Raw genomic sequence first — 72,089 nt, 5'->3', positions numbered from 1 at the left:
CCAATCGGGACCCTATTTCGGCACCCTGTCGGAGGGGGGATCCCTCATCGGTGGCCATCTTCATCATCCCGGCGCTCTCCATGATGAGGAGGGAGTAGTTCACCCTCGGGGCTGAGGGTATGTACCAGTAGCTATGTGTTTGATCTCTCTCTCTCTCGTGTTCTTGAGGTGATACGATCTTGATGTATCGCGAGCTTTGCTATTATAGTTGGATCTTATGATGTTTCTCCCCCTCTACTCTCTTGTAATGGATTGAGTTTTCCCTTTGAAGTTATCTTATCGAATTGAGTCTTTAAGGATTTGAGAACACTTGAATTATGTCTTGCATGTGCTTATCTGTGGTGACAATGGGATATCACGTGATCCACTTGATGTATGTTTTGGTGATCAACTTGCGAGTTCCGTGACCTCGTGAACTTATGCATAGGGGTTGGCACACGTTTTCGTCTTGACTCTCTGGTAGAAACTTTGGGGCACTCTTTGAAGTTCTTTGTGTTGGTTGAATAGATGAATCTGAGATTGTGTGATGCATATCGTATAATCATACCCACGGATACTTGAGGTGACATTGGAGTATCTAGGTGACATTAGGGTTTTGGTTGATTTGTGTCTTAAGGTGTTATTCTAGTACAAACTCTATTATAGATCTAACGGAAAGAATAGCTTCGTGTTATTTTACTACGGACTCTTGAATAGATCGATCAGAAAGGATAACTTTGAGGTGGTTTCGTACCCTACAATAATCTCTTCGTTTGTTCTCCGCTATTAGTGACTTTGGAGTGACTCCTTGTTGCACGTTGAGGGATTGTTATATGATCCAATTATGTTATTATTGTTGAGAGAACTTGCACTAGTGAAAGTATGAACCCTAGGCCTTGTTTCCTAGCATTGCAATACCGTTTACGCTCACTTTTACCACTCGTTACCTTGCTGTTTTTATATTTTCAGATTACAAATACTCATATCTATCATCCATATTGCACTTGTATCACCATCTCTTCGCTGAACTAGTGCACCTATACAATTTACCATTGTATTGGGTGTGTTGGGGACACAAGAGACTCTTTGTTATTAGGTTGCAGGGTTGCTTGAGAGAGACCATCTTCATCCTACACCTCCCACAGATTGACAAACCTTAGGTCATCCACTTGAGGGAAATTTGCTACTGTCCTACAAACCTCTGCACTTGGAGGCCCAACAACGTCTACAAGAAGAAGGTTGTGTAGTAGACATCACTCCACCGTTCCCATGCAGCTGCCAGCCCAGCCAGCTGGGCAAGCGCCTGCGTGGCGACGAGCGGCTTCCAAGACAACTCAGCAAGCACCTGTGTGGTGGCATGCAGATATTCGTGAAGACCCTACCACCGCGCCACCTCAGCTGCCTGCCTGCCTACATGGCGCCGCATGCTTCGCTGGCCCGGGCGCGTGTCGAAGCGAGGCGGGGCGGCGACGGACGGGACGGGCCTCGTTCCCGTCCCCGATAAATCTAAGGGACACCTAAGCGATGCATTAAATACATCTTGTCCTGTAATGCGGGCGATAAGCTCATAGTACTGTAGACCTTTCCACCTCATGTGTGCCACTGTGGCAGCCCCTTTCGACTATAAAAGGAGGCCCGAGGCATACTGGAGGGGGATTTGGCTCTTTGGATCTACGCAGCCACCGTAGCTAGTTCAGGAGCTCAAGAACTCTCTCAAATACACACCAAAGCAGGACTAGGGTTTTACGCATCCTCGCGGCCCAAACCTGGGTAAACGATCCTTGTGCTGGCTCTTAAACCTGCTCTTCTCACAACCCCACGCCCGCCAACCGTAGTAGGGATTCCAGTGATCCCATAGGTGTCATTTCCCCGACAGTCATAGAGCTCCTTCCCTTTGAAATTGTGTACAAACCACACCGAGCTATCAAATCTCATGTGTTGGCCGACTTCCTAGCCGATTGTACGGAAGCTGAGCTCCCCCGGAATATAGTACATATTCACATTAGACAATGTACTTTGATGGCTCCAAAATGTTAGCCGGACTAGGGGCTGGTGTGATCCTTACATCTCCCACGGGCGACAACATTCGGTACATCCTACAGATGATGTACACAAACTCTAATAACGCAGTCGAATACGAGGCCTTGTTGCATGGTCTTTGGATGGCAACGTCAATGGACGTACAGCGGCTCGAGGTGTGGGGAGACTCGAACCTTGCCATCTCCCAAGTCAACGTCGAATTTGACGCTAAAGACCCAAAAAATGGCGGCATATAGAAATGTCGTCCTTAAGATATCAGCCCCATTTGAGGGGTTAGAATTTCACCATGTCTCAAGAGACAGTAACCAAGTCACGGATGCCGAGTTGGTTCGGCAGGACGACCTGGATGCCTTGGAAGGAGAGCGCGACATAGCCCGGGCTCATTCTATATTCTATCAACAGCAAGCCCGGCGCTACCAGAGCAGGGAAGTTCGGGTGAAGGCATACAACATGGGCAAACTAGTCCTCCGCCTCCCTGAGAAACAGAAGCATAAGCTCTCGCCCAAATGGGAGGGTCCTTTCATAATCGATGAAGTACCAGCAGGAGGAGCATATCGTCTTTGCAATCCAGCGGAAAATCGCCTTGAACCAAACCCGTGGAACACAACTCGGCTTCGGCGCTTCTACGGCTAGTCCGGTGTCATCACCTTCACTCTCATTTTCTTTTTTATAGTTTTTTCTTTTTACTTTTTGCAGTTGTCACCTCCCAAACTATGTTCGGATAAACCGAACTACGCTACGCTCTTTAAGTACACATCTTCAAATGTAATACCCAGATTTACATGGGGGCTTCTTTCAAGAAGCCAATTAATATACTCTTCGTGCACGAATTCATCTTTGTCACGGTTGCACCCTTCCCGTACCTTTAAAGCCATCATATGCACCAATTTAACTTAAGTTTTTGCCAAGCTGGGTTGACTGGCTCCTGTGCTTACCCCCTACATTCCCGATTATTCGGCTAGGGGGTAAAAGGAGCACATCTGTGATTGCTACGACCGGGTTGGCCATGTATGTTCCTCAGACGGGTGAAGCCGAAAGCTAGCATTCTTAAGAAAATAATGGGTCGGCCACGGGGGGGAGTGAAAATAATTAGGTGTTCACCACCAAAATACTGGGGCTCGGTTCCCATAATAAAAAATGACCGCATACTATTGATTGCGCAAACTACGTTGGTATTTCCCCGAAGAGGAGAGGATGATGCAGCACAGCAATAGTAAGTATTTCCCTTAGTTATCAAACTCAGCTATTAATCCAGTAGGAGGATCCACCATACTATGTAAGCAGTACCTTCACACAAATAACAAAAACTTGCAACCCAACGTGTAAGAGGGGTTGTCAATCCCTCCTCGGTATTGAGATAGATTAAATTGTATGGGATTGGATAAATAGATCTAAAAACAAAAAATAAGAGAGGTAAAGAAAAAGTGAAGCAAGGTATTTTTGGATTTTTGGATTAATAGATCTGCAAATAATATGATAGGAAATAGACCCGGGGGCCGTAGATTTCACTAGAGGCTTCTCTCAAGAAAATAGCATTCGGTGGGTAAACAAATTACTTTTGGGCAATTGACAGAACAGCAAATAATTATGACGATATCAAAGGCAATGATCATGTATATAGGAATCACGTCCAAGATTAGCAGACCAACTCCTGCCTACATCTACTATTATTACTCCACACATCGACCGCTATCTAGCATGCATATAGTGTATTAAGTTCATGGAGAAACGGAGTAATGCATTAAGAACGATGACATGATGTAGACAAGATCTATTCATGTAGGAATAGACCCCATCTTTTTATCCTTAATGGAAATGATACATGTGTGTCATGTCTCCTTCTATCACTGAGATTGAGCACCGCAAGATCGAACCCATCACAAAGCACCTCTTCGCATGGCAAGAAAAATCAATCTAGTTGGCCAAACCAAACCAAAGTTTCGGAGAAGAAATACGAGGCTATAACAATCATGCATAAGAGAGTTCAACAAAGACTGGCAATTCATCTGATCCCAACAAACACACCGCAAAAAGTCATTACATCAAATAGATCTCCAAGAACATCGAGGAGAACATTGTATTGAAGATCAGAAAGAGAGAAGAAGCCATCTAGCTACTGTCTACGGACCCATAGGTCTGTGGTAAACTACTCACGCATCATCGGAGGGGCAAGGGTGATGATGAAGAACCCCTCCATGATCGTTGACCCCTCCGGCAGAGTACCGGAAAAGGCCTCTAGATTGGATCTCATGGTTCTGGAACTTGCGGGGCTGGAATTGTGTTTTGTCGACTCCCCTAGGGTTTTGGGGATTTTAGAGTATTTATAAAGGTGAAGGTCAGTGGAGAAGCCTCCCGTGGGCCCCACTACCCACCAGCGCGCCTGGGGCCTCTAGCGCGCCCTGGAGCCTAGTGGGCCCCATGGCCTCCTCTGGTGCACTTCCTTGGCTCCCTAGGTGTCTTCTGTCTAGAAAAAATCTCCAAAAAGTTTCGTGGCATTTGGACTTCGTTTGGTATTGATATTCTGCAAAGTAAAAAAATAAGTAGAAAACAACAACTGGCACTGGGCACTATGTCAATAGGTTAGTCCCAAAAAATGATATAAAGTTGCTAGTAAATGAGTATAAAACATCTAAGAATGATACTTTAAAAGCATGGAATAATCAAAAATTAAAGATACATTGGAGACGTATCACTCAATGGTGGGACAGTCACATGCGTACACAACCGGCTGGAACAATCATTACTTGGCCGGAGTTCCAAGCTGCCTTCCGTGCCCGCTTCATTCCTCAGGGAATCATGGACAGGAAGAAGCAAGAGTTCCGCAACCTCACACAGGGCAACAAGACTGTGGATGCTTATCAGCGGGAGTTCCTAGACTTGTCCCACTATGCTGAAGAAGATATTGCTACTGATGCTCGCTGACAGGAGAAGTTCCATGACGGACTTCACCCTGATATCAAGCTCGCGCTCCTGGTTCATGACTTTGTTGACTTCGCCACCTTGTTGAACAAGGCCAATCAGGTTGAGACTGCTCTTCAAGAACACCAGGGATCCCTCAGGTGCAACCGTGATGCCGGTTCATCTTCGGCCCCGTCATCGCGGAAGCGTAGGATATGGATCCCCCACAGCATGTATTGTCCAACTGCTCCTGCACCAAGGTCGTCCTATGCTGCACCTCATCTGCCTCCTCCACCACCGAGGCAACCTCTTCGAACTGCACCACCACGAGCTCCTGCTCCCAATCCCAATGATGGGTTGTGCTTCAAGCGTCGCCGTCTAGGTCACCGTGCCAGGGAATTTTAGCAAAACTAGAACCAGCTTGCTCTTCCTTCAACTGGCCGTGGCAATGGCCGTGGTTACAACCAGGCCCGCAACAACAATGCCAGACCTTATGGTCGTGGTCAGGCTAACCACATTGACCTGAATGAAGCTCAAGACCAGCATGCTACTGTGATGGGTACTCTTCTCGTTAATTCAGTACCAGCATATGTTTTATTCGATTCAGGAGCATCACATTCTTTCATATCAAAAAAATTTGCACACACGCACGACATTAGATGTGAGAACATGAACATTTCACTAGTGGTACACACCCCTGCGGGCCAATGTCGAACCTGCATGATTAGTCACAATGTCCCCGTTGAAATTGAAGGGTTGGAATTCCATGTCTCTCCCATTATTTTGGAGCCTTCCAATATTGACCTCATTCTGGGAATGGATTGGTTGAAACCGCATACTGCTTCTATCGTTTGTGCCACCAAAACCGTCCATCTCCTACATCCATCGAATGAGATAGTAAGCTACCATGCACGTCTTGTTCAGAATGCCGAAGCACGACTTTATTCCTTGAATGCGTTGAACGCATCACCTCTTGAGGGAATTGAAAACATTCCAGTCGTTCACGACTTCCAAGATGTCTTTCCAGAAGAACTCCGAGGGATACCTCCTGTTCGAGCTGTCGAATTCGTCATCGACTTGAAACCAGGCACCACTCCTATTGCCAAATGACCCTACAAGATGCCGCCTCATGAACTCCTTGAGCTTAAGGAGGAAATCGACAATTCACTTTGCCAGGGTTTCATTCGTCCAAGTTCCTCTGCTTGGGGAGCACCTTCCCTCCTTGTCAAGAAGAAGAATGGAACAAATCGTTTGGCCCAAGACTACCAATCTATAAACCAAGCAAGAATTCAGAACAAGTATCCCCTTCCTTGGTCATGTGATCTCCAAGAATGGTATTGCTGTCAACCCCGAACAAGCATCGGCTATATGCCAAGTATTCCAAGTGTGAATTCTGGTTACCCGAAGTAACCTACCTTGGTAATGTGATCTCCAAGGATGGTATTGCTGTCAGCCCCGAACGAGTTCAGGCCATTCTTGACTGGACTGCCCAAAAGAATGTCAAACAAGTCAGAAGCTTTCTCGGACTCGCCAGCTATTGCCGCCATTTTATCGAGAACTTCTCCCAGATCACCAAGCCCCTGACTAGTCTGCTTCACAAGGGCGTTAAGTTTGATTGGACAGAAAAGTGTCAGGAAAGTTTCCAGGCACTCAAGGACAAGCTGACTTATGCCCCAGTTCTTGCTCCTCCAGATTCCCAAAAGGATTTCTTCATTTACTGCGATGCATCCCGTTGATACGTCTCCATCGTATCTATAATTTTTGATTGTTTCATGCCAATATTCTACAACTTTTATATACTTTTGGCAACAATTTATATGATTTATTGGACTAACATATTGATCCAGTGCCAGTTCCTGTTTGTTGCATGTTTTTTGTTTCGCGGAATAACCATACCAAATGAAGTCCAAACGCGATAAAAATTTACAGAGTATTATTTTGGAATATATGTGATTTTTGGGAAGTGGAATCAACGCGAAACGATGCCTAAGGGGCCCACAAGCTCATGGGGCGCGCCCCCCTACCGAGGGCGTGCCTGGCAAGCTTGTGGCCACCATGTAGGTCGGTTGGAGGTGTCCTTCGGCCGCAAGGAAGCTTATATCCAGATAAAAATCGTGTTAAAATTTCAGACCAATCGGAGTTACGGATCTCCAGATATTTAAGAAATGGTGAAAGGCCAGAAAACGGGAACACGGAAACGGAAGGAAACAGAGAGAGAGAGAGAGAGAGAGAGAGAGAGAGAGAGAGAGGGCGAGAGAGAGAGAGAGAGAGAGAGAGAGAGAGAGAGAGAGAGAGAGAGAGATCCAATCTCGGAGGGGCTCCCACCCCTCCGCCGCCATGGAGGCCATGGACCAGAGGGGAAACCCTCCTCCCATCTAGGGAGAAGGCCAAGGAAGAAGAAGAAGGAGGGGGCTCTCTCCCCCTCTCTCCCGGCGGCGCTGGAACGCTGCCGGGGCTATCATCGTGACGGCAATCTACACCAACAACTTCACCACCGTCATCACCAACTCTCTCCCCCTCTATGCAGCAGTGTAACAACTCTTCTCCCCGCTGTAATCCCTACTTAAACATGGTGCTCAACGCTATATATTATTTCCCAATGATGTATGGCTATCCTATGATGTTTGAGTAGATCTGTTTTGTCCTATGGGTTGATTGATGATCGTGATTGGTTTGCTTTGTGTGTTCTATTATTGGTGTTGTCCTATGGTGCCCTCCATGTCGCGCAAGCGTGAGGGATCCCCGCTGTAGGGTGTTGCAATATGTTCATGATTCACTTATGGTGGGTGGCGTGAGTGAGAGAAGCACAAACCCGAGTAAGTGGGTTGTTGCGTATGGGAGTAAAGAGGACTTGATATTTAATGCTATGGTTGGGTTTTACCTTAATGATCTTTAGTAGTTGCGGATGCTTGCTAGAGTTCCAATCATAAGTGCATATGATCCAAGTAGAGAAAGTATGTTAGCTTATGCCTCTCCCTCATATAAAGTTGCAATAATGACTACCGGTCTAGTTATCGATTGCCTAGGGACAAATAACTTTCTTGTGACAAAAAGCTCTCTACTAAAACTAACTTAATTGTTTCTTTATCTAAACAGCCCCTAGCTTTTATTTATGTGTTCTTTATTATCTTGCAAACCTATCCCTTTACACCTACAAACTACTTCTAGTTTCATACTTGTTCTAGGTAAAGCGAATGTTAAGCGTGCGTAGAGTTGTATCGGTGGTCGATAGAACTTGAAGGGGATATAAATTCTACCTTTAGCTCCTCGTTGGGTATGACACTCTTACTTATCGAGAAAGGCTACAATTGATCCCCTATACTTGTGGGTTATCACCCGTCAAGGATTAGGCTGTGTCCGGATGCAAGAGTGCAGGGTGATTGCTTATGCCTCTCGTCAGTTGCGCCCTCACGAAGAGAACTACCCAGTTCATGACCTCGAGCTTCCTGTAGTTATCTATGCACTGAAGTTGTTGCGACATTACCTTCTCGGTAATCATTGCGAGATCTTTACCGATCATCGGAGTCTGAAGTATCTGTTTACTCAGCCAGGTCTGAACCTCCGTCAGCAGCGGTGGATGGAAGTTATTATTGTTGGGGAACGTAGTAATTTCAAAAAAATCCTACGTACACGCAAGATCATGGTGATGCATAGCAACGAGAGGGGAGAGTGTCGTCCACGTACCCTCGTAGACCATAAGCGGAAGCGTTATGACAACGCGGATGATGTAGTCGTACGTCTTCATGATCGACCGATCCTCATTACCGAACGTACGGCACCTCCGTGTTCAGCACACGTTCAGCTCGGTGACGTCCCACGAACTCACGATCCAGTAGAGCTCGAGGGAGAGTTTCGTCAGCACGACGGCGTGATGACGATGTTGATGAAGTTACCGACGCAGGGCTTCGCCTAAGCACCGCTACGATATGACCGAGGTGGATTATGGTGGAGGGGGCACCGCACACGGCTAAGAGATCAATGATCAATTGTTGTGTCTTGGGGTGCCCCCCTGCCCCCGTATATAAAGGATCTAGGGGGAGGTGGCTGGCCAGCAGGAGGGCGCGCCAAGGGGGAGTCCTACTCCCACCGGGAGTAGGACTCCTCCTTTCCTAGTAGGAGTAGGAGAAGGGGGAAGGAGGAGAGAGGGGAAGGAAAGGGGGGCGCCCCCCCCCCCTCCTTGGACTAGAGGGGGAGGGGGCGCGTGGCCTGCCCTGGCCGCGCCTCCTCTTCTCCACTAAGGCCCAATAGGCCCATTACACTCCCCGGGGGGTTCTGATAACCCCCCGGTACTCCGGTAAATGTCCGAAACCTCCCGAAACACTTCCGGTGTCCAAACATAGTCGTCCAATATATCGATCTTTACGTCTCGACCATTTCGAGACTCCTCGTCATGTACGTGATCATATCCGGGACTCCGAACTACCTTCGGTACATCAAAACATATAAACTCATAATACCGATTGTCACAGAACTTTAAGCGTGCGGACCATACGGGTTCGAGAACTATGTAGACATGACCGAGACATATCTCCAGTCAATAACCAATAGCAGAACCTGGATGCTCATATTGGCTCCTACATATTCTACGAATATCTTTATCGGTCAAACCGCATAACAGCATACGTTGTTCCCTTTGTCATCGGTATGTTACTTGCCCGAGATTCGATCGTCGGTATCTCAATACCTAGTTCAATCTCGTTACCGGCAAGTCTCTTTACTCGTTCCGTAATGCATCATCCCGCAACTAACTCATTAGTCACATTGCTTGCAAGGCTTATAGTGATGTGCATTACCTAGAGGGCCCAGAGATACCTCTCCGACAATCGGAGTGACAAATCCTAATCTCGATCTATGCCAACTCAACAAGTACCATCGGAGACACCTGTATAGCACCTTTATGATCACCCAGTTACGTTGTGACGTTTGGTATCACACAAAGTGTTCCTCCGGTATTCGAGAGTTGCATAATCTCATAGTCGTAGGAACATGTATAAGTCATGAAGAAAGCAATCGCAACATACTAAACAATCAAGTGCTAAGCTAACGGAATGGGTCAAGTCAATCACATCATTCTCTAATGATGTGATCCCATTAATCAAATGACAACTCATGTCTATGGCTAGGAAACTTAACCATCTTTGATTCAACGAGCTAGTCAAGTAGAGGCATACTAGTGACACTCTGTTTGTCTATGTATTCACACATGTACTAAGTTTCCGGTTAATACAATTCTAGCATGAATAATAAACATTTATCATGAAATAAGGAAATAAATAATAACTTTATTATTGCCTCTAGGGCATATTTCCTTCAGTCTCCCACTTGCACTAGAGTCAATAATCTAGTTCACATCGCCATGTGATTTAACACCAATAGTTCACATCACCATGTGATTAACACCCATAGTTCACATCGTCATGTGACCAACACCCAAAGGGTTTACTAGAGTCAATAATCTAGTTCACATTGCTATGTGATTAACACCCAAAGAGTACTAAGGTGTGATCATGTTTTTCTTGTGAGAGAAGTTTAGTCAACGGGTCTGACACATTCAGATCCGTATGTATTTTGCAAATTTCTATGTCTACAATGCGCTGCATGGAGCTACTCTAGCTAATTGCTCCCACTTTCAATATGTATCCAGATTGAGACTCAGAGTCATCCGGATCGGTGAAAAAGCTTGCATCGACGTAACTCTTTACGACGATCTCTTTATCACCTCCATAACCGAGAAATATTTCCTTAGTCCTCTATGGATAATTTTGACCAATGTCCAGTGATCTACACCTAGATCACTATTGTACTCCCTTGCCAAACTCAGGGCAGGGTATACAATAGGTCTGGTACACAGCATGGCATACTTTATAGAACCTATGGCTGAGGCATAGGGAATGACTTTCATTCTCTCTATCTTCTGCTGTGGTCCGGCTTTGAGTCTTACTCAACTTCACACCTTGCAACACAGGCAAGAACTCTTTCTTTGACTGTTCAATTTTAACTACTTCAAAAACTTGTTAAGGTATGTACTCATTGAAAAAACTTGTCAAGCGTCTTGATCTATCTCTATAGATCTTGATGCTTAATATGTAAGCAACTTCACCGAGGTCTTTCTTTTGAAAAACTCTTTTCAAATACTCCTTTATGCTTTCCAGAAAATTCTACATTATTTCTGATCAACAATATGTCATTCACATATAGTTATCAGAAAGGTTGTAGTGCTCCCACTCACTCTTTGTAAATACAAGTTTCACCGCAAGTCTGTATAAAACTATATGCTTTGATAAACTCATCAAAGTGTATATTCCAACTCCGAGATGCTTGCGCCAGTCCATAGATGGATCGCTGGAGCTTGCACACTTTGTTAGCACCTTTAGGATTGACAAAAACTTCTTGTTGTATCATATACAACTCTTCTTTAAGAAATCCATTAAGGAATGCAGTTTTGACATCCATTTGCTAGATTTCATCAAATGTGGCAATTGCTAACTTGATTCAGACAGACTTTAAGCATCGATATGACTGAGAAAATCTCATCGTAGTCAACACCTTGAAATTGTCAAAAACCTTTTGCGACAATTCGAGCTTTGTAGATAGTAACACTACTATCAGCGTCCGTCTTCCTCTTGAAGATCCATTTATTTTCTATGGCTTGCCGATCATCGGGCAAGTCAACCAAAGTCCACACTTTGTTCTCATACATGGATCCCATCTCAGATTTCATGGCCTTAAGCCATTTCGCAGAATCTGGGCTCATCATCGCTTCCTCATAGTTTGTAGGCTCGTTATGGTCAAGTAACATGACCTCCAGAACAGGATTACCGTACCACTCTGGTGCGGATCTCACTCTGGTTGAACTACGAGGTTCGGTAGTAACTTGATCTGAAGTTACATGATCATCATCATTAGCTTCCTCACTAATTGGTGTAGGAGTCATAGGAACAGATTTCTGTGATGAACTACTTTCCAATAAGGGAGCAGGTACAGTTACCTCATCAAGTTCTACTTTCCTCCCACTCACTTCTTTCGAGAGAAACTCCTTCTCTAGAAAGGATCCATTCTTAGCAATGAATGTCTTGCCTTCGGATCTATGATAGAAGGTGTACCCAACTGTCTCCTTTGGGTATCCTATGAAGACACAATTCTCCGATTTGGGTTTGAGCTTATCAGGATGAAACTTTTTCACATAAGCATCGCAACCCCAAACTTTAAGAAACGACAACTTTGGTTTCTTGCCAAACCACAGTTCATATGGTGTCATCTCAACGGATTTAGATGGTGCCCTATTTAACGTGAATGCATATGTCTCTAATGCATAACCCCAAAACGATAGTGGTAAATCGGTAAGAGACATCATAGATTGCACCATATCTAATAAAGTACAGTTATGACGTTCGAACACACCATTACACTGTGGTGTTCCAGGTGGCGTGAGTAGTGAAACTATTTCACATTGTTTTAACTGAAGGCCAAACTCGTAACTCAAATATTTTACCTCTGCGATCATATCGTAGAAACTTCTATTTTCTTGTTACGATGATTCTCCACTTCACTCTGAAATTCTTTGAACTTTTTCAAATGTTTCAGACTTATGTTTCATCAAGTAGATATACCCATATCTGCTCAAATCATCTGTTCAGGTCAGAAAATAACGGTACCTGCCGCGAGCCTCAACACTCATCGGACTACATACATGAGTATGTATTATTTCCAATAAGTCAGTTGCTCGCTCCATTGTTCCGGAGAACGGAGTCTTAGTCATCTTGCCTATGAGGCATGGTTCGCAAGCATCAAGTGATTCATAATCACGTGATTCCAAAAGCCCATCAGCATGGCGTTTCTTCATCCGCTTTACACCAATATGATCTAAACAACAGTGCCACAAATAAATTGCACTATCATTATTAACTTTGCATCTTTTGGTTTCTATATTATAAATATGTGTATCACTACGATCGAGATCCAACAGACCATTTTCAATGGGTGTATGACCATAGAAGGTTTTTATTCATGTAAACAGAACAACAATTATTCTCTAATTTAAATGAATGACCGTATTGCAATAAACATGATCAAGTCATATTCATGCTCAACGCAAACACCAAATAACATTTATTTAGGTTCAACACTAATCCTGAAAGTATAGGGAGTGTGCGATGATGATCATATCAATCTTGGAACTACTTCCAACACACATCGTCACTTTACCCTTAACTAGTTTTTGTTCATTCTGCAACTCCCGTTTCCAAATACTACTTTTAGCAACTGAACCAGTATCAAATACCGAGGGGTTGCTATAAACACTAGTAAAGTACACATCAATAACATGTATACCAGATATACCTTTGTTCACTTTGCCATCCTTCTTATCCGCCAGTTACTTGGGGTAGTTCCGCTTCCAGTGACCAGTCCCTTTGCAGTAGAAGCACTTAGTCTCAGGGTTAGGTCCAGACTTGGGCTTCTTCACTTGAGCAGCAACTTGCTTGACGTTCTTCTTGAAGTTACCCTTCTTCCCTTTGCCCCTTTACTTGAAACTAGTGGTCTTGTTAATCATCAACACTGGATGCTCTTTTTTTTATTTCTACCTTCGTCGATTTCCGCATCGCGAAGAGCTCGGGAATTACTTTCGTCATCCCTTGCATATTATAGTTCATCATGAAGTTCTAGTAACTTGGAGATAGTGACTAGAGAACTTTGTCAATTACTATCTTATCTGGAAGATTAACTCCCACTTGATTCAAGCAATTGTAGTACCCAGACAATCTGAGCACATGCTCACTGGTTAAGCTATTCTCCTCCATCTTGTAGGAAAAGTACTGTCAGAGGTCTCATACCTCTCGACAAGGGCATGAGTATGAAATACCAATTTCAACTCTTGGAACATCTTATATGCTCCGTGGTGTTCAAAACATTTTTGAAGTCCCGGTTCTAAGCCGTAAAGAATGGTGCACTAAACTATCAAGTAGTCATCATATCGAGCTTGCCAAACGTTCATAATGTTTGCATCTGCTCCTGCAATTGGTCTATCACCTAGCGGTGCATCAAGGACATAATTCTTATGTGCAGCAATGAGGATAATCCTCAGATCACGGATCCAATCCGCATCATTGCTACTAACATCTTTCAACTTAGTTTTCTCTAGGAACATATCAAAAATAAAACAGGGGAGCTAAACACGAGCTATTGATCTACAACATAGATATGCAAATACTATCAGGACTAAGTTCATGATAAATTAAAGTTCAATTAATCATATTACTTAAGAACTCCCACTTAGATAGACATCCCTCTAACATCTAAGTGATCACGTGATCCAAATCAACTAAACCATGTCCGATCATCATGTGAGATGGAGTAGTTTTCAATGGTGAACATCACTATGTTGACCATATCTACTATATGATTCACGCTCGACCTTTCAGTCTCAGTGTTCCGAGGCCATATCTACATATGCTAGGCTCATCAAGTTTAACCCGAGTATTCTGCGTGTGCAAAACTGTCTTACACCCGTTGTAGATAAACGTTGAGCTTATCACACCCGATCATCACATGGTGTCTCGGCACGACGAACTTTGGCAACGGTGCATACTCGGGGTTTTACCTTGAAATTTAGTGAGAGATCATCTTATAATGCTACCGTCAATCAAAGCAGAATAAGATGCATAAAGGATAAACATCACATGAAATCAATATAAGTGATATGATATGGCCATCATCATCTTGTGCCTTTGATCTCCATCTCCAAAGCACCGTCATGATCACCATCGTCACCGGCGCGACACCTTGATCTCCATCGTAGCATCGTTGTCGTTTCGCCAACTATTGCTTCTACGACTATCGCTACCGCTTAGTGATAAAGTAAAGCAATTACAGGGCGATTGCATTGCATACAATAAAGCGACAACCATATGGCTCCTGCCAGTTGCCGATAACTCTGTTACAAAACATGATCATCTCATATAATAAAATATAGCATCATGCCTTGACCATATCACATCACAACATGCCCTGCAAAAACAAGTTAGACGTCCTCTACTTTGTTGTTGCAAGTTTTATGTGGCTGCTACGGGCTGAGCAAGAACCGTTCTTACCTACGCATCAAAACCACAACGATATTTCGTCAAGTTAGTGTTGTTTTAACCTTCAACAAGAATCGGGCGTAGTCACACTCGGTTCAACTAAAGTTGGAGAAACTAACACCCGCCAACCACTTGTGTGAAAAGCACGTCGGTAGAACCAGTCTCGCATAAGCGTACGTGTAACGTCGGTCCGGGCCGCTTCATCCAACAATACTGCCGAACCAAAGTATGACATGCTGGTAAGCAGTATGACTTGTATCGCTCAGAACTCACTTGTGTTCTACTCGTGCATATAACATCTACGCATATACCTGGCTCGGATGCCACTGTTGGGGAACGTAGTAATTTCAAAAAAAAAACCTACGCACACGCAAGATCATGGTGATGCATAGCAATGAGAGGGGAGAGTGTCGTCCACGTACCCTCATAGACCATAAGCGGAAGCATTATGACAACGCGGATGATGTAGTCGTACGTCTTCACGATCGACCGATCCTCAGTACCGAACGTACGGCACCTCTGTGTTCAGCACACGTTCAGCTCGGTGACGTCCCGCGAACTCACGATCCAGTTGAGCTCGAGGGAGAGTTTCATCAGCACGACGGCGTGATGACGATGTTGATGAAGTTACCGACGCAGGGCTTCGCCTAAGCACCGCTATGATATGACCGAGGTGGATTATGGTGGAGGGGGCACCGCACACGGCTAAGAGATCAATGACCAATTGTTGTGTCTTGGGGTGCCACCTGCCCCCGTATATAAAGGAGCTAGGGGGAGGCGGCCGGCCAGGAGGAGGGCGCGCCAAGGGGGGAGTCCTACTCCCACCGGGAGTAGGACTCCTCCTTTCCTAGTAGGAGTAGGAGAAGGGGGAAGGAGGAGAGAGAGGGGAAGGAAAGGGGGGTGCCGCCCCCCCCCCTCCTTGTTCAATTCGGACTAGAGGGGGAGGGGGCGCGCGGCCTGCCCTGGCCGCCCCTCCTCTTCTCCACTAAGGCCCAATAGGCCCATTACACTCCCCGGGGGGTTTCGGTAACCCCGCGGTACTGCGGTAAATGTCCGAAACCTCCCGAAACACTTCCGGTGTCCAAACATAGTCGTCCAATATATCGATCTTTACGTCTCGACCATTTCTAGACTCCTCGTCATGTCCGTGATCATATCCGGGACTCCGAACTACCTTCAGTACATCAAAACATATAAACTCATAATACCGATCGTCATAGAACTTTAAGCGTGCGGACCCTACGGGTTCGAGAACTATGTAGACATGACCAAGACACGTCTCCGATCAATAACCAATAGCGGAACCTGGATGCTCATATTGGCTCCTACATATTCTACGAAGATTGTTATCGGTCAAACCGCATAACAACATACGTTGTTCCCTTTGTCAATACCTAGTTCAATCACGTTACCGGCAAGGCTCTTTACTCGTTCCGTAATGCATCATCCCGCAACTAACTCATTAGTCACATTGCTTGCAAGGCTTATAGTGATGTGCATTACCGAGAGGGCCCAGAGATACCTCTCCGACAATCGGAGTGACAAATCCTAATCTCGATCTATGCCAACTCAACAAGTACCATCAGAGACACCTGTAGAGCCCCTTTATGATCACCCAGTTACGTTGTGACGTTTGGTAGCACACAAAGTGTTCCTCCGGTATTTGGGAGTTGCATAATCTCATAGTCATAGGAACATGTATAAGTCATGAAGAAAGCAATAGCAACATACTAAACGATCAAGTGCTAAGCTAACGGAATGGGTCAAGTCAATCACATCATTCTCTAATGATGTGATCCTGTTAATCAAATGACAACTCATGTCTATGGCTAGGAAACTTAACCATCTTTGATTCAACGAGCTAGTCAAGTCGAGGCATACTAGTGACACTCTTTTTGTCTATGTATTCACACATGTACTAAGTTTCCGGTTAATAGAATTCTAGCATCAATAATAAACATTTATCATGAAATAAGGAAATAAATAATAACTTTATTATTGCCTCTAGGGCATATTTCCTTCAATTATAGACTATGACTGCGGCATATCTTATACCCCTGGCAAGGCTAATGTCATGGCCGATGCCCTGAGCCGTAAGTCTTATTGCAACAATCACATGGTTCATAAAGCTCAACCCCGCCTTCATGAAGAGCTTCGCAAGTTGAACCTTCACCTTGTTCCACAGGGTTCTCTGAATAACATTGTTCTGGAACCAACTCTTCTGAAAGCTATTAAGTCTGCGCAAGCCAAAGATGTTGAAGTTGATCAAATGAAACGGGATCATGCTTTAGAGAAAGACAGAGATTCTCGCTTGCTGAAGATGGAACCTTGTACTTGAGAGATCGCATTATGGTCCCCCGATTCGAACTTATGACAGAGAAGGTGATGAAAGAAGCACATGACACACCTCTCTCTATTCATCCGGGAAGTACCAAGATGTATCTAGACATTCGTCAGAAATACTGGTGGTCTAAGATGAAGCAAGACATTGCTCGGTATATTTAAGAATGTGACATTTGTCGTCGCGTCAAAGCAGAACATCAGAAACTAGCTGGACTTCTGCAACCACTTCCTATTCCTGAATGGAAATGGGATAAGATTCAAATGGACTTCGTCACTGCCCTTCTCAAGTCACAAAAGGGTAATGATGCTATATTTGTCGTCATCGACCAATTCTCCAAAGTTGCCCACTTTATGCCAGTCAAGGAGACAATCACTGCTAGTCAATTAGCAAACTTGTATATCTCTAGAACTGTGACACTCCACGGCATTCCAAAGATCAGTTCAGACCGTGCCAGTATTTTCACTTCTAAGTTCTGGGATAGTTTCCAAGAGGCAATGGAAACTCATATAACCTGGAGCACTGCTTATCACCCCTAGTCCCAAGGTCAAGTCGAGCGAGTCAATCAAATTATTGAAGATATGTTGCGTGCTTGTGTTATCTCCTTTGGCAAGAAATGGAAAGAATCTCTTACTTATGCTGAATTCTCGTACAATAACAGCCATCAGGCTAGCTTGAAGATGGCACCCTTTGAGGTACTTTATCGACGTAAGTGTCGAACCCCTCTGAATTGGTCAGAAACTGGGGGAACGGCCGCTCATTGGTCCAGACATTATCCAACAAGCCGAAGAGCAAGTCCGCATTGTCCAAGATAATCTCAAGGCGGCCCAGTCCCGCCAGAAGAGCAACTATGACCGTAAACACTGGGGTTCTACGAATCAACCTGGTGAGCAAGCTTATATGTGTGCCACCCCTTTGATAGGCACTCATCGGTTCGGAGTCAAGGGCAAGTTAGCTCCTCGCTACATTGGTCCTTTCCGCATTCTCGCCATTGTGGACTTGTGGCTTATCAACTGGAATAGCCACCTCAGTTCTCTCACATCCATGACGTCTTCCATGTGTCGCAACTCCGTCGTTGCTTCAAGGACCCGCACCGTGAAGTGGATCCTAAATTGATCGAAGTGCAAGATGATCTCACTTACAAAGAGCATCTGATCCGCATTCTTGAAGAAGCTGAACGTCGAACCCGTCAGAAGGTTACCAAGTTCCTCAAAGTGTAGTGGTCAAATCATACTGAAGATGAAGCCACTTGGGAACGTGAGGATAACCTTCGTGCAGAACACCCCGATCTTTTCCGTTCTACCTCTTAATTCTCGGGATGAGAATTTCTTTTAGAGGAGGAGAGTTGTAACACCCCTATGTAATGAGCTACATTGATCATCATCATTAAGCTAAGATATCTTGGTTAACTAGCCTTGATCACCTTAGATCCATATCTCATTTCAAATTCCACTTTGAAATCAAATTCAAATTATAAGTGAAATAAAGAAATTCATAAACATGAAAACTAAAATGTTCGTAGTGTTGCAAATAATCCCTGGATATTTGTCACGGTGAAACCAACATATTATAAAATGGTTAAGTGCCCTAAAACATTTAAAACAGAGAGAAAAACAATAATTTAATTGCTTTTAAAATTATAAAAATCCCAAACCTTTTTAAATAAAGGCCAAACTTTTTGTGGCAGTGGCCTAAATTACAATGCTAAATTAGGTGCAAGTTTTATATTTTATAAAACTAAATTACTTTTGAAAATAAAAAGGAAACAGAAATAAATAAAAGAAAAACAAAAGAAAGAAGAAAAAGAAAAAGGAAAAGGCTACACTGTGCACTACTATAGTGCACAACCCAGCCCACTCCCCCGGTCTCCTGCTTCTCCCTCCCTCCACTGCTCCTCCGATTGGGTGCAACCAAGCGCATCCCCGCCGGACCGGGTGCGCCACCCCATGCTACCACGCCGATGGGAAGGGATAAGGACGCCTCCCCGCAACCCCCCTCGGCCCCCTCGCCTCCCCTAGATCCACTCCCCCCGCTCTCCCTCGCTCTACGTCACCTCCTCCGTCCTCACCGAGCGCTGCCTCGCCATGGCCGCCGTCGTCCATGCGCCCGCTGTCACCCCCACGCCCTGACTGCGTGTCTTGGAGCTCCGCTGCCGCCGACTACGTCGTCCACGCCCACGAGCGGGAGCGTGGAACCTCACCATCGCTGGATTGATCCCCTTCTTCCACCTTCGGCCACCATGACGCCGCCGTTGCTTCACTGCCCCCTGCTGCTCCTAAGCCTCTCGCCGGCCTCCTTCCGCCACTAGGTGAGCACCGCTCCGTCCACCCCCCTCGTCCTCCCCTTGCTACATCATTGCAGCCTGCCTCGCCACCATTGCCGATTCTCGTCGCCGCCGCTTGCCTCACCACCGTGGCCACAGCCGCTACGGCTCGCCCCTAAGCACGCGGCCGCGCTTAGTGCTTCGCCACGGGGCCGCCCGTGCTCGCTGACCGACTTGTCGTGCCCCACGGTGCCCCGCCCATGCTCGCCAGAATTCCGGCGGTCCCCCCCCCCCGGTCGCCGTTGCCGTCATTTTAGGTCACCTCCGCCTCCGTCGTTTACTCCGTTGGACCCGCGCGAATGCCGGGTCCCCGCGGAGCCCATCCACGCGCCTCCCCATGCTCCCTGTGCTCGGGTCCGTCGAGGCCCGAGCTCTGGCGTCCGCCATGGATCTCACCGTCGTCGTTTCCGGTCGCCCCGGCCCGGCAACCACCATGGTTCAGCGTGGCTAGACGCCCGCGTCCGAACGCCCCTAACCACACGCAAAAAGGCCCTCTATGGCGGATTTCCGGCGAGCACCGAGCCTCCTCGCCGCGCTTTTGGTCGCCGGCGCAGCTCCGGCGCCGCCCGCCGATGTGGCTGGCATGGGGCCACCCCTGGGTCACTAACTAGTGGGCCCCAGGGGCCCAGTTGACAGACCAGTCAACTGTGCTGACTAGGCGGCCCCAGTTGACAGACCAGTCAACTGTGCTGACTAGGCGGCCCCAGCCACTGACGTGTGTGCCCCCTTAATTTAACTAAAACTAATTAAATTAATTAGTTAATTTAATTAGTCACTGACATGTGGGCCCTAGTGGCTAATTAACTTTAATAGTTAAAAATTAACTTTGTTAATTCCTTGTGTCAGTGACATGTGGGACCCAGCGGTCAGGTTTGACCTGGACCAGCTGGGTTGACTACTAACGTCATGTCGATGTAATGCAGATGAATTATTTTTTGAATTAATAATAATTTTAGAAAAAATTTAAATCTTTGAAAAGTCATATAAAATAATGTATAAGTCAGATGAAAATAATTTATATATTAAAGTTGCTTAGAAAAATATAACGAATCCGAATATGCTATCCACTCAGCTGTCACATGCCTCTGGCATGATGAATGATACGTCTCCAATGTATCTATAATTTTTTTATTGTTCCATGCTATTATATTATCTGTTTTGGATGTTTTATATGCATTAATATGCTATTTTATATTATTTTTGGGGCTAACCTATTAACCTAGAGCCCAGTGCCAGTTTTTGTTTTTTCCTTGTTTTTGAGCTTCATAGAAAAGGAATACTAAACGGAGTCCAAATGGAATAAAACTTCACGATGATTTTTCTTGGAGCAGAAGACACCCAGGAGACTTGGAGTTCAAGTCATAAGAGCCACGAGGCAGCGGCAAGGGTGGAGGGCACGCCCAGGGGGTAGGGCGCGCCCTCTCCCCTACCTTGTGGGCCCCTCGGTGACCCCCTGACCTAGATCTTACTCCTGTATATTCACATATATTCCCAAACCCTCATAAGCATCCACGAAAATACTTTTCCACCTCCGCAACCTTCTGTTCCCTGAGATCCCATCTTGGGCCCTTTTCCGGCATCCTGCCGGAGGGGGATTCGATCATGGAGGGCATCTACATCACTCTATTGCCCTTCCGATGAAGCGTGAGTATTTTACCTCAGACCTACAAGTCCATAGCTAGTAGCTAGATGGCTTCTTCTCTCTCTTTGATTCTCAATACCATGTTCTCCTCGAGGTTCTTGGAGATCTATCCGATGTAATCTTCTTTTGCGGTGTGTTTGTCGAGATCCGATGAATTGTGGATTTATTATCAACTTATCTATGAATATTATTTGAATCGTCTCTGAATTCTTATATGCATGATTTGGTATCTTTGTATTTCTCTTCAAATTATCGGTTTGGTTTGGCCAACTAGATTGGTATTTCTTGCAACGGGAAAGGTGCTTAGCTTTGGGTTCAATATTGCGTGATTTCACCCAGTGACAAAGTAGGGGTAGCAAGACACGTATTGCATTGTTGCCATCAAGGATAAAAAGATGGGTTTTCATCATATTGCTTGAGTTAATTCCTCTACATCATGTTATCTTACTTAAGGCGTTACTCCGTTCTTTATGAAATTAATACTCTAGATGCATGCTGGATAGCGGTCGATGTGTGGAGTAATAGTGGTAGATGCAGGCAGGAGTCAGTCTACTTGACACAGACGTGATGCCTATATTGCATAATCATTACCTTGGATATCATCATAACTTTGCGCTTTTCTATCAATTGCTCGACAGTAATTTGTTCACCCACCGTATTATTTGCCTTCATGAGAGAAGCTTCTAGTGAAACCTATGGCCCCCGGTTCTATTTTCCATCATATTAGTTTCCGATCTACTATTTTGCAATCTTTTATTTTCAGATCTATAAACCAAAAGCATTTTATCTTTTGTTTAGTTTATCTATCTCTATCAGATCTCACCTTTGCAAGTAACCGTGAAGGGATTGACAACCCCTTTATCGCGTTGGGTGCAAGTGTTTGATTGTTTGTGTAGGTAAATCTATTGGGGACTTGCGCGTTTCTCCTACTGGATTGATACCTTGGTTCTTAACTGAGGTAAATACTTATATCTACTGTGCTGCATCACCCTTTCCTCTTCAAGGGAAAAACCAACGCAAGCTCAAGAAGTAGCAATGAACATGGATCCTTCCCCTCTGATTCATCTGTTCGAAAACTGCCAAACACCGGAAAAACATTCCCAGACGTTTTCTTCCTTCGTCTATAACGTGTAGTACTGCGTTATGTCACCCCTCGCACTGCATATTGCCATGTCATGCATCGTGATGCATGTGTTTTCTTTGTATTTATTGTTTCTTCCCCTTCTTCTCTCCGGTAGACACCGAGACTGGAGCTGCTCCAGAGTACGACTATGCCCCTGATGTTCAGCCACTTGCATTAGAGCTTCCAGGCAAGCAAAACCCCCTTCATCATTCCTATATCTCCCATTTCCTTCTCTCTCATGCTTGCATTAGAATTTGTTATTGTATTTGATTGATCCTATTCTCATGCATAGCCTGATTTTGTAACTTGCTATTCTTACCTACCTGCTTATCCTATGTGCTTAGTATAGGTTGGTTGGTGATCCACCAGTGACCCCTCACATTGTCCCTGTTGCCCCCGCTTTATGATCGATGAATCGATCAATGTGATCGGCGTCCAGAGCCCGACACATCACCTCACACCCCCTTAGTTGTACGACTCTGCAGGGCTACTACCGAGTGTCGAGGGTGATACCTCGTATAGCACTTCTGATGAGATCTCTTACTGTAGCTAATCGGTCGTGGTCTACGGAAGGTGATTCCGCCTTCACCACTCCCAATAACGACTCTGTCGTGCAACACCTCAAGTGTGAACCCTCGAGGGTGATTCTCCAAGTTCACCTTGACGGTTACATCAAGTGGAATCCATCGAGGGTGATTCCTCGGATTCCCCCTTGGTGTTATGGACACACGGTTACTTTGACTTTACCCCAGAACTATGATGAAGTCGGTTCGGCCCCAAGGGGTACCCGCGAGAGAAATGAGAAGTTGGGTTGACCACGAGGGTGCCCGCGAGTGATGTGGAATCGGGTTGACCTGGAGGGTACCGGAGGGATAACTACGTGGCATGGTCGGGCATTCTTAGCCCTTGTTGTAGTCCATGAGGCGGGGCGACGGGACCACAGATCGTGGATCATTGATCATCTCTGCGCGGTCCCAAGACACTAATGGGTTTGGATATGTGATCTGAGTAGGCCTCTAGCATTTTCGCACTAACCACCACGCGGGAATAAGTATGGGCACTCGGCGTCGTACGATTCTGCGAAAGCTCTTCGGACATCGGCGATTGAGCGGCACGCGCCCGGGTGGTCCGCGTAAGCACCTGCTTTGTATAAAGAGGTAGCCAGGACTGATCCCGGCCGTCCACGCAACGGGCAGGAGTACAAAGGGCGATGGGCCCAAGACCCCTGAGCGCTTAGGATGTAGACTGGCGTGCTGGCCTCTCTGTTGAGCCTAGGTAGGACTACGGCATGTCGATCAGCCGAGGTCGGGCATGACCCAGGAAAGTGTGTCCGGCCGGAGTTAATCGAGTGTGTTGGGTAAGTTGGTGCACCCCTGCAGTGAAGTTAATCTATTCGAATAGTGTGTCCACGGTAACAGACGCTCGGAGTTGTATTCCGATCTATACAACTAGAACTGGATACTGGAGACATGAGATGGATATGATGGCTCCAGGATTTCTTTCTCGCAGGGAGTCGAGGAAGAATCTTTGGGCGTTACTACAATATACTTGCTACTTATAATATGCTAATCTGCACTCTTATAATGCTGCAAGATGCTTCAAGATGCTAGTCTTTGATAGGCTAGGTTTTCCCTTCTCTTCTGGCATTTCTACGGTTCAGTCCAAAGATATAGCCCCATTCCTTTGATACTGATGCATACTTAGCATAGATCTGATGTAAGTCTTGCGAGTACTTTGGATGAGTACTCGCAGTTGCTTTGCTACCTCTTTTCCCCTATACCCAATTGCTGCGATCAGATGACGGATCCTAGGAGCCAGCTGACACCACCGACGACTACTACTACCCTGAGGGTGCCTACTACTACGTAGAGGCCGCTGGCGACCAGGAGTAGTTAGGAGGCTCCCAGGCAGGAGGCCTTGCCTTTCCGATCGATGTTGTTGTTTTTGCTAGCCTTCTTAAGGCACACTGTTTACCTTATGTGTGTACTCAGATATTGTTGCTTCCACTGACTCGTTTGTATTCGAGCCCTCGAGACCCCTGGCTTGTATTATAAAGCTTGCATTATTTTAATTTGTGTCTAGAGTTGTGTTGTGATATCTTCCTGTGAGTCTCTAATCTTGATCGTGCGCATTTGCGTGTATGATTAGTGCACGATTAAGTCGGGGCGTCACACTTAGTATCCACTATGTTCTGAGATTGATATTTCTATGACTTTGCTATGCTTAATGCTTGTCACTATGGTCCGAGTGTCGTGATTCCAGATCTGAACCTATTATGTTTTCACGGATATATTTGATTTCTTGATCTTATCTGCAAGTTATATGCACCTGTTATTTTTCTGAACTATAGACCCCAAGGTGACAATAATTGGGATACTCTCAAGGAACGACTGTAATTTGAGGAGTTCATGTATTCACTATGTGTTAATGCTTTGCTCTGGTTTTCTATTAAAAGGAGCGCCTTAATTACCATTAGATTTCAATGAGGACCCCGCTGCCATGGGAAGGTAGGATAAAAGATGGCATGCAAGTTCTTACTGTAAGCATGTATGACTATATACGGAATACATGCCTACATATCATTGATGAATTGAAGCTATTGTGTATCACTCTAGGTTGTGACTGTAACATGATGAATGTCATCCAAATACCCATCGCTACTCCGTGCCTACGCTTTACTCATATTGTTTTTGCTAAGTTAGTACTACTGTTGCTGCTGTTACACTTGTTACGAAAACAGTTAATATTACTATTGCTATGACTATTGCTATCAAATTACTGTGCTACAAATAATTTGCTGCAAGAGTTTGCTGCAAGAGTTTGCTTCTCAGATGTGGTTGAATTGACAATTCAACTGCTAAGGCTTATAAATATTCTTTGGCTCCTGTTGTGACGAATCAATAAATTGGGTGAAATACTACCCTCGAAGACTGTTGCAATCCCCTATACTTGTGGGTCATCAAGACTATTTCCTGACGCCGTTAATGGGGAGCATAACTCTATTTATTAAGTTCACTTGGGAGTTAAATATCTACTGCAATTTATATTCACTATGAAGAATCTGAGAGACTCTAAGACCAACATCATGCCCTCTAAGAGGAGGGGAGTTAAGGAACTACCAACTCGGTCTACACTTGAGTCACCTACTGTTTTAAGTCAACTTGTGACACCACCACCTGCTATTCAATCAGATATGTCACAAGTAATAGACACTGCTTCTGCTATTGATAATACTCATGATGATGATTCTACTATCTTTGATAAACCAGTACCACTTCTTGAATCACTTGATGCTCATATTGCTAAACCTGCGCCTTGCCCGAATCTCCTGCTCAATCTGGAACCGGCGCTCCTGCGTGAGCATACGTGGTTTTCTTTGACCTAACCATGGCGAAGCCTGAGGGTCTGGGAAGAGCGGCGGAGCAGGAGAGAGGTGGATGGGCTCAGGCTGGTGGCGGAGAGGAAGAAGGTGGATGTGGCTAGGGTTGTGGGACACTGACCGGCTTAAATAGCCGGGTTTGGCCTTAGGCGGCGAGCCGGAGCGGCGCCATGCGGCGTTCACACCACTCACCGGAGGAGACGTCCACCGGACCGCCGGGTTTTGGGGCGATTCCGTGTGGGACCCCATCGTCAATCCAACGTGGCGGATGCGTTCCGATGCCGCCATATCCGCCGTACATTTGGGCTGGGGTGCCAGTCAGCCCGGGGGTTTGAGACCCGTTTGAGGCGCCCGTCTGGATTGCTTTTTTATGATCGATCACTGACCGAGCTGTTCGCCCGGGCATATGAGGGGGCTTTAGGGTGCCCGACTGTAGATGCTCTAGAGCCCATTCAGGCCCAGCAAGCCGAGATGGTAGACGAGGCTTGCGGGCGGGCCTTGTGTTTCAATTTGAACCCTCGCTTGATTCCCGTGATGGCGCCACCTTGCTGCTGACAAAAAATGCACGGATCTCCATGTGAAATCAAATGGTGTGAGAGTTAGTTAAGACTTGGTTAATTCCTGCCTAAATGAGAGATAAACACATCACTCTCATAACTAAGTTACCTAGATATGTGGTAAAAGATATTATGCTAAAAGATCCTCTCTTAATTAAGAGAAGACTTTTTTATCTTTATCCTTCGCCGGGGGAGTATCGGGTACTACCATCTTGGGGTACTCCCAGTGCTCCAAATTCAAAAAAAAAAATCTTAATGTTTCAAAAATATCCGGAAAAAAATATGAATGTTCGCAAGGAATTTGACTATAATCCCTAAAAATTTCAGGTTCAAACTCGAAACACACATTGAGAAACAAAAATGTGGCATGGATAGTGTAAAAAAAGGCCAAAGCTACAATATTCACATTTGGATTTCACTTTTTTGTTTCTCAATGTGCATTTCAAGTTTGGACTTGGAATTTTCAGGGGTTGTTGTCGCATTCTTTGTGAACATTCACATTTTTTACAGAATTTTTTAAAAATATTTAAGAATGTTTTTTTTCTGAATATGAAGCGCCGGAGTAACCAAGGATATGAGCACCTGATACTTTCCCATCCTTCGCCTCAACGTTTATCTGTCAAGATAACATTGTGCACCCCTTAAGCACCGAAATTAGCAACGGAAGCCGCACCGAAACTTCGGGTAGGATTGTACACCCAGCACCGAAATTAGCAACGGAAGCCGTACCGAAATTTCGCGTAGGGCGGTGGGCACCAATGGATATACATCGCACGGCACGTGCACTCCACCTCACATAGCCAGTGTCCAAGTGGCTAGCATAGGACACACCCCACGGACCACAACACCACCGCGAGTCCTCGAGCCGCCCACCGCCTCCGTCGTGACCAGGGCACGTCGCGCCCATGCACGGCCACCATGCCCACGGCCTCCCACGTAGCTCACGCCACGCATCGCCGCTTCACCAGCTACAGCATCCCAGCGTCTACATATGAGGCGCCATAGCCTCCCGTTCCTTCCACAGACCGCGCGAGGTCAGACGAGACAGCAGAAAAGAAAGACTTGCAAAAATGGCGGTGGCGACAGCTCGGTGGCTCGTCCTGTCCCTGCTCGTGTCCGCCGCGGCCGCGGCGCATGACACGAAATGGAAGGCCGGGGCTGCGGTGGGCGGCCAGGTCGTGGAGAAGGAGCGGCGGAGGGTGGTCGCCGAGAGCGAGGCCGGCACGGTCACGGCCACGGACGTCGCCGACGCGGCGGGCACCGTGTACCGGCTGCAGTTCATAACCATGGACCCCGGCGCTCTGTTCCTGCCCGTGCAGCTGCACGCCGACGCGGTGTTCTACGTGCACAGCGGTACGCAGCATCCATGAACGCTATCAGCAAGCGCACGTGTTTTCTGTGACTAAACTTATGTCGTGATTTTATGGGGGGCAGGGCGGGGCAAGGTGACCTACATCCAAGAAGGGGGCAGCGAGACAAGCTCGCTTGAAGTACAGCGAGGAGACGTGTACAACTTGGAGCAGGGCAGCATCCTGTACATCCAGAGCTACCCCAACGCCACCAGAGAGCGCCTTCGGATCTACGCCATTTTCACCAGCAACGCCATCAACTGCGACGACCCATCGGTACCTACAGAGCGCTTCTATGTTCGTCGGTGATCTACTTATTCATTCATTCTTGAGGCACTGATGAGTGAGTACTTCACTTCGGCCCCGGTATTGCAGCATCCCACTTCAGAAGCATACTCGAGCGTCAGCAATCTACTGAGAGGATTTGATGTAAAGATTCTTCGACAGGGATTTGGGGTAATTAAAATTAGTACTGTATGTATGATCTTGCATAGTTGCATCACATCGATTACATGAATTGTTGGTCTTGTAAGGTTTCCGGTGAAGTGGTGGAGGCAATTCAGTCGGCGAAGAGCCCGCAGTTGATTATAATGTACAATCCAGACCAGGAGAAGAAAGAGAAGTCGAATTGGACGGAAGAAATCTTCGACGCGCTGTGGGGCGACGAGTCCCCACTGAACAAGAAGAAGAAGAAGGATAAGCACAAGAAGAAGGACAAGAAGGACGACAAATCCAAGAGCGAGACGTTCAACTTCTACTCCGGCAAGCCGGACGTCAAGAACTGCTTTGGATGGAGCAAAACCATGACCAACAAGGACCTGCAGAACCTCAAGGGGTCCAACATTGGCATGTTCATGGTGAACCTGACCACGGTAAGTGAGCTAGCAGACTCGGACCAGCGTTCAGTAGTTTCAGTCCTCGTGCTAACATAAAAAATGTTGGGACTTGGGAGTACCTAGAACTCATCTAGATTGAGATACAATTTGGTCTCATTTACTTTAAAAACAAGAACAAATACAACCCACGTCAGCACACACGCATCTTATAGCATCAATGGCTAATTCAATGGCTATAAAAGGTGAATGGGACCAAATTATATCTCATCCAGATGAGTTCTAGCAAAACTGAAAAATGTTTGCACTGATCAATTTTGTAGGGGTCTATGATGGGGCCTCACTGGAACCCGAAAGCCACGGAGATCGCCATCGTCACCCAGGGGTCAGGGATCGTGCAGGTGGTATGCCCGAGCACCGCGTCGGGCGCCGGAGGCGGTCACGGCCACCACGACGAGGGCGGCCGCGGGGGCGGCGATCACGGTCACCACGATGAGGGCGGCCGCAGGAGGGGCGATCACGGTCACCACGACGAGGGCGGCCGCAGGGGCGGAGACCACGGGCAAGGAGGCGTAGAGTGCAAGAATTCAGTGTTCAGAGTGAAGGAAGGCGACGTGTTCGTGGTGCCGAGGTTCCACCCGATGGCGCAGCTGTCCTTCAACAACGGGTCGTTCGTGTTCGTCGGGTTCAGCACCCACATGGGGGAGAACAACCCGCAGTTCCTGGCCGGGGAGCATTCGGTGCTGCAGGTGATCGGCAAGGAGATAGTGGCGCTGGCGCTGGGGCAGAAGAACACGACCGCCGTGGAGCAGCTGCTGTCGGCCAAGAGCGGGTCGACCATAATGGCGTGCATCTCGTGCGCGGAGGAGCTGGAGAGGAAGGCGGAGAAGGAGGAGCAGGAGGGCGGGAAGGGGGAGCGGGAGCGGGAAGAGGAGGAAGAGAGGGAGAGGAAGCAGAGAGAGGAGGAAGAGCGGAAGAAGCGGGAGGAGGAGGAAAGAGCAAGGAGAGAGGAGGAAGAGAGGGCGAGGAGGGAGGAGGAAAGGAAGAAGCGGGAGGAGGAAGAGCAGAGGAAACGAGAGGAGGAAGAGAGGAAGAGGAGGGAGCAAGAAGAGGAAGAAGAAAGGAGGAGGAGGGAGGAGGAAGAAGGTGGCGGAGGCCAAGGCGGGGGAGGAGGTGATGATCCAAGGGAGGAGGAAGAACGGCGGAGGGAGGAGGAAGAAGGTGGCGGAGGCCAAGGCGGAGGAGGAGACGATCCGAGGGAGGAAGAGGAAGAGCGGCGGAGGAGAGAGGAGGAAGAGGGAGGCGGAGGCCAAGGCGGACGAGGAGACGATCCGAGGGAAGAAGAGGAACGGAGGAGGGAGGAAGAAGGAGGCCGTGGCGGCAGAGGCGGAGATGACCCGTGGGAAGAGGAGGAAGGCGACTGGGGAGACTCCTCCAAGTACCGCGCGGCCACGAACCTGAAGAAGCGCTACCGTGGTCGCAAGGGCGCCGTGTTCCAGAGCGCCTGAACAAGAACTGTTCCAGTCACCTTGCACGCTCTCTGCTCCACCCTTTCCCCGCGTACCGCTGTACGAATAATGGTGGCCATCCTAGTTGTGTGGCTCTGTTCAGTCTACTGTAGTCTCTACGTAGTTTTGTTGGGTCCGTCGTTGCCACAATGCCACTGTGTCTTGCTGTAGCCGGTGTATAGAAGAGCTTGTGCATTATGCCTGCGTATAAATAAAGGAGCCGTTCATCGCCGCAATGGTTTTGCAAACTACTTAAAGGTCCGTAAAGTTGCTCATCAACGATGAAGCCGCTACGAGCTCACCTCGGGTGAAGAGGTGATCCCTCTCCTTCTCCGTGGAGAGGGTGAAGAGGTGATCCCTCTCCACGGAACTGCCCTGGTAAAGCTGCTGATCAATGATGGAACCGCGTCGAGCTCGAGTGAGAAGATCAATGATGGAACCGCGTCAAGCTCGAGTGAGAAGGTGATCTGTCTTCTCCTTCTTAATGGAGAGGGACCTGCCCTGGTGAAGTGTCTTTTTCTTTTTAGTGGAGAGGGACATGTGCTGGTAAAGCGGTGATCTGTTTTTTTTAGTGGAGAGAGACTTGCGCTAGTAAAATTGTTTTCTTCTTCTTAGTGAAGAGGACCTGTGCTAGTAAAATTGTTGATCAGCAATGGAGCCGCGTCGAGCTCGGATGAAAAGGTGATCTGTTCTTTTCCTTAATGAAGAGGGACCTGCGCTGGTAAAGCTGCTGATCAATGATGAGCCGTGTCAAGCTCGAGTGGGCGATTTCTCTTTTTCTTAGTGCAGAGGGACTTGCTTTGGTTTTTTCTAAGGATTATCCTATCTTACCAATTAGGTGATATTGATGTTTACATGGCTTGTAACTGAATTTTTATGTTATTAAAATAAAACACGTATTACTATGAAAAAATAATCTATCACAATGCACTGGATGCTGACCGCTAGTGCATAATCTCCTTCCATCCCGGAAATTCGCTCATCTGCTCATAGAAGAACAGTGGAATAATAAAAGTTGAAAATATTTGCTACTTCTTTTACATGAAAGGAAGAAGATGAACAAATTCTTTATGGAGTAAAATGCATCACTAGTCATTGTACTTATGTTTTTTTGCGGGGAAACACAGAGAGCTTTTTATTCATATGAAAGCATTCTCAGGACAATCAGCCAAGAGGCTGGTCACCAAGAATTCTCAAGCCAGCTATCGGTCACATTCAAAGTGTAAGCACGCTTTGCACAAAGATGCGCCGGGACGTTAGCCGACCTGTTTACATGCTGAATATCAAACAAAGTAAAATTATTACATATCTCTCCTATCTCTACTAATAAAGGAGCCACAATTGAACGAGAATTGTGGCGAGTGGTCCAGAGCGTCACCATCTCCAAGCAATCAGTTTCCATTATCACATGCGAAAAACCTCGAAGAGAAGCGAACCGAACTCCATCTCGTACTGATAAACCCTCCATAATCAAGGGATCAGAAATACCCAAATATGGTTTGCACCAAGCTTCGAGGAGCGCCGAAGAGGATCGAGCCACCCCTCCCGCACCGCCCCTGTCATCGGCCAAATTTAAGGCTCCATCTGTGGTGACCTTGACAACACCTTCATCAGGTGGTCTCCAGCCGAAACCAGGCAAAATCATCGCATCTCTCCGTGGTAGATGAAGAAGGGCGATCGTCTCCTTAGTGGCCCTGATCGTAGCCGTAGGATTCCTTCCCTCTTCGCCGTGTTTGATCCGGTTCCGGGAGTGCCATATAGACCACATTATGGTGGTGATCTTGGCGCGGTCATCGTTTGTAAACCGGGGATCACATGTGATATCCCGCGCCCATGAGTCTGGGTGAAGACGAGGCAATCTGAGGCCAAACCATGCAGCCGCTTCCTCCCAGAAGCACTTTGCATGTGAACAGTGTATGAGTGCATGCTCCAGATTTTCATCCATAGCCAAACAAACTTTGCATCGACAAATCTCTGCAATATGTCGATGGTTAAGAGTGGCTTCATCCGGAAGAATTCCACGAAGAACCCTCCACCAGAACACTCTCACCTTCGGAATAACATTCAATTTCCATAGGGATTTTCACATCTGTGTATCATCCTCTGAGGTCCCGGTAGCCGTCCCTTCCTCTAGAGCAACACGCTCTTTCTGAGTCACGAGAGCACGGTACGCCGACTTCACAGTGTAGTTCCCCGATCTTTCAAATGCCCATGCAAGAAAATCATCTCCACCTCCTTGCCGAATAGGGATGTTCAATATTGCTTCAGCATCAGGCGCAATGAAATTATATCGAACAAGCTCTTGTCTCCACGACCAGTTAGATGGATCAATAAGCTCAGACACACGCTCAATAGTTGTATGCTGAGGCCGAAACATAGGAGACATAGATATTGTACCTGGGATCCATTTATCGTTCCAGGCTGATATGGAGGAGCCATCGCCCACTCGAAAGATCAGTCCGGATCGAAGGGCTTCCCTCCCCGCCATGATCGCCCTCCATGTGGCCGACGCTGACTTTGGTATAGTAGCATTTATGAAGTCAGTGTCGGGGAAGTAGCGACCCTTCAGAACTTGCACATAGGGAACTCGGGTTGGTGAGGAATCGCCATCCGTGTTTGCCCAGCATAGCAAGATTGAAAAGTTGCGGGTCTCTGAACCCCATCCCGCCCTTGCACTTGGGTGTAGCTAGCTCCTTTCAGGACACCCAATGCAATGATTTCTTGTCAAGAGAGCTACTCCAAAAATATTTGGCCATTGGTGAAGTAAGACTCTTACAAACTTTTTTGGTCAGTAGGAATGTACTCATTGGATAAGTAGGAATTGATTGAACGACAGATTTGAGAAGAGTCTCTCGACCTGCACACGCCAATAATTTTTCCGACCAGCCTTGTATTTTCCCGTGAGCTCTTTCGCTGATATGATCAAATGTACCGCTGGTAATCCGACCCACAGCAGTAGGGAGCCCCAGGTATTTCTCACTGAATGCTTGCACATGGATATTTAATGTTGCTTGCAGAACCTGCCTCAACGAATCAGGAGTGTTAGTACTGAAGTATACTGAACTTTTATCACGATTAACACTTTGGCCCGAAGCCTCTCCATAAATCCTGAGAATCTCATTGAGTCTGAGAACACTTGGATTACTTGCATTGATGAAAATCAAACTGTCATCCGCAAATGATAAATGTGTGACCCATGGTGATCTATAACTCACCCTCAGACCCGTGTCTATGGTTACTCCACTGTCAAAAGCTTATTTTGGTCATTGTACTTAAAAATACGATCAATACAGTCACTAAATACGACTTAAGGTGATTATACGGTCACTGACACACCGTATAACTTAGTATTTTGCCTACTTTAACCGGTCAAACTGTCTGTGTGACAAATAAGCAGCCTAGTCAGCCAACGTTCTCTCTACCTTTATGCGAGTCCCACCTGTTAGCGAGTTGAAAGAAATAAAAAGAAAATAGAGTGCACCAGTGAGGTTCGAACTTGAGATCTCAGGGCGGCGCAAGCCATCTTACGTTCACTAGGTTTATGTGAGTTCCGCCGAGTCGTTCCGTCGCGATCGTATCCATCCTGTTGGTGCTAGTGCAAGCCACCGGCCAGAAGCGATACGTACGTACGTCTACCGCAAGACTAAACGTGCACGTGCTGTTAGTCAAGAGATCAATCAAGCAGTTTGCTAGCTTGCTTGCTTTTTTTCTTTTCAAATTGAGGGGCGATGCCCCCGATTTCATTTCATATAATGAAAAGAAACCGATAAACGCTAGATTGCTTGCTTCCTCACACATATGTGTAATAGCTCGAGATGATTTGATCTAGCGTTCTACTCCCTCCGTTTCTAAATATAAGTCTTTTTAAAGATTTATTTTAGAGTGTAGATTCATTTATTTTGTTCTGTTTGTAGTCCATATTAAAATCTTTAAAAAGACTAATATTTAGGAACGGAGAGAGTAAAAACCAACAATCGTCTGCCGTTCCTGAGGTCTCAGCCCTCGCGCCATGTCTTTCACGTTTACACCGCGACCATGTATCTCCTGGCCTTCAGCGTCAGCTGGTTCGCATGCAGCCTGCCGCCGCTTGGCGCGCTCGTGCAATTTCTCACCATATTCGCATCATTCACCACATGCACGTACACACACAAGCATAAGCACAAACACAGCTCGGTACGCACGCACATAAAGCAGCCGCCGCCTGGCATGGCTAGCGCGAGTGGACAGTACTGTCGGGGTGTACATCGTGATGCCGGTCATCCGGGACAGGGTCTCATGAGCGCTCGCCAACTGATAGATGTCAGTGGATGCACAGGAGCTGCGAGAGGAGGCGGTGCAAGGCATACCAACTCTTTGTCTGTGTGAGATGGCCACATGGACGACAACGGCGGCACCCACACCGGTCGCTCTCCTTGCCGTGCGCGCGTACCATGGCGGCCCGGCTGCTGGAGCACGCCCCGGCGGCCTCCGATGTGTCATGTGTGCATGCTGTGTGGTGTGTGCTAGGCTGCTAGCGAGTGTGTGCATGCGTGTTTCGTATTCTGATAATAAGGGGATAGGCTCTTGTTATTTAGCATGACTAACCGTGGTTCAGTTGGCTAGCTCGTTTCGGCGGTAGCCAAAAGTCCAAGTTTCTAATCCCTACTGCACATAATTTTTCCTATTTATTTCTTCATTCAACTAGCTGACTAGGCTACTTATTTGCCACATAGGCAGTTTGACCGGTCAAAGTAGGCAAAATACGAAGCTATATGATGAGTCAGTGACCGTATAATCACCTTGAGTTGTATTTAGTGACCGTATTGACCGTATTCCTGAGTAGTGACCAAAGTGAGCTTTCGACACAAGTACAATGATTAGTGATGCATTTTACTCTTCTTTATGTGCTGGAAAGTTGCAGACCATGTGATATCCGGGGAGCTCGGGACAGAAAATAAAATCAACAGTTTTGAACCTTTCTCAAGGCACAGAATTTGTTCCAACACGAGTAGATATCCATCCCATCTGTACATGTTCTGATTACTGTGCTGTTGTTGAATTATTATGTTTTGAGGCGTGAGTTCTAGCCATGGAATAGGCATAGATTGATAATCCAAGACGTAGTCATGCATTTGAGAAGAGGGGGAATAACAAGGCTTTAAAATTACGAATAGATGCTCATACTGCGCTAGCCTGGAATCTAGTACTCCAGCGATGCTCATACTATGACATTGTCGAAAAAACGTCTTTTATATTAAGTTAGAAGATTATTTGTGTTGCATAGTGCTTCCCAGCGATGGCCGTGCAAAACCATTTACCCACTTCAATAACAAAGAGCATAACTCAGTCGGCATTTTCCACGCAAATTTCACATGAGATGATCGCATAGCAGAATCGGTTCCGGAAGTATCAGTCAACGGCAAAACATCTGTACAAAAATGTTAATCCACCGACTTGACCCGAGTTAAATCATAGACACCATCGAAACAACTGGGTGAACAGACTCCCTCAGACAGGTATAGCGATCCCTTTGCTCGACATGCTGTCAAGGATGTCGTTCAGCGCTTGGCACAATCCAGCAATCTGCAGGTGTGGCAAAGTTGTTGCAATCCATGATTAGAAACGGACGGATGCGTTTTCCTGATAGTTGTTGTAAACGTAGCAGGTACTTGTGGAGAAATTTTTGGTGTCCAGTGCACGAAGGCAAGTGCAAGTATGCAACAGTTCTATCAAGGCTAGTTTCCCGCTTTAACTAAATTTAAAAAAAGGTTAAAACTAGGAAGAAATGAAATACAATGCAAAACTAACCTGTTGGTCCCACTGCTGTAGCCCTTCGGTGTCATCCTCAAAGTGTATCACAGCCTCAACCTGTGGAACAAAGATGTATGCATGAATTTCAGACTGATAACACAAAGATGTGGTTGAGTAATTCTATTCCAGAATTTCATGATCCAATAGCAGATAGTGAATGCCAAGAGAGAGGGCTCATAAAATACCTGATCAATTGAACCCCGCATTCTATCTTCACAGATCATTCGACATGCTATCTTCTCAGCCTGCCAGTAAGAAGTCAATGGTAAGAAGGCTTAAAATTTAAATGGTATCCTAGATTAAGTTCAGAACTCTGCACCCTGTATTTGTATAGCAGTAGAAACCAAAATAAGAACAAGGAGCTGAGCCTGACAAATGTTTCCATGTTTTGGTTGTAAATTTAAATATGTTCCGTTATTAAGTTACACAGCATTGCAACTTCCCTTTTACAAGCCACAAACAATATGGCAAAATATTGCAGAGTAGAGTTCAGGGAAATGAAAGAAACAGCACATTCACAAAGAATTTACCTTTCTAGGGTCAATGCCCAACAATGTTCCAAGCTCCTCAAAGCTGCAGAAATGAATTGATGGTCTGTTAGGTTGAATAAACCAATACTGAATGCACAACAATATCCATGAATACTGACCTGATATTGGTGTAAAGTTTACTGGCACTAAGGAGATTATGCTCAATCATCGCCCGGTCAAGCACAGTAGAGTTGTCTGGCAGAAGGGCTTTCTGTTGAACAGTAATTAGAAAATCCAGTCAGGAATACCATAAATGAGAACTTATTTTCAACGAGGTACAGATGACTAAAAGTTTCCCTACTTGATGCGGCTTCAGCTCCTCTGCAAATGCATCAATTTCTGGTTTCCTCAAAATCCTTTCAAGAAAAACCTGAATATTTGGATAAAGTGCAGACCCTATCAACGAAGAGAACTTATATTCCAAACATAATGCCAGGGGAGTATATCAATGTCAGATACCTTCTGCAGTATTGGGTATATCTTGAGCTTCGAGCATCTTTCATCCTGGAAGGGGCAAATTATTATAACATCATGCCATAAGTCATAGTTTAGGAGTCATTATGATAAGATACACTGGAAAATAAAAATATTTGCACATGACTAAGGTACCCATTATGTTTGTTTCAGGCAGCATAGCTAAAAGACCAAAACATTCAGCGAAAATAAGATGTATAGGTTGCCTGCCAGCGGACAGTTTAAAACTGTGGTGGAAGATGTTCAAAACTAGCAAAATAATTACCAAAAAAGTTAAACATAATTGGTTCACAGGATTATGATATTAGTAAGACCAAATTGGAAAAAAGCCATAGAACGGCGTGTTTTTAGACCTTGGATGGGTTTAGCAAACAGTAGGTTTAACGGCCCTGGGTTCCCACAAATCCTGGATGCAATCTAATTTATTTCACGTTAACTTGATCAGATAACAGGGGAAAGACAATATGATGAGTGGCAAATTAAAATTGTTACCAACCAAAGAGAAAATAGAGACGAAATGAGGCATCACAAGCCCACTATGACAGTAAGGTAAAGCCACAGCTCATCCAAGTTAAAAACTTAACCAGTTAGTCTAAAACCCAAGATAGGTGACACAGCTCCAACTCTAAAGAGAACAAGCAGATGGGGTGGGGGGGCAAGACCATGGTTATGGGTGGGGTTAGAGGCTATTTGGATTGCGCCAAGCCAGCCCCGCCAATCTATGGGCAAGCCAAATAATGAATCGAGGATTCCCCCACCCGCGACATGCCAACAATTTGGCAGAAATTGAACTGCATGAAGTGAGGTGTGCTGGACCCACCAAATAATTGTTGCCCAACTAAACATGCAACCAGATCTGGTCAACGGCCAACTTTTTGGAAGGGCAGCTCACGGCTCCCATCTAAAGAGCCCCTTGAATTCAGAGCTTGTTTACCATCTTGCCATTATTACAAATAAACATTTCTCGGTACCCTGCGGGTGCAGGGATCGAAGCCTGGTGCATCTATACTTGGGCCTTAGTACCACAAGGGCAAAATTGACCAGCGAACTCCTAATCGTCCAACATCATATTATGTTGTGCTTTGCCAAGACAGCTCCAGCAACATGTATTCGGGTTATGGAGGGAGTACTCCCTTCATTCCAGTGAATAAAGTGCACGCGTATCTCGAGAATCAAGTTTGACCGTCAAGTTTAACCAACAAAATGTGGGTTATGTGCAGCAAAAGTTATACTGTTGAATTTGTATTTGAAAAGACCAGTGGTATAATTGTAAAGTCACGTAACTTATATATTATTGGTCAAATTAATGATCAATGTTAAAACTCAACGAAACTACTCTGCACACAACAATGCACATACTAATTTTGTACGATGCCTACTTTGAACGGTTCTGATTTGCAAAATGATGCAATCTAATGGATGATTTGATCCATCATACAAAAATTGTAAGGAAAGCTATCGTATGTATAGCACTGCTCAAATCTCAAAATGTGTGTTAACAACTTAAACCAGTGGGACTAAAACTCTAAATAAATGACGTGGCTTGCATTGATGGTTTCCAATTGGCAAAACAGGATCAAGAGAGAACTAAGACTATCATGATGGTTAGAAGTTACTGGAGCAATTAATGATAATGGATTAAATAATAAAGGTGTGAAGCCACAGGAGCTAAAAGCCAATACCTTGTACAATGTAGCAAGAACACGAGAGCGTTGTGGGCCAGCACCAGCCAATATTGTGCATGTTACAGCAGCACTAAGAGCTTGCTCAAGAGCATTTTCATCAATCTCTCTGAGAAAATACAGAAACAATGTTCCATCAAGATTTTTGAGAACAAAATATGGAAGCAATATCAGTTCCAAACACGACTTGCCAATAACCACTGCAGTATCTAAACATGAGTGTCAAATAGGGTAATTTATTTCATATAATGAGCAAAATATTGAAATAGCAAGTGTGTAAAGTAGAGATTAGGCACCACTACACCGGCAAGGCAACAAAGGACCATAGAAAACAGAACATTAAAAGGGAGTAAGCCTTACTCATCCCCGATTTGGCGTTGCTCAATCTGAGAGATACCATAGTACCGAAGTGCAGCTTCCAAGAATTTACGCTTTAGATCTAAAATTCTCGCATAGCAGACCTATAAGAGATATAAGAAGGGAACTAAATTGTTGTCCTTGGTTGTAGGCAGATAGATTGTTAAACTATTTCTGAACCAACAAACCTTGTATTGTAAGTTCAGAACTTCCTGGTTGCTGTTTGTGACCAAAAACGAGGCTTTGTTGATAAAAGCTTCAGCATTCACTGCATCATCATCCTACAAAATTAAGAAGTACATTAGTCCAGCTGACAATGCAAATGAGCCAATGACAACAAAGGCTAAACAGCACTAACCTCCAAATAGAGTCGCGCAATCTGGACGCACTTGGATAATTTGTTTGTGTCATCAAGCATCCTGGTTTTTTAGCAGATGGTCAGATTTCCCAGACTTATAAAATTCATTGACATGTAAAGAGAGACAAAAGCTTCTACCTGATTCCTGAGTCCAAGTCAATGCCACTAAGCATTTGTGCTGCTCTCGACCATTGTTGTTCAGATTCATACAGTTCTGCAAGCTTCTCCCTAATCACCACTACCTGGATATAGACAGACAGAAAAATTATATGTTAAGAATGTTGCAACACTTCTTTTTAATAACAACAAGGTCAATCATGAAATCACCGAAGAAGATTTAATGAGTGGTTACAAAGCCCACAGAAACAGATATTAAGTCAGTTATTTGTGGTAGAGAAACAAATCTAGAGATTCACATTCTCTAGATTTACATGAAGAAGCTGGAATAGCAGTAAATATCACATATAATTCACCGGATAATTTCTTTCACAAGATGACAAGCATGATGCAGCCATAACTGCTAATTTCTTTCACAAATTGCTTTCACAAGATAGATTTACATTCTATCTTGGTTTACTTTGATGGTACCTACTACCTAGAATATGAATATCTAAGACCTTTGACATAATTGCAATAAATAGAAATCATACTACTCCATAACTGCTAATTTTAGTGACTGTTCTCAGCAGCTTAACAAAGTTTAAACCAATGACAATATAAATTGCAACTTCAACAAGAACTCCGAAACAGTAACAGTAAAGAAGTAAACCACAGATATTTAGATTTCTGAAATGCAATGCATAAGAGGGACATGATGCACGAAGCTATAGGTAGATATTCAGGTTTCTGCAATGCAACCCATATGAACATAGAATGAGTAGCAACAGTAATTCCTATATTGCATTATTTTCTCTACTCACAGACAAGATCATGAGGTATTATAAAACTATAATCCTTGAGCAATAATTTTCCTGTTTATACCTAGTATCGAACTATCACACAGATAATCAAAATAAGTTAACCATGTGGGGTAATAAGCTTAAGGAATTGGATCAAATGGCTGATAAGTGGCTTATAATGACTGGACACCAAATCAATAGGTCTTCATAATGGATTACAGACTAACACGGCTTGTCAAAGCTGTGTAGTTGACTGCCTGACTGGCATAACTCAACTATAGCTCTATTTCCCCTGAAAAATATGCCACACGGAAATCTAAATGGTAGAGAGCATCAACAAAAAATGCATAACATTAAACTCAATACTTGCCTTTGCATACATAATCTAAGCTGAGACTGCATAAATGAGATAACAGGATGACATCATCTTCATGCAATGCATATTCCCTTGGATAAAAATTAGCCAACACCCAAATTGGCCACTCCAAAGCAAATCTCACGAGAACAGAAAATCCCATTACAGCAATAGCTCCATACGTACTACTAGTAGTTACTGGGCAAGTTCAAAATTGAGTGGCAGGTGTGACCAACTGTCAAAACAAAAGTGCTGTGATAGCAATTTCCCAAAAATTATATCATGGCATTGCATAGTAGCTATGCAGGCTGTGCAGTACAACATACTACAACTAGTACAGAGCAATCTGGTACTTAAAATTAGTCTGCTAGGAACCGAAGGGTGCCTACCTGCTCCTCGAAGGAGACCACACGAGGCTGGATCTGCGTGAGCGCGTAGTGGGCAACCTCCTTCTGAGAGTCCGGCTCCAGCTTCCCCAGCTCCTGCGCGAACGTCTGCAGCAGCTGACGCGACACCACGAGAGGCACCTCATCCGACACCACTGCGCTCGCAACAATCCCGGCCATTACGCCCAGAACAAAAATTAAATACCCAGAAATCTAGGGCTAGGGTTTCAGTGAAGCGCGTTACTGTGGTTGAGGAAGCGCTTCGCCTGGGGGATGTCCGGCGGGGAAGACGAGATGACGGAGGCGAGGATGTGGCGGTACTGCTCGATCTTCTGGCGCTGGTCGGCGATCGCCGCCGCGCTTGCGAGGGCGCTGTCCATGGCTTCCTCCGCCTGGGCTACCGCGGACAGCCGCAGGGGTTGGTGGTTGTCGCCGGCGTCGGAGATGGAGTGGCCTAGGGTTTTGGCGTTTGATCTGCGGAGAAGATGAGGGGAAAAGCTATAACTGGGTTTTGCAGATGAACTGGGTCGGATATATTCTGCTGGGGAGTAGGACGATGGGCCGCCTTATGTTTTTTCTAGTCGTGGGCCGCCTTGTTATTTGGGCCTAAAGTTTTGGTTTCGTCTTGAGACTCTATGGGCAACTGAGCCTTTAGTTTTATTTTTTTTTATTTTCTTTGACGCGTCCTTCAGTTTTATCGAGAGCAACTACTTAACGAGCGCTCCTTCGGGAGCCCCGCAACAATCAGCGCCACTTGGCAAGACCTCAGTCGCCCGCCCCGTGTCGCGCTCTGGGCGCTTCCTCTGGATATTTTTTTCCACACACGTTTTCGGCTTTTAAACGGGTTTTTTTTGGTATTTTCGACGTTTCAGTTTCTACCGGTCTTCCTTAGCTTTTGGGTCAAAAAAATTACGCGAAAAAAATGTGTTTTCTTTTATTATTATTTCACGAGAGTCATGGTTTTGCTTCCGTGAAAGGCACGGATGTGCTTCCGCGAGAGTCACGGCTGTGCCTTTCGGAAACGGAAAAAAACATAGTTTTTGTTTTTTTTCCTTTCGCAAGAGGCATGGTTTTGCTTCTGCGAGAGGCACGGTCATGCTTTCGCGAGAGTTACGGTCGTGCCTTTCGGAAACAAAAAAAACGCATTTTCTAAAAAAAAAATCCTTCTGCGAGAGGCACGGTTTTGCTTTCGTAAGAGGCACGATTGTGCTTTCGCTAGAGTCACGGCCGTGCCTTTCGAAAAAGGAAAAAAACGTGTTTTCTGTTTTTTTTTCTTCCGCAAGAGGCACGGTTTTTTTCGCGAAAGGCACGGTTGTGCTTTCATGAGAGTCACGGCCTCTCGAAAACAGAAAAAAACGCGTTTTCTGTTTTTTTTCCTTCCGCGAGAGTCACGGTCGTGCCTCTCGGAAAAGGAAAAAACACGTTTTCTGTTTTTTTCCTTCCGCGAGAGGCACGGGCGTGCTTTCGCGGGAGGAACGAGCGTGGCTCTTTCGGAAAGGGGGAAAACCCGTGCTCCCTGGTCGGTTTTTTCGTCCAGTTGTTTCGTGAAAAAAGGTTCGTCAAAACCTATCAACATCGGATCAAGTTTTGAAAATCTCGATGCGAGGAATCCAACGGTGAAAACGGTTCAAGATTTGGACGCAGGGTTTAAGAGATAAAACGTTTTGAATAAACGAATCTATGAAAAAAGGGAAAACTCCCAGGTTGCAACAAGTGGCGCACATACGGCGTGCCACTTGTTGCAACCTGGGGAGGTGGGAGTGGTCTTTGTAACGAGTACTCCTCAACTAGTGATTTCGAGTTTTATCTTGTAACACATGCAATGAAACCAGGGCAACTCTATGTCTTTCGCCTTGGGTTGGCAAGGCACGTTCTTATTTGGCGCTTGCTTATGCGCTGATTTTTTTTGCGAGTGAAATATTTGTATTACTCAATCACATAGTCCTCACAATCAATGAGGGCTAGAACCAAAGAAACATCCGGGCCAGACGATAACCAAGTCATAGTTCTGCCCTCAACTCTAGCAAATTTAACTAAACTATCACTAACATTATTTTGAGTGCGGTAAATATGAGTAATACAACATTCACGTAAGCCCATAAGATGCTTAATCTCCTTGACGATAGAAGCGTGGCCCGATCTATCTTGTTCCCGCGCTTGGATAAACTTCACTGCAACTATAGAATCCATCTCCACCATGATTGACAATTCACTTCTCTGAATGGCAAGAGAGAGACCCTCCATGCAAGCACATAAATCAGCCTCAAGTGTATCACGGCAAGAAAAGAGAGCCCTGCGAGCAGAGAAAATGATACTGCCCTTTTCATCTCTAAGGACTGTACCTGCACCGGCACGACCATCATCAGCAAAGGCACCATCGGTGTTGAGTTTAACCCAACCACCCTTTCGAGGACACCACCTGAGTTGCACCCCTGTTCCCATTATCACAAGCCGCCTCTTCACTATTTTCTCACAAGTGATGATAGACTTACCTTGTTAGGATCTGCAGATAGCTCTGTTTTGAGGCCAATCAAGGAACCAAGATAGCTGCAAGATAGGTTCTGGATACTTCCATTGGTAGAGGAGGCTTATGATGCACAACTTCGTTCTGTACATGCCATATTCGCCAAATCATCATGAGTAACATAGACCGCTCAATGTCAGGCAAAGGCTCAAGCACCTAGAATAACCATTCCCTCCTAGCATTCTAAATTGAAGACAGTGGCGGCAACATCTAAACCTCAGTCATAACACTCAAAATTCTTGAGCCAGATTACACCGAGCGAAGGGGTGGAAATTGTCCTCCAGTTCAGACGCGCGCACCAGACATAAATCATCATCTTCGAGACCTATCATGTGTTTCTTTTGCCAGGTAGGCAAGGTATTCATCGCAAGTCTCCATGCAAAGTTGCGGACAGTAGGTGGCACCTCGCATGACCAAATATATTTCCAACAATCACGCCGACCATCCTCTCTCGAACTAGACCCAGAAGAAGTATCTTTGTGCGCCTCATCAAAGGCCAACTATTATGCACTTCTGACGGGAAACACTCTGTACTTTGGACCTTAGGCCAGTGTTCGGACTCCAATCCAGGCGAAGCACTGAAATTTCTAAGACATTCACCTGCATAAAGATGTTCTCAAGTAAGCCAGAAATCCAGGAACCATTAGCATTTAAGAGTTCATCAACAAATTTGATTCTGCACGTTCCTTGGGGGAAGATAGGTTTGTATGAAAAAGGTCTCGGATCCAATTATTCCGCCACACACGAATGCTCCTGCCATCCCCCACCCTCCACACCAAACCTTTTTTCAGAAGTTCTAATCCATTGCCTACCATGTTCCATGAAGAAGACGCGTTTTCGGTGAAGACCGTGTCCTCAATTTTTCCACCTGGACAATAACAAGCACTGAGAACCTGTGCACATAAGACTTTCGGGTTTAACAATTAGCCTCCATGCTTGACGAGCTAAAAGGGCTTGGTTAAAGAGCCGGAAGTATCTAAACCCAACACCGCCTCTCTCTTTTGGTTGTAGAAGATCATCCCACCCACACTAGTGAACTTTCCTCTTCCCATTGGTAGAACCCCAATAAAAACTTTGCACCATTCTAGTAGGTTCATCACACACCGAAAAAGGGAAGCTTAAACATACCCATTGAAAGAACATGCGGTGCCCCCATGCTTGGTTTTGGTAATTGATGACAATCTCTATGGACTAATGGTTGCCTTGAGTAATATTTGAAGGTTTTGTCCATAGGCTTTTCTTGGAATACATGTGTTGGTTTCAAGGAGAGTTTGTGTCGACCAAGGTGCTATTCAAGGAATTACCTAAAGATTGGTCTTGTGAGAGGTTGATCAAGACTAAGTCAAAGAGTGAATCAAGTTGATCAACACACAAAGCGTAGAAGATGTACCGAGAGGGATCAAGCGATCCCATGGTATAGTAAGCATTGTCAATTATGCTTTGTGTACTAACCCATGGTCTTCGTGAGAGTTCTTTGTGGGGTTAGGTTGCGGTGTGCAAGTTCAAGTGATGCATCACGAAGACATCAAGTGCTTGAAACTTGCTGTCCATTGTGGTGATAATGGACTTGTGAAGATGTGCCGAAGAGTGGCTCACCCATAGTGGAGTATGGGGGATCAATCTACTAGTCTTCACCGAGCCAATGCAATCAAGAAAGGTGGTCCAACTTGAGGAAGTCAAGATCATCTACATCTAGCTCAAGTGTGCTTTGTGCAAGACAAAGGTTTGCCCTTGATAGGTTTTCTATTTTACCGGTCTCATGGTGGTAGTTGGGAGACCGGGTTATAGGATCGATTGCCGTACTATCAAGGGGGGGCTCTTGATGAGTAGCTTGATCGTATCGTTCGCAGAGAGCTCAAACCATTGCATCCTTGCATCATATTTCTTGGTTCTTGTTTGGTTATCTTTGTGAGTCTTAGAGCTTATGGTCATCTTCTTGACAAGCTCGAGTTCATCGAAAACGGAGTTCACATGCTTCTTCTATTGTGTTTTCGGTGTTGGAGGTTTTACCGGTCTTATTCGAGGAACGGTTCTCACCATTTTCTTATGGGCCTTTTCTAATTTGCTTATTATTGTTATTTCTATCAAGATTGTGTTAGCTCTTGTCGCTAGCTTTCCAACAAACTTGGTTTCGTTGAATTCGTAGTCCGTTTGCAGAAGTGTGTCAGTTTTGGTGTCCTTATAAAAGCTGCAGCGGTACCACCGCTCGTGGGAGCGGTACTACCGCTTGGAGGGGATGTAATTTTTACTACCGCTCTTGGGAGCGGTACTACCGCTTGGAGCGGTACTACCGCGGCTACTTCCGTGGCTACTTCCGCTCCAGACCAAAAACTCGTCACAAGTCCAGCGGTGGTAGGCACGGATGTATTTTTTTAGTACCGCTCGCAAGCAGTAGTACCGCTACCCTTTGATGTAGTACCGCTACCCCTAGTGGTAGTACCGTGAGGACGAGCGGTAGTACCAATCTGTGTGGGTTGTGAGCATAACGGTTGGATTTTCTCCACCTATAAAAGGGGGTCTTCTTCCCCAATGTACCTTATCCTTTGAGCTCGTGTTCTTCCCCCATTGTTGACCTTCTTCGAGCTTGCTAACTCTCAATCCCTCCATGGATTCTTGCTAGTATTTGGGGGAAAAGAGAGAGGAGATCTAGATCCACATTTCCACCAATCACTTTCTCCTCTATGTGAGGGGAACCCTTTGGATATAGATCTTGGAGTTCTTTGTGTTCTCTTCTTCGTTCTTCCTCTCATTTTCCTCCCTAGCATTAGTTGCTTCGGTGGGATTTGGGAGAGAAGGACTTGGGCACTCCGCGTGCCCTTGCCATTGCATTTGGTGCATAGGTTTGAGTCCTCCACAATGATACGTGGAAGTTACAAGTTGAGAAGCTTATTACTCTTGGGTGCTTGGTACCCTTGAGCTTGTTCCTCTTGGGTGCTTGGGCGCCCTAGACGATTGTGGTGTAAAGCTCCGGGCAAGCGTCGGGGTATCCAATTAGGTTGTGGAGATCGCCCCGAGCAATTTGACGGGTACCGGTGACCGCCCCCAAGGGTTGCCAAAGTGTACGGGTTCGGTGACCGCCCCCAAGGGTTGCCATTTGTACGGGTTCGGTGACCGCCCTCAAGGGTCCCTTAGTGGAATCAGGGCATCTTGCATTGTGCGAGGGCGTGAGGAGATTACGGTGGACCTAGTGGCTTTTTGGGGAGCATTGTTCCTCCACATCGCTCCAAACGGAGATTAGCATCCGCAAGGGTGTGAACTTCGGGATACATCGTCGTCTCCGCGTGCCTCGGTTATCTCTTACCCGAGCCCTTTACTTATGCACTTTACTTTGTGATAGCCATATTGTTAATTGTCATATATCTTGCTATCACCTAGTAGTTAATCTTGCTTAGCATAAGTTGTTGGTGCACATGGGTGAGCCTAGTTGTTGTAGGTTTTGTGCTTGACAAATTAACCACTAGGTTCATTCCGCATTTGTTCAAGCCTAAACCGTAATTATTTTAAAGCGCCTATTCACCCCCCCTCTAGGCGACATCCTCGATCTTTCAATTGGTATTAGAGCCTCGTCTCTCGTGTTTAGGCTTAACCGCCTAGAGAGTAAAGATGTCGACTAGGGGATTAGGATTCTTTGACACTCTTAGTTTCGATGGCACAAATTTTGATGTTTGGGTAATTCGCATGCTTAATCTCTTTAGGGTCATGGACCCAAATTTAGAGCGAATTGTAGATATGGGGTTTTATCCTCCAAAGGATCCCCAAAGATTATCTTTAGAGGATGAGAAAAACTCTTATCTCAATTCTCAAGCTTCTAATGTGCTTTTCGATGCTTTGAGCAATGTAGTTATATTTCAACTCATGCCGTTCCGGGATGCTCATGAGTTGTGGACAAAGCTTCAAGATAAATATGGTGTGTCCAAGATTTGTGGGGATGATTGTTCTCCCTCCACCTTCGGTCGTGTTGCCTTCTCAACTTCTTCTACTTCACCTACATGTGGATTGCCACAAGGTAATGCTATGGTGAGTAGTGTTGGTCATTGCAATGATGATAGTGTGCTTGTTCTTGGTGATCCTTCATCATTATCTTATTGCAATGGTCTTTCTTTGGAATTTAACACTTCGAGCACCTTACATGTTTCACATGCTTGTGTTGATAGTCCTTGCATATCATGTAGAAATTGCTTGCTCATCTCATGATGATATGCGTGCTATGACTTGTTGCCATGATAAAAATGTATCTATTTCCTCGAGTTGTTGTGCTAACAATGTAGAGGAAACTCAACACTCCATGGAACAAGATGTGGTCTTAAATGGTGCTGCAAGGGATCCTACATCATCATTTATTGCTTTATGCCTTATGGCTAAGGCTTCAAAGGTATCTCCTACTTTGAACGCCAATATGTCTCTTGATGATGATGTTAATGCTAATGATGAAGAGAATGATAACGTTGCCTCCTTAAAAATTAAGGGGGAAATGGTCTTTAAAGCTCTTCATAAAAATAAAATTGCTCGTTCCAACTTCATGGAAATCATGTCCATTGCCATTGAGGGCAAGAATTATATTGAGGAGTTGGAATCTCATCTTGAGGAGCATGAGGTCACCATTGAGAAAATGGAAGGTCCCGAGCGTGATTACGCTGAGATTGCAGACCTCTCTCAAGCTCTTGAACTTGAACAAACCACCAAGGAAACTCTTGAGGAGACTTTTGCTCTAGAACTATCTAGAGTGAAGGAATCTCATGATAGAGCTCTTGAGGTGGCCAATGATTTTGAAACTAAAAATGATAAGCTTGAAGTTGCGCATGCTAAACTCCTTGAGGACTTTGGGCACCTCGAAAATGGCTCAAGGGTCATTAAGAGTGAGCTCATCAAACTCACCGAGTCTCATGCACAACTTAAAGCTTCATATTCAAAAGAGCTTGCCAAGTTGCCTTCTCCTCTTACTATTATTGATGGTGCTTGTGCTACTAACTCTATTACTTGTGAAGCATCCATTCTGAAGGAGAATGTTGAGCTTCGGGCTCAACTTGAGTTGCTATCTAGCAATTATGGGAAATTGGAAGAAATCCATGAAAAGCTCTCAAGCTCTCATGATGATCTTCTAGTATCCCATAATGTGCTAAAGAGAGCTCATGAGGCCATGATTGCTAAGGTAACATCTAGTGAGCCTCATGTGGATACTAGCACTACTTCTAGTCAAAATGCTATATTGCCATGTGCTAGTCCTTCTAATTCATCTACTCACAATGTTGGTACATCTTGTGATGAATTGCTTTCCTTGCCTTATTGCTCTATGATGAAGCTTATACTTTCTCTAGTACTTGTGTTGAGACTAACCATGTAGAGGAAATCAAAGAGCTCAAGGCCCAAGTCACTTCTTTGAAGAAAGACTTGGAAAGGTGTCATGAAGGGGAGGCCACACTCAACAATATCTTGAGTGTGCAAAAATCCCCCAATGACAAAGGTGGACTTGGATTCAAATCCAATAAGAAGAATAAGTCCAAGAGCAACAAGAAGAAGGGCCAAAAACAAGTCAAGAATTCGGCCAAGATCATTTGCTTCAAGTGCAAAATTGAAGGGCATCATGTTAGATCTTGCTCTTTGAAGAAGAAGGCCATTAGTGACAAGAAACAAGGGAAGCGGGCACAAGTTCATTCTCATGCTCAACCTCAAGTTGAAGAAAGGCCTCTTCCCAAGAAAACTCAAGCTAATGCTTCTCAAGTTGAGAAATCAAGTGAGAAGAAAGTGAAGAGTAGACGTTGCTACCTATGTCGTGAGAAAGGTCACCTTGCTTCCTCATGCACTAGTGGTAACTTATCCAACCCAATTATTATTGATGATATATATTCTCTTGGGAAGGATAAGGTTGGCAATGTGTTTGCCAAAGTTGGTACTCAAAGTGGTGTCAAGAAAAGAATCATTTGGGTAGCCAAGCCTATTGTGAATAACCTCTTAGGACCCAACTTGGTTGGGGACCAACTAGCTCAAACTTGATCAATAGGTGTTGATGGAGGGCATTGGAGACTTGGCTACATCATGAAGAATTAAGGGATCTTCATCATTCATATTGTCTCAAGCCAAGTCAATTGGGTTATCAAGTTTCTATCTTATATCCAATGTGCCTCCTTGCGGTAACTTGTACTTAAATTGTTTACATTGGAAGTTACTTGCCCCTTTGCATGTTTTGGTTTTGTTCCTTGCATGTGGTTGTATATGTTGCGCCTCCAATTTGCTTATCTTGAGTAATCAAGTATGTGTGTGTTGGTTTGCACATCATGTACGTGTGCGTAGTGCGTTGAGCCTTTGCGCATCTTGTTTGTATGTTAGTTGGCTCTTGTGAGAGATTAATGGAACATCCCATTTTGGGGGAGTGATGTGCTTTGTGCAAAGGCTCCTAGTATTGATATTGCAAGCTTATCTAGTCACTATGTGGTATGTCTTCTCATGACAAATTCAAATTCTAAATATTCCATTAATTATCTCTTGTAGGATCCTCTTATTGCCTCTTGTTAAGTTTTCTTTAGTTGGTATCACATTATGGGGGAGTAATATGCTATGTATATTACTAGCCTAGAAAATGTGTACATTTGAGATATTGTCACCTAGTGTTGATATTGTAGATTATATTGTTCCTAGGTGGCATGTTAGCTCTACAAGTTGCAATTTGCTTGTGTTTGGTGTGAAGATGATGTTGGATATCCTTGCTATCTACCAACGGGAATTATTTCCAAATACTTCTTGTCTTATGACAGTTGGTACTCACTTATGTGGGGTAGAAATTATTGATCATCTTTACATTGGCCTTTGCTTTTATTTGCCTTATCTCGTGCCTAGGATTGTGTCAACTCCCATTGTATTCCATACCACTTGTGGATCTTGTTATTTCCTTGAGCTTTTCTAGTGTTTGTATAGATATAGTGAAAGTGGTGATCCCATCTTGTGCTTTTTTTATTCAAATGCAAATTCTCTATAATGCACAATGCTTGGGGGAGCTATCCTATTTTTCTTATAATGCTCACCTTGTGATCCTTATCAAGTGTGTGTTGGTGGAATGCAAACCGTTTCTTTTTGTCACTTTGTGCCATCATGAAACTTTGTAGAGCACTTGGTTTGTTTGGAACCATTCTCTCTTTTGGGAGTTTGACATCTTTCTTTTTGCTTGTATCATTGGATATCTCATTCCTTGATGTATCTTTCATTTGATATCCTCCAGGTATTGATTTATTCATTTGGTATCTCTTCTTCACTTGGTATTTCTTTGTCAATTGGTATCGGTTCTTGAAAGTATTGAGCATGCATATTAACTTCATGTAGTTTCTTTGGCATGCTTTCCTTCTTTGACCCAATATATAGGGGAAACTCCACCAAGTCTCAAATTGGATGAGATGTGCATGAAATTCATTTCCTTATCTATATGCACATATTTATGTGGAGTTTGTCCTATGTATATTGGTGTTTCTAACTCTTTGGTCCCAATGAGTTTGGGTACCATTTTGTTTGTGTTGTTGTTCTAGGAACAATTGGAGATGCATTGGATGCTTGGCTCACTCACAAGGAAGGTGGTGTCACCATGTGCTTATTGGAGTCAAGCTAGGATGCTCAATGAACTACTATCTACTACCTTCAATTGGTTTCTTCTACATCCTTCCAATGATATCTCGGTAACAAGTATCTATTCATGCATTCTTTTCTTGCATTCAACCTTGTGTAGGTTGCATCTTGGCATGATATTCATTCCATCTTGTGATACTTGTTTCCTTTCTCAAAGCATCTCAACGATGATCTCATGTTGCTAGTTGTGATGTCTTTGATGGTTGTGTGGTAGGAATTCATCTATATACAATAAGACCATATCTAGCCATGTGTTATGCTTCCAAGCAAATATCTTATTGGTATGTGTATGACTTCCTTTTGGATATCTTGTTCCTTCGTGTTGTAACTATTTCGGGTGTACATCCTTCTTTGTAGATATATATCATCATGATTTCGTCTACCTAGAACCTTATACACTTGAGAGAAATTACATCTCTAGACGATATCCTTTCTTTCACGTCCACCTTGTCTTTCTTATGTTATTTCTTTGGTGGCTCCGTGAAAGCTTTTGCCTTGAGTGCGTGTCTTATCTCGTTGCATCTTGATGCACTCTTGTGTGGTGAAGATTATTTTCCTCATGCTTGTCTTGACGAGGCTTTTTGCCATCTTAATTGGTATCCCTTGCCTTGATGAGGCTTTCGCTTTCTATCTTCACCATGGGTTGTCACAAGTGTTGGTTTTTCTTTTTGCATATTTAGTGTGCTTGTGAACCCTTTTGCTTGGTGTGTGTGGGGAGGACATGTCATGCACCTTGTATCTCCACTATCCAAGACTATGTTGATGCTTAATGCTCATCCGTATATTAGTCTTCTCAAGTTCTTTGCCATGACTCACACACATCGGTTTTGGTTGAGCCTATTCTTAAGTTGCCTCTTTTACATGTTGCTCAACCATTTGTTTGTTGCAAGTGCTAGGCTTTGTTTCCTACTTGTCCACTTGCACTTGTTGTGCGTTTTTATTGATTTTCGGGGAGTGATGATCCTATTTTTGTGCACTTGGTATCCTAATACAAATATTCTAAGGAGTGCACAAATCATGGGGAGCTTGACTAGTGTCTTTAGAACACTCCGTTGCTCTCTTGCACTTGTCGTGAGGTTCTATTGATCTTGGGGGAGTGACGATCCTATTTTGTGCTCGTTGTATCCAATTACAAAACTAAATTGTGCACAAATCATGGGGAGCTTCTCTAGTTTCTCTAGAACACTCCTTTGCTCATATCATAATTTCTTTTATTCATGTGGCACATAGGATCATTGGTCTAGTTGGTTCAGTTGGAATATGTTGATTGCTTGCTTCAATTGGTATCTTTTGATTGCTTGATTGCTTGTGTCTCTCTTTGTTATGTCTTTGTGGCATATCATTCTTTAGCAATCTCTGTGCCTCAATATAGTTTGTCTTCCTCCAAGTATTTACCTTTGGATATGTGTATGACATTCCACTCTCTTGTTGAGAAATACACAATTTATGGAGGAACACTTTCTATATTGGCCTTCTAAGCTTTTCGCCCATTTTTGCAATCGATGCCAATGGGGGGGAGTTTCAGAGAGTTTTGTGGAGGAGTTTAGAGAGTCATCTTTTCTTGCTTTGATTGTGTTCCTAAGCGTTTGCACCTCATATGCAAGCATTATTGATTGTTGCATTGCATGGTGATGCATAATTCCTTGTATAAACTCTCTTGAAAGTGATTGTCATCAATTACCAAAATGGGAGACATTGAAAGAACATGCGGTGCCCCATGTTTGGTTTTGGTAATTGATGACAATCTCTATGGACTAATGGTTGCCTTGAGTTATATTTGAAGGTTTTGTCCATAGGCTTTTCTTGGAATATATGTGTTGGTCAAGGAGAGTTTGTGTCGACCATGGTGCTATTCAAGGAATTACCTAAAGATTGGTCTTGTGAGAGGTTGATCAAGACTAAGTCAAAGAGTGAATCAAGGTGATCAACACACAAAGCATAGAAGATGTACCGAGAGGGATCAAGCGATCCCATGGTATAGTAAACATTGTCAATTACGCTTTGTGTACTAACCCATGGTCTTCGTGAGAGTTCTTTGTGGGGTTAGGTTGCGGTGTGCAAGTTCAAGTGATGCATCACAAAGACATCAAGTGATTGAAGCTTGCTGTCCATTCTGGTGACAATGGACTTGTGAAGATGTGCTGAAGAGTGGCTCACCCATAGTGGAGTATGGGGGAGCAATCTACTAGTCTTCATCGAGCCAACGCAATCAAGAAAGGTGGTCCAATTTGAGGAAGTCAAGATCATCTACATCTAGCTCAAGTGTACTTTGTGCAAGACAAAGGTTTGCCCTTGATAGGTTTTCTATTTTACCGGTCTCATGGTGGTAGTTGGGAGACCGGTTATAGGATCGATTGCCGTACTATCAAAGGGGGGCTCTTGATGAGTAGCTTGATCGTATCGTTCACAGAGAGCTAAAACCATTGCATACTTGCATCATATTTCTTGGTTCTTGTTTGGTTATCTTTGTGAGTCTTAAAGCTTATGGTCATCTTCTTGACAAGCTCGAGTTCATCGAAAACGAAGTTCACATGCTTCTTCTATTACGTTTTCGGTGTTGGAGGTTTTACCGGTCTTATTCGAGGAAGGGTTCTCACCATTTTCTTATGGGCCTTTTCTAATTTGCTTATTATTGTTATTTCTATCAAGATTGTGTTAGCCCTTGTCGCTAGCTTTCCAACAAACTTGGTTTCGTTGAATTCGGAGTCCGTTTGCAGAAGTTGTGTCAGTTTTGGTGTCCTTATAAAAGCTGCAGTGGTGCTACCGCTCGTGGGAGCGGTACTACCGCTTGGAGGGGATGTAATTTTTTACTACCGCTCTTGGGAGCGGTACTACCGCGGCTACTTCCATGGCTACTTCTGCTCCGGACCAAAAACTCGTCACAAGTCCAGCGATGGTAGGCACGGATGTATCTTTTTAGTACCGCTCGCAAGCAGTAGTACCGCTACCCTTTGAGGTAGTACCGCTACCCCTAGCGGTAGTACCGTGAGGATGAGCGGTAGTACCGATCTGTGTGGGTCTTCTTCCCCAATGTACCTTATCCTTTGAGCTCGTGTTCTTCCCCCATTGTTGATCTTCTTCGAGCTTGCTAACTCTCAATCCCTCCATGGATTCTTGCTAGTATTTGGGGGACAAGAGAGAGGAGATCTAGATCCACATTTCCACCAATCACTTTCTCCTCTATGTGAGGGGAACCCTTTGGATATATATCTTGGAGTTCTTTGTGTTCTCTTCTTCGTTCTTCCTCTCATTTTCCTCCCTAGCATTAGTTGCTTCGGTGGGATTTGGGAGAGAAGGACTTGGGCACTCCGCGTGCCCTTGCCATTGCATTTGGTGCATAGGTTTGAGTTCTCCACGGTGATACGTGGAAGTTACAAGTTGAGAAGCTTATTACTCTTGGGTGCTTGGTACCCTTGAGCTTGTTCCTCTTGGGTGCTTGGGTGCCCTAGACGGTAGGTGGTGTTCGGAGCTCAATCATTGTGGTGTAAAGCTCCGAGCAAGCGTCGGGGTCTCCAATTAGGTTGTGGAGTGATACGTCTCCAACGTATCTATAATTTTTGATTGTTCCATGCTATTATATTATCTGTTTTGGATGTTTAATGGGCTTTATTATGCACTTTTATATTATTTTTGGGACTAACCTACTAACCGGAGGCCTAGTGCAAATTGCTGTTTTTTGCCTATTTCAGTGTTTCGCAGAGAATATCAAACGGAATCCAAATGGAATGAAACCTTCGGAAGAGTTATTTTTGGAACAAACGTGATCCAGGAGACTTGGAGTGGACGTCAAGGAAGCAACGAGGTGGCCACGAGGCAGGGAGGCGCGCCCCCCACCCTCGTGGGCCCCTCGTGGCTCCACCGACCTACTTCCTTCGCCTATATATACTCATATACCCCGAAAACATCCGAGAGCATGACGAAACCCTATTTCCACCGCCGCAACCTTCTGTACCCGTGAGATCCCATCTTGGGGCCTTTTCCGGCGCTCCGCCGGAGGGGGAATCGATCACGGAGGGCTTTTACATCAACACCATAGCCTCTCCGATGATGTGTGAGTAGTTTACCACAGACCTTCAGATCCATAGTTATTAGCTAGATGGCTTCTTCTCTCTCTTTGGATCTCAATACAAAGTTCTCCTCGATTCTCTTGGAGATCTATTCGATGTAATTCTTTTTGCGGTGTGTTTGTCGAGATCCGATGAATTGTGGGTTTATGATCAAGATTATCTATGAACAATATTTGAATCTCCTCTGAATTCTTTTATGTATGATTTGTTATCTTTGCAAGTCTCTTTGAATTATCAGTTTGGTTTGACCTACTAGATTGATCTTTCTTGCAATAGGAGAAGTGCTTAACTTTGGGTTCAATCTTGCGGTGTCCTTTCCCAGTGACAGCAGGGGAAACAAGGCATGTATTGTATTGTTGCCATCGAGGATAAAAATATGGGGTTTATATCATATTGCTTGAGTTTATCCCTCTACAATACATCATGTCATCTTGCCTAATGCGTTACTCTGTTCTTATGAACTTAATACTCTAGATGCATGCTGGATAGCAGTCGATGTGTGGAGTAATAGTAGTAGACGCAGAATCGTTTCGGTCTACTTGTCGCGGACGTGATGCCTATATACATGATCATACCTAGATATTCTCATAACTATGCGCTTTTCTATCAATTGCTCGACAGTGGTTAGTTCACCCACCGTAGAATTTGCTATCTTGAGAGAAGCCACTAGTGAAACCTATGGCCCCCGGGTCTATTTTCCATCATATAAGTTTCCGATCTATTTTATTTTGCAATCTTTACTTTCCAATCTATATCATAAAAATACCAAAAATATTTATCTTATTATCTCTATCAGATCTCACTTTTGCAAGTGGCCTTGAAGGGATTGACAACCCCTTTATTGCGTTGGTTGCAAGGTTCTTATTTGTTTGTGTAGTTACAAGGCGATTTGCGTGTATCCTCCTACTGGATTGATACCTTGGTTCTCAAAAACTAAGGGAAATACTTACGCTACTTTGCTGCATCACCCTTTCCTCTTCAAGGAAAAACCAACGCATGCTCAAGAGGTAGCAAGAAGGATTTCTGGCGCCGTTGCTGGGGAGGCTTACACCAAGTCAAGTCAAGATTTGATCTCCCGCCAACGTGCGATTTCTGACGCCGTTGCCGGGGAGATCTACACACAAGTTAAGACATACCAAGTACCCATCACAAACTCTTATCCCTCGCATTACATTATTTGCCATTTGCCTCTCGTTTTCCTCTCCCCCACTTCACCCTTGCCGTTTTATTCGCCCTCTTTTTTTCGTTCGTCTCTTTTCGCTTGCTTCTTGTGTGCCTGTTTGCCCTGATGGCCTTGCCTAAAAACGTTGATCCTCACCTTAGAAGGTTGGAAGAAATTGAAAACAACATTAGAAGCTTTATGACTTTGCAATTTGAGCATAATAATTTCTTCAGAAACGAGCTTAAAGAACAAAAAAGTTTTATGGAGTACATGAATAAAGAGCTTGATGATATGTCTAAGGAATTTTATGGTTTGAAATCTCAGTTTGCCCATCTTGAAAATTTAGTAGGCCAAATTTCGGATAAGCAAGCCACCTTAGTTAATAAGATGGCCGCCAAACCGGAAGAGCTAGAGGGTAATAAGGATGAAGATCTAAAAGTGATTGATGTGTCCCCTATTAAATCTTTGTTTTGCAGTATGAATCTTGATAATGATGGGACTGGAGATGAGTCAACTTTAGTTAAAAGGCGTCCCAATGATTCAGAGTTTTTAGATCTTGATGCAAAAAATGGTAAAAGTGGGATTGAAGAGGTCAAAACTTTACATAGCAATGAACCCACTATTTTGGATCTCAAGGAATTTAATTATGATAATTGCTCTTTGATAGATTGTATTTCCTTGTTGCAATCCGTGTTAAATTCTACTCATGCTTATAGTCAAAATAAAGCTTTTACCAAACATATCGTTGATGCTTTAATGCAATCTTATGAAGAAAAACTTGAATTAGAAGTTTCTATCCCTAGAAAACTTTATGATGAGTGGGAACCTACTATTAAAATTAAGATTAAAGATCATGAATGCTATGCTTTGTGTGATTTGGGTGCTAGTGTTTCCACGATCCCAAAAACTTTGTGTGATGTGTTAGGTTTCCGTGAATTTGATGATTGCTCTTTAAACTTGGGTCTTGCGGACTTCACCATTAAGAAACCTATGGGAAGGATTAATAATGTTATTATTGTTGCAAATAGGAATTATGTGCCCGTAGATTTCATTGTTCTTGATATAGATTGCAATCCTACATGTCCTATTATTCTTGGTAGACCTTTCCTTAGAACGATTGGTGCAATTATTGATATGAAGGAAGGGAATATTAGATTCCAATTTCCATTAAGGAAAGGCATAGAACACTTTTCTAGAAAGAAAATTAAATTACCTTATGAATCTATCATGAGAGCCACTTATGATTTGCATACCAAAGATGATAATACCTAGATCTATTCTTGCCTTTATGCCTAGCTAGGGGCGTTAAACGATAGCGCTTGTTGGGAGGCAACCCAATTTTATTTTTGTTTCTTGCTTTTTATTTCTGTTTAGTAAGAAATAATTCATCTAGCCTCTGGTTAGATTTGGTTTTATGTTTTAATTAGTGTTTGTGCCAAGTTAAACCTATAGGATCTTCTTGGATGATAGTTATTTGATCTTGCTGAAAAAATCAGAAACTTTCTGGTCACGAAAACAATTGTTAAAAATCACCAGAACGTGATAAAATACTGATTCCAATTGCAGTAGATCAATAAACAAATTATTAGGTCTTCCTATTTTGGTAGAATTTTTGAGTTAGAGAAAGTTTGCGTTTGATACAGATTACTACAGACTGTTCTGTTTTTGACAGATTCTGTTTTTTGTGTGTTGTTTGCTTATTTTGATGAATCTATGGCTAGTATCGTGGGGTATGAACCACAGAGAAGTTGGAATACAGTAGGTTTAACACCAATATAAATAAATAATGAGTTCATTACAGTACCTTAAAGTGGTGGTTTGTTTTATTTCGCTAACGGAGCTCATGAGATTTTCTGTTGAGTTTTGTGTTGTGAAGTTTTCAAGTTTTGGGTAAAGATTTGATGGATTATGGAATAAGGAGTGGCAAGAGCCTAAGCTTGGGGATTCCCAAGGCACCCCAAGGTAAAATTCAAGGACAACCAAAATCCTAAGCTTGGGGATGCCCCGGAAGGCATCCCCTCTTTCATCTTCGTCCATCGGTAACTTTACTTGATGCTATATTTTTATTCACCACATGATATGTGTTTTGCTTGGAGCGTCTTGTATGATTTGAGTCTTTGCTTTTTAGTTTACCACAATCATCCTTGCTGTACACACCTTTTGGAGAGACACACATGATTCGGAATATATTAAAATACTCTATGTGCTTCACTTATATATTTTTTGAGCTAGATAATTTTGCTCTAGTGCTTCGCTTATATATTTTTAGAGCATGGTGGTGGTTTTATTTTATAGAAATTATTGATCTCTCATGCTTCACTTATATTATTTTGAGAGTCCTTTAGAACAACATGGTAATTTTCTTTGGTTAAAAAATTAGTCCTAATATGATGAACATCCAAGATAGGTATAATAAAAACTATCATATAAAGTGCATTGAATACTATGAGAAGTTTGATACTTGATAATTGTTTTGAGATATGAAGATGGTGATATTAGAGTCATGCTAGTTGAGTAGTTGTGAATTTGAGAAATACTTGTGTTAAAGTTTGTGATTCCCGTAGCATGCACGTATGGTGAACCGTTATGTGATGAAGTCGGAGCATGATTTATTTATTGCTTGTCTTCCTTATGAGTGGTGGTCGGGGACGAGCGATGGTCTTTTCCTACCAATCTATCCCCCTAGGAGCATGCGCGTAGTACTTCGTTTCGATAACTAATAGATTTTTGCAATAAGTATGTGAGTTCTTGAAAGTGCAACTATCCCTGGGTGGTTTTGGTAATTCTTAACAACATATAGCTCATTGAGCTAATGCTATTCCAAGATAAATATTTCAGGAAAGCTCAATGATTGGCATGGCATGGATTAGAAAGTGGACCCTTCAAAATGCTAAGGACAAAAGATTGGCTCAAGCTCAAAGCACAAGACTCTACATTTTCTATTTTAGTGATCCAAGATCACATTGAGTCTATAGGAAAAGCCAATACTATTAAGAAGGGATGAGGTGTTGCTTAATGAGGTTCTTGCTCAAAATGCTTAGTGATATGCTCCAAAACCCTCCACTACTTCCTCACATCCACATATGTCCCAAACCAAAAGGTCCAACTCGGCCCCACCGAAATTTCATATCCGGAGCCACCGAGTTCAGTTGACATAGCCACTGCCAGAAACCCTAGTCTTTTCGGTCTCACCGATAGGGATCTCGGTCTCACCGATATGGGATTGTAATCCCTCTGTTTCCCTTCGTAACGTTTCGGTCAAACCGAGATGAGCGATCGGTCACACCGAGATTGCAATGCAAACACTCGGTTTCCTTTTCGTAACGTTTCGGTCCAACCGAGATGAGCGAATCGGTCCCACCGAGTTTGCCTGACCAACTCTCTGTTAGTTTATTACCAAAATCGGTCCCACCAAGTTTGTGTAATTGGTCTCACTGAGATTACGTTATGCCCTAACCCTAACAAAATCGGTCCCACCGAGTTGACGTGTCGGTCCCACCGAAATGCCTAACGGTCACATTATGAACCAAATTGGTCTGACCGAGTTCTTTGAATCGGTCCCACCGAGTTTGGTGATTTGTGTGTAACAGTTAGATTTTGTGTGGAGGCTATATATACCCCTCCACCCACTCTTCATTCATGGAGAGAGCCATCAGAACATGCCTACACTTCCAACACATATTTTCTGAGAGAGAACCACCTACACTTGTGTTGAGGTCAAGATATTCCATTCCAACCACATAAATCTTGATCTCTAGCCTTCCCCAAGTTGCTTTCCACTCAAATCCTCTTTCCACAAAATCCAAATCCTGTGAGAGAGTTGAGTGTTGGGGAGACTATCATTTGAAGCACAAGAGCAAGGAGTTCATCATCAACACACCATTTGTTACTTCTTGGAGAGTGGTGTCTCCTAGATTGGCTAGGTGTCACTTGGGAGCCTTCGTCAAGATTGTGGAGTTGAACCAAGGAGTTTGTAAGGGCAAGGAGATCGCCTACTTCATGAAGATCTACCCTAGTGAGGCAAGTCCTTCGTGGGTGACGGCCATGGTGGGATAGACAAGGTTGCTTCTTCGTGGACCCTTCGTGGGTGGAGCCCTCCGTGGACTCGCGCAACCGTTACCCTTCGTGGGTTGAAGTCTCCATCAACGTGGATGTACGATAGCACCACCTATCGAAACCATGGATAAAAAATCTCCGTGTCAACATTGCGTTTGCTCCCTCAAACTCCTCCCTTTACCTTCATATGCAATTGTCTTACATTCCGCTGCTATACTCTTAGAATTGCATGTGTAGGTTGATTGCTTGACTTGTGCTAAGTTGCTAAAATCTGCCAAGAACTAAAATTGGGAAAGGCTAGATTTTTATTTGGTCAAGTAGTCTAATCACCCCCCCTCTAGACATACTTTCGATCCTACAGGTGGTATCAGAGCTTTGGTCTCCATTTGCTTTGATTTCCATAGCTTTTGGTGGTCATAGCCTTTGTTTCACAACCTAGGAGAGTATGGCGTCTAGCGAGGGAAATTACCAACGTAGAGGTCCTTACTTTGATGGTACAAATTTTGCTAGTTGGAAGCATAAGATGAAAATGCATATTCTTGGACATAACCCCGTCGTTTGGGCTATTGTGTGTATTGGCTTGCAAGGTGAATTCTTTGATGGGAGAGAACCAAACCGTGAAGCTACCGCGGAAGAGTTGAAGATGCTACAATACAATGCTCAAGCTTGTGATATTCTCTTCAATGGATTGTGCCCCGAAGAATTCAACAAAATCAGTCGTCTTGAGAATGCAAAGGAAATTTGGGATACTTTGATTGATATGCACGAAGGCTCCGACTCCGACAATCACTCCGAAAGAAGTTATCACTCCGACTCCGAATATACTCAAGATGAAGGTGTTGCCGGTCTAGCACTTGTGTCAACCAACTCCTACGACATATTTGACTCACCAAATGAAGGAATCGGAAGATGCTTCATGGCCAAGGGTCCAAAGCTAACACATCCCGAGTATGTTGATTTCAATAGTGATGAAGATGATTTGCTAGGTGATGATGATTTACTTGTTGACAACTCTAGTGATGAAAACTATGATGAAACGTCAATTGATCATGCTAATCAAGATAAAACGAATGACGATGATAAGAAGGAGATTGAGCGTCTAACTAAAGAACTAAACACTCTTAAGTTAGCTCATGAAACTACCTTGGAAGATCATCGAGAACTTTTAAAGACTCATGATAAGATACGCTTTGAAAAGCTCAACCTTGAGCAAGATCATGAGTTTTTAAAGGCAATCAATGATGATCTTCGCAAGAAAAGTTCTTCTTACATTGCCAAGCGTTTACTCTTGTCTACTTACATGCCGCAAGTTAAATCTAGCAACAAGAGCAAGAAAGATTCTTCATCTAGTAGTAACAACAATCATGCTAAATCCAATGTTGTTGCATCTAGTAGTTCTCTTGATTCCACTAATGATTCTCTTAGCCAAGTTACACTTGAGCAAGAAAATAGCTTATTGAAGGTAATTATAGAGAAAGGTGTTTACAAGAGCCTTGCCGGAAGTAAGCAATTTGAGGAGATTGTACGCAAGCAAGGAAGACACCGGAAGAATCAAGGTACCCCAAGATGAAGTTTGTTCCTCAACAAGAGAAGTATGATCCTACTTCTTTCAAAGGGACACGAGCTCAAGATGATCTTCCACCACAAGACCACAAGCAAAAAGGCAAGGACAAGCTTCAAGAGGAAATTGATGCATTTGAAGAAGCACCTAAGGCCTTGGTCAAGTGGGTTCCCAAGACTACATCAAGTTCTACCTCATCAAGTACGCCTACGACTCCAAGGATTCCCATCAAGATGGTGTGGATCTCGAAGAAGAAGAACTAGAGAGTTCTTGAGGGTGACTCCGCCAACATACTTCACTCTTATCATTTTGGCAAGGACAAGTGCAAACAACTTCCATATCTTGCACTAGTTCAAGGAGTCACAAACCCTCTTGTTGGTAAGACAAGGGACAAGGTAACCTAATGCTTTCATGGACATCATCTTGTGTATGCATCACTCTATGTCTATGGATATCCTTGCTTGTTCCTTGTGGGACTAACCTGTGTAGGTATTGAAAGTGCAACTCACTCCAAAAGATTGCTCCGAATGATCTACATCTACATCTTCAACACCTACATGAAGTCATCATCGACAAAACCCAAGGTTAGTTCATCCCTCTTAGGGGGGATATCACATCTAGGGGGAGATTTACTCTAATCAATTGAGCTAAAGCAACTCTAATGGTGTGAACACAACAATGCTTTATGTAAAAGTGGTAACCCCACTTGTGCTTAAACGACGAGTATGACCTATGATCAAATGTTCTCATTTGACTCCTAAGTCAATATACTCATATATAGATGACCTAGTCATCGCCAAATTGCTTGATAGATGCTAGAGTGATTGTGCATGCTTTGTCACATATTTCATTTGCCATTTTATTGTGTGAGCATGTTGGTTGCATATTTTACTCATTCGAGGACATCCATTTGTTACTTTGATTGTTTGGCTTTTTCTCTTTTGCCAAATGGATGGACAGGAATGCCTAAGAACTCCCTCTAGCTATCTATGCTTTTCTCGTCTCAAACTCTATTCATGCTACATCACAAAGTTTGATCAAGTCAGATTCGAACCACTCTGTGTGAGGAGCACTCGGAGTTCCCGATTCGTCATAGACTTAAACCTCCAAAACCTCTTTGTGCATCTCGGTCTGACCGATTCATCATTTTCGGTCCTACCGAGATCACTAAGTTGATCTAGGGTTTTCAATCTCGGTGCAACCGATTAGAACGTTTCGGTCACACCGAGTTGCAGTAACTGCTTGCAGTTTTGCATCTCGGTGCCACCGAGTCGTTCCACTCGGTCACACCGACAGTGTCAGGTTATATATACCGACGGGCCAAATTTTGGAAAAATTTCCGAACCACCTCGCCCGCGCGTAACCTGCTCTGCCTCTTCGGGTCTCCGGATCGTCCTCTCGTCGCCAGCGACCTCCCGCCGCTGGTCTCCGCCACCGTCAACAGAAATCTGCCCCACCGTTGCCGTCGTAGCAAGTTCGCCGCCAAACTAGGGTACGAACTTGAACTTTGTGCTAATCCATAACTTTGATTCTTAGCACATTGCTTTGCCATGATTCTTGCCACGATTGAAATCATCCTGTCCAGCGAAAACATCCTGTAGATTAGTTTTGGTTTGAAAATTTAGGGTTAGGTCTCCGCCGAATTCATCTTGGACCGACCGAGATGTAGAAATCGGTCTCACCGATTTGGCTTAGGCCAGAGCACATGCATTTTCGGTCTGACCGAGTGCGAATCGGTGTGACTGAGTTCGATTCTCTGTGAAACCCTAGCAGTCTCGGTACCACCGAATTGTGACTCGGTCTGACCGAGTTCACTAGTTTAGGTTCCAAAAGTTGCTTCGGTATCACCGAGTTTACAAATCGGTAGATCCGAAATGCTTTTTGTGAAGAACTAAAACTAAGTTTTTAAGTCGTCTATTTTGCAAAACTCATGTACTTTGTGATGCTCATCCACTCTATCTCATCTATAACCTATTCACAGGGTCTGCTGTCAGAGTGTTTGTAGAGATGTCTGATCAAAGTGACAGCCAGAACAAGTCTGAACAGCAGGTGCAGATGAGTGAGGGTTCTGATCCCTCTAGCAGTTATGATGATGGCAGCAGGAGCACACCAAGCAATTTGCCAAAGGCTGCTACTAGGACAAGGAAGAAGAGGAATTCTGACTCAGAAGATGAGGACTATGTGGCTGTTGAAGATGAAGCCACTTCAAAGAAAAAGGTGCTGAAGAAAGAGTATGGCACAGCTGCTGCAACAAAGCCTGGTCTGAAAACGAAGATGCCAGCAAGAAGACAACCCATGTCTAAGCCAAGAAAAGTTGCCACAGGCGAAACTATGAAGTTCACCATTGAATATGAAGAAGAAGCAGCTGGTGAGGATAGGAAGAAGAAGAGGGCCAGAACCACTACTGCCAGAGTTGTTGGCAATCCCTCAATGAGGAAAGACTCTGAAGAAGAAGAGGAAGAGGACGCTGCACCAACACCCAAAGCTCAAAAGTTTATGGGGGATGCAATCAGATCAGGGGCTGCTCCAACTAAGCCCAAATCTGCTCCCAAGGCTGCTGCTCCAGCTCCAAAGCCTAAACCCAAGAGAAGCACTAGGAATATCCCTGCTGAAGAGAAGAATAAGGCCCCAGTGCCTGAAGCTGCTGAAGAAGAAGAAGATGACTCTGTTGTATTGAGGAAACTGAAACCCAAGATCCCTGACCACACTGATGCACACCCAGTTGCAGAGAACATGAAAATCAGGAAGGATGCAGGATTGAGAATATGGAGACAGTCTGATCCATATGCTATCAGGAGAAGGACTGCTGTGGACTATAGGTTTCACACTAAGGAACATCAGGACTTCTATGAGACAGTTCTGCTTGATAAGAAGCCCATTGTGTGTGACATGAGATGGGTTGACTGGGAGTTTATCAAGGAAAATAAGGATCACTTCCCTGGTGTGCTTGATAGCTTCAAGGCGTGTGGAGTTGACACTTTTGTTGCCTAGAAGCTCACCAAGTGGAATGATGAGCTCATCATGCAGTTTTACTCCACTGCCCACTTCTATCTAGATGGAAGGATAGTATGGATGTCTGAAGGTACTAGGTACCAGTCTACAGTTGAGGAATGGGCCAAGCTTATCAATGCTCCTGAGGAACATGAGGATGACTTGGATATTTATGCAAAGAAGAAGAAAGACCACAACACAATGGCCAACATGTACAAAGAGATCCCAGATGCTGCTTTGGATACACATAAGTTTGGATCTGTTCACTACTTGTTGTCTGGTCTGCCAACTATCAACTGGATCTTAAGGCACACTGCTACCCAAGTCAGGTGATCACAAGATGATCAGAGGGCATGCAATGAACTTACTGCATATATTTGATGTCCCACAGAAGTTCAAGGTCATTAGTTTGATTGTTGAGACAATCAAAAGAACTGCTGCTGACCAGAAGAGAAGCTGTGGGTATGCCCCACAAATTCAGGAGCTCATCAACTCAAAGATGGGCAAAGGCAAATACATTTTGGATAAGGAGCACCTACCCATCTACCCTGAATTTGAAGATAACACAGTGGAGATGAATGAGAATGAACCATCTTCAGCTCAAGCACAGGAAAAGAGAGAGAAGGCTAAGGCAGAGAAGGTTGCAAAGATGCCAACAGCAGAGGAGGCATCTCAGGTATTCTTGAAGAGCAAGCAAGACCAGCTTGGATATCTGATCCAATCCACCCTGAGGATTGAGAAAGGCTTGGCCACCCTGACCAAGAACCAGGAGAGCTTGGAAAGGATTATTGAGACAAAATTCTATGACCTTGATGTCAAGGTGATAGAGATCCAAACTGCAGTTGAGCAACTCCAGGAGGAAGCTGAGGAGAAGAAGGGCAAGTCTACCACATATGCTTTTGCCAGAGTGCCCAGAGGACAGAGATCTGCTGCAGTGCCAGTAACAGACAATAGAGCTACAACATCAGCACCAGCAGCAACAGCTCCAGTTCCACCTCCAGCAGCTACTCCACCAGCTCCAGCTACTTCGTCTGAAGCCTTCGTCCTTGGAGTTCTCTCAACACCTCCTCCCGAAGATCAAGCCTGAGAGTCGTTAGCACTATGCATTTTTGAACTTTTTGGTAACTTGTTGCCAAAGGGGGAGAAAAATGTATAGATCATAGGCTTCGAGAGAGTGTTGACTTTTTTTATCTCTCTTTGCTGTTTTGGTTGAACCTTTTTATTGTGTGCTTGTGTGAGATACTACTTTATGTCCTTGTGAGATACTTGGTTGATCATGTGTTTGATCATATGCTACCTAATGCTTATTGGATGATATTATCTTTCATATCCTCTTATGATCATTCACTTTGCTTGGTGATGAGTGCATGTGTTTTAATTTCTATCATTTTGAGCGCTCCACCAAGATGTATGTGACATGGAAGATTAACCCATGATCCTAATCGATTGTGCATTTGCATTCAAAAGCAAATTTCTAAATAATGCACAAATTTAGGGGGAGCTCTTGCTTATCACATACTTCTCAAAGCGACGATATTTTTCAATCTTATTTATCATTTGTCGAAGCTTTGATCTATATGTTGTCATCAATTACCAAAAAGGGGGAGATTGAAAGTGCAACTATCCCTGGGTGGTTTTGGTAATTCCTAACAACATATAGCTCATCGAGCTAATGCTATTCCAAGATGAATATTTCAGGAAAGCTCAATGATTGGCATGGCATGGATTAGAAAGTGGACCCTTCAAAATGCTAAGGACAAAAGATTGGCTCAAGCTCAAAGCACAAGACTCTACATTTTCTATTTTAGTGATCCAAGATCACATTGAGTCTATAGGAAAAGCCAATACTATTAAGAAGGGATGAGGTGTTGCTTAATGAGGTTCTTGCTCAAAATGCTTAGTGATATGCTCCAAAACCCTCCACTACTTTCTCACATCCACATATGTCCCAAACCAAAAGGTCCAACTCGGCCCCATTGAAATTTCATATCCGGAGCCACCGAGTTCAGTTGGCATAGCCACTGCCAGAAACCCTAGTCTTTTCGGTCTCACCGATAGGGATCTCGGTCTCATCGAGATGGGATTGTAATCTCTCTGTTTCCCTTCGTAACATTTCGGTCAAACCGAGATGAGCGGTCGGTCCCACCGAGATTGCAATGCAAACACTCTGTTTCCTTTTCGTAACGTTTCGGTCCAACCGAGATGAGCGAATCGGTCCCACCGAGTTTGCTTGAACAACTCTCTGTTAGTCTATTACCAAAATCGGTCCCACCGAGTTTGTGTAATCGGTCTCACCGAGATTATGTTATGCCCTAACCCTAACAAAATCGGTCCCACCGAGTTGACGTGTCGGTCCCACCGAAATGCCTAATGGTCACATTATGAACCAAATCGGTCTGACCGAGTTCTTTGAATCGGTCCCACCGAGTTTTGTGATTTGTGTGTAACGGTTTGATTTTGTGTGGAGGCTATCTATACCCCTCCACCCACTCTTCATTCGTGGAGAGAGCCATCAGAACATGCCTACACTTCCAACACATATTTTCTGAGAGAGAACCACCTACACTTGTGTTGAGGTCAAGATATTCCATTCCAACCACATAAATCTTGATCTCTAGCCTTCCCCAAGTTGCTTTCCACTCAAATCTTCTTTCCACCAAATCCAAATCCTGTGAGAGAGAGTTGAGTGTTGGGGAGACTATCATTTTAAGCACAAGAGCAAGGAGTTCATCATCAACACACCATTTGTTACTTCTTGGAGAGCGGTGTCTCCTAGATTGGCTAGGTGTCACTTGGGAGCCTCCGTCAAGATTGTGGAGTTGAACCAAGGAGTTTGTAAGGGCAAGGAGATCGCCTACTTCGTGAAGATCTACCCTAGTGAGGCAAGTCCTTCGTGGGTGACGGCCATGGTGGGATAGACAAGGTTGCTTCTTCATGGACCCTTCGTGGGTGGAGCCCTCCGTGGACTCGCGCAACCATTACCCTTCGTGGGTTGAAGTCCCCATCAACGTGGATGTACGATAGCACCACCCATCGGAACCACGGATAAAAAATCTCCGTGTCAACATTGCGTTTGCTCCCTCAAACTCCTCCCTTTACCTTCATATGCAATTGTCTTACATTCCGCTGCTATACTCTTAGAATTGCATGTGTAGGTTGATTGCTTGACTTGTGCTAAGTTGCTAAAATCTGCCAAGGACTAAAATTGGGAAAAGGCTAGATTTTTATTTGGTCAAGTAGTCTAATCACCCCCCTCTAGACATACTTTGGATTCTACAGTTCTTTATGACTAATGTTGAGTTCATGGATTATACGCACTCTCACCCTTCCACCATTGCTAGCCTCTCTAATACCGCGCACCTTTCACCGGTATCATACACCCACCATATACCTTCCTCAAAACAGCCACCATACCTACCTATTATGGCATTTCCATAGCCATTCCGAAATATATTGCCATGCAACTTTCCATCGTTCCATTTATTACGACACGCTTCACCATTGTCATATTGCTTTGCATGATCTTGAAGTTGACATCGTATTTGTGGCAAAGCCACCTTCATAATTCTTTCATACATGTCACTCTTGATTCATTGCATATCCCGGTACACCTCCGGAGGCATTCACATAGAGTCATATTTTGTTCTAAGCATTGAGTTGTAATCTTTGAGTTGTAAGTAAATAAAAGTGTGATGATCATCATTATTAGAGCATTGTCCCAAGTGAGGAAAGGATGATGGAGACTATGATTCCCCCACAAGTCGGGATGAGACTCCGGACAAAAAAAAGAAAAAAAGAGGCCATAAAAAAAGAGAAAAGGCCAAAAAAAGAGAGAGAAAAAGAGAGAAGGGACAATGTTACTATCCTTTTACCACACTTGTGCTTCAAAGTAGCGCCATGATCTTCATGATAGAGAGTCTCCTATGCTGTCACTTTCATATACTAGTGGGAATTTTTCATTATAGAACTTGGCTTGTATATTCCAATGATGGGCTTCCTCAAATTGCCCTAGGTCTTTGTGAGCAAGCGAGTTGGATGCACACCCACTTAGTTTCTTTTGTTGAGCTTTCATACACTTATAGCTCTAGTGCATCCGTTGCATGGCAATCCCTACTCACTCTCATTGATATCTATTGATGGGCATCTCCATAACCCGTTGATACGCCTAGTCGATGTGAGACTATCGTCTCCTTTTGTCTTCTCCACAACCACCATTCTATTCCACATATAGTGCTATGTCCATGGCTCACGCTCATGTATTGCGTGAAGATTGAAAAAGTTTGAGAACATCAAAAGTATGAAACAATTGCTTGGCTTGTCATCGGGGTTGTGCATGATTTAAATATTTCGTGTGATGAAGATAGAGCATAGCCAGACTATATGATTTTGTAGGGATAACTTTCTTTGGCCATGTTATTTTGAGAAGACATGATTGCTTTGTTAGTATGCTTGAAGTATTATTATTTTTATGTCAATATTAAACTTTTATCTTGAATCTTTTGGATCTGAACATTCATGCCACAATAAATAAAATTACATTGAGAATTATGCTAGGTAGCATTCCACATCAAAAATTCTATTTTTATCATTTACCTACTCGAGGACGAGCAGGACTTAAGCTTGGGGATGCTTGATACGTCTCCAACGTATCTATGATTTTGGATTGTTTCATGCTATTATATTATCTGTTTTGGATGTTTAATGGGCTTTATTATGCACTTATATATTATTTTTGGGACTAACCTACTAACCGGAGGCCCAGTGCAAATTGCTGTTTTTTGCCTATTTCAGTGTTTCGTAGAAAAGGAATATCAAACGGAATCCAAACGGAATGAAACCTTTGGGAGAGTTATTTTTGGAACAAACGTGATCCAGGAGACTTGGAGTGGACATCAAGGAAGCAACGAGGCGGCCACGAGGCAGGGAGGCGCGCGCCCACCCTCGTGGGCCCCTCGTGGTTCCACCAACCTACTTCCTTCGCCTATATATACTCATATACCCCGAAAACATCCGGGAGCACGACAAAACCCTATTTCCACCGCCGCAACCTTCTGTACCCGTGAGATCCCATCTTGGGGCCTTTTCCGGCGCTCCGCCGGAGGGGGAATCGTTCACGGAGGGCTTTTACATCAACACCATAGCCTCTCTGATGATGTGTGAGTAGTTTACCACAGACCTTCGGGTCCATAGTTATTAGCTAGATGGCTTCTTCTCTCTCTTTGGATCTCAATACAAAGTTCTCCTCGATTCTCTTGGAGATCTATTTGATGTAATTCTTTTTGCGGTGTGTGTGTCAAGATCCAATGAATTGTGGGTTTATGATCAAGATTATCTATGAACAATATTTGGTTCTTCTCTGAATTCTTATATGTATGATTTGATATCTTTGCAAGTCTCTTCGAATTATCAGTTTGGTTTGGCCTACTAGATTGATCTTTCTTGCAATAGGAGAAGTGCTTAGCTTTGGGTTCAATCTTGCGGTGTCCTTTCACAGTGACAGCAGGGGCAGCAAGGCACGTATTGTATTGTTGCCATCGAGGATAAAAAGATGGGGTTTATATTATATTGCTTGAGTTTATCCCTCTACATCATGTCATCTTGCCTAATGCGTTACTCTATTCTTATGAACTTAATACTCGACATGCATGCTGGATAGCAGTCGATGTGTGGAGTAATAGTAGTAGATGCAGAATCGTTTCGGTCTACTTGTCACGGACGTGATGCCTATATACGTGATCACGCCTAGATATTCTCATAACTATGCGCTTTTCTATCAATTGCTCGATAGTAATTTGTTCTCCCACCGTAGAATTTGCTATCTTGAGAGAAGCCACTAGTGAAACCTATGGCCCCCGGGTCTATTTTCCATCATATAAGTTTTCGATCTATTTTATTTTGCAATCTTTACTTTCCAATCTATATCATAAAAATACCAAAAATATTTATCTTATTATCTCTATCAGATCTCACTTTTGCAAGTGGCCGTGAAGGGATTGACAACCCCTTTATCGCGTTGGTTGCAAGGTTCTTATTTGTTTGTGTAGGTACAAGGCGATTTGCATGTATCCTCCTACTGGATTGATACCTTGGTTCTCAAAAACTGAGGGAAATACATACCCTACTTTGCTGCATCACCCTTTCCTCTTCAAGGGAAAACCAATGCATGCTCAAGAGGTAGCATGGAGATCGCCCCGAGTAATTTGACGGGTACCGGTGACCGCCCCCAAGGGTTGCCAAAGTGTACGGGTTCGGTGACCGCCCCCAAGGGTTGCCATTTGTACGGGTTCGGTGACCGCCCTCAAGGGTCCCTTAGTGGAATCACAACATCTTGCATTGTGCGAGGGCGTGAGGAGATTATGGTGGCCCTAATGGCTTCTTGGGGAGCATTGTGCCTCCACACCGCTCCAAACGGAGATTAGCATCCGCAAGGGTGTGAACTTTGGGATACATCGTCGTCTCCGCGTGCCTCGGTTATCTCTTACCCGAGCCCTTTACTTATGCACTTTACTTTGTGATTGCCATATTGTTTCTTGTCATATATCTTGCTATCACCTAATAGTTTATCTTGCTTAGCATAAGTTGTTGGTGCACATGGGTGAGCCTAGTTGTTGTAGGTTTTGTGCTTGACAAATTAACCGCTAGGTTTATTTCGCATTTGTTCAAGCCTAAACCATAATTATTTTAAAGCGCCTATTCACCCCCCTCTAGGCGACATCCTCGATCTTTCACCCATGATGTAGGTGGGTAATGCATGCGCGACCGATTTGATGAGCGTCTCTCGACCCGGTTATGCCAGGTGGCCATCACCCCAATTATAAGTCGTTTAGTCAAACTCATCGGGATATTCTGAAAAGCGGCCTTTTGACATATGGCCTTCTGGTTTTGGGAGTCCTAAATACTTCTCTTATGGGCTGGTTAAAGGCACAATGGCTATGTCTCGTCCGTACCGATTCCAGTAGTAATCACCTACGGACGGCCAACACTGTAGCACGACACGAGTTTGTTCTTCTGATACTTTTATATATTTTTTACTGTTTGTAACCCAATTTTTCTTAGGTTTTCAATAGGTTTTCTCTGGCTTATTTGGTTTTTCGGTTTTCCTTTTTCCTTTTCTTTTTCCTTCGGTTCTTTTTGGTCTTCTCTTCGGTTTGCTTCCTTTTTACTTCCTTTTGTTTCTTTTTTCAACATATTTCTTTGTAACTTTTTTTGTTCTATTCTTCAGTTTTAACCGAACTTCACTA

The 72,089-nt window shown here is 44.3% G+C and overlaps 2 protein-coding genes across 2 annotated transcripts; one reads left to right on the top strand and one right to left on the bottom strand.

The window, feature by feature from the left end:
* The first annotated feature begins 27,363 nt into the window (after positions 1-27,363).
* On the top strand, positions 27,364-30,284 carry LOC123098392 (vicilin-like seed storage protein At2g18540). Its single transcript, XM_044520362.1, has 5 exons — positions 27,364-27,711; positions 27,793-27,983; positions 28,083-28,163; positions 28,241-28,579; positions 28,864-30,284. Exons 1-5 carry the CDS (start codon positions 27,429-27,431, stop codon positions 30,046-30,048), a joined length of 2,079 nt encoding a protein of 692 aa, XP_044376297.1. The 5' UTR covers positions 27,364-27,428; the 3' UTR covers positions 30,049-30,284.
* A 5,096-nt stretch (positions 30,285-35,380) lies between these two features.
* LOC123098391 (COP9 signalosome complex subunit 4) lies at positions 35,381-41,396 on the bottom strand. The gene is made up of 14 exons (XM_044520361.1): positions 41,124-41,396; positions 40,883-41,034; positions 39,378-39,481; positions 39,240-39,300; positions 39,070-39,162; positions 38,885-38,985; positions 38,525-38,633; positions 36,828-36,872; positions 36,670-36,738; positions 36,488-36,579; positions 36,369-36,411; positions 36,024-36,083; positions 35,836-35,895; positions 35,381-35,610 (listed from the first exon to the last, which is right to left on the bottom strand). Exons 1-14 carry the CDS (start codon positions 41,257-41,259, stop codon positions 35,536-35,538), a joined length of 1,200 nt encoding a protein of 399 aa, XP_044376296.1. The 5' UTR covers positions 41,260-41,396; the 3' UTR covers positions 35,381-35,535.
* Positions 41,397-72,089: the final 30,693 nt, after the last annotated feature.

Source organism: Triticum aestivum, chromosome 4D (assembly GCF_018294505.1).
Source record: "Triticum aestivum cultivar Chinese Spring chromosome 4D, IWGSC CS RefSeq v2.1, whole genome shotgun sequence".
In the NCBI taxonomy this organism is placed as follows: domain Eukaryota; kingdom Viridiplantae; phylum Streptophyta; class Magnoliopsida; order Poales; family Poaceae; genus Triticum; species Triticum aestivum.
Note: the sequence above shows the minus strand (reverse complement) of the source record. Positions and strands in the feature narration are given on the sequence as shown.

What these genes read in the sequence shown, in the direction of transcription:
- LOC123098392 (XM_044520362.1), top strand. Translation starts at nt 27,429, where the DNA reads ATGGCGGTGGCGACAGCTCGGTGGCTCGTCCTGTCCCTGCTCGTGTCC. An exon ending in TTCTTCGACAGGGATTTGGG is followed by an intron (nt 28,164 to 28,240) that starts GTAATTAAAATT and finishes TGGTCTTGTAAG; the next exon opens with GTTTCCGGTGAAGTGGTGGA. An exon ending in TCATGGTGAACCTGACCACG is followed by an intron (nt 28,580 to 28,863) that starts GTAAGTGAGCTA and finishes TCAATTTTGTAG; the next exon opens with GGGTCTATGATGGGGCCTCA.
- LOC123098391 (XM_044520361.1), bottom strand. Translation starts at nt 41,259, where the DNA reads ATGGACAGCGCCCTCGCAAGCGCGGCGGCGATCGCCGACCAGCGCCAG. An exon ending in TTCTGAACTTACAATACAAG is followed by an intron (nt 38,986 to 39,069) that starts GTTTGTTGGTTC and finishes TATCTCTTATAG; the next exon opens with GTCTGCTATGCGAGAATTTT. An exon ending in TATACCCAATACTGCAGAAG is followed by an intron (nt 36,739 to 36,827) that starts GTATCTGACATT and finishes CCAAATATTCAG; the next exon opens with GTTTTTCTTGAAAGGATTTT.